Consider the following 72,089-nt stretch of genomic DNA (forward strand, 5'->3'; position numbering starts at 1 on the left):
GGTCAATTTTTTTTAAAAAAATCAAAACAACATTATTTTAATAAAAAACAAAAATCAACAGAGTACAACCAGATTTTTAACCGGATCAACATGCTGGTCAGCGTGGCCAATGAGCTTCTATTGGTTGTAACTTGTAATGATTTGTAGAAGAAAATATATGATAAAATATAAGCAGAGACATCCATTGCCTTATTTTCTCATCTTTCTTTTCGATTAATAGTTATTCTGCTTTTTTTCTTACATGATATCTCGTAATCAAGATGTCTAGTTAGCCTTTATCAATAAAAGAAAAAAAAAAGATGTGTAATTATCATGATCTCGAAAAGCTACAGTCATCAGCTAGCTTGTCTTCTCTGGCTTTTCATTAATCTCGTGAAAGCCGAAAGGTTTCTTGACTTATTCCGAAGATCCTTTACCTTTCTTTTTATAATTTATATTTCATTGTTGCATAAACAAAAAATTGAATCATAGTAGCTTTGTTTGTTTGCCAGCTTCATTTCACGGGTCATTCTCAAAACTGCATATAAACTTGCCTGTTCTTGCTTGCTACACAAGAAGTTCCCATCCTCACACAGCTTTTACTTAACTCAGTCCTGCTGTAAGGAAAAAGAAAACAGAAAAATAATTTATTTCATTCCATATCTGGTTATTTATTAGTTGCAGAAATGAAACTCACCACCAACCTCTGGTCAAATCCAAATGCTTAAAAACCCTAACATAAAAGACTGGAATGATTAGCCATTATAGCTTAATCCAATATTTTCAAGCAACTAATTCCAATCTTTGAATTCAAACAAGGGATCCTTGATAGAGTAACAACACTGTCAGCACTCGGTGAAGACATCCCAGTTTATCGATTGCCACTTGAGCATTGGATGGCAACAGGAATTTTGAAAAGTCGTTGGAAGAGCTACGTGGAAGAACATTAGTGGTCCTTCGTTCACTTTTTTGCAGGAGTTGTAATAATATTGGAAGGATTAAGAATTAAGGATGGATTATTGATTATTCCTCTTTATCTTGACAGCATTATAGAAACAGCCATCATGTCTCTATCCATGTCCTCACATGTAAACACTCAATACCCTCCAAACCTATGCCGAGAAGATTACTAATTTACTAAATGTACCTGTCACTGTATTTGCAATTATAAATCTGAACATGACTTTTTTGATTTTGGAGTTATATATAGATATACTTCTCTAATGACTTTCCACCATGCCTCAAGAGTCTTGTTTCTTATTTCTTGAAAACTCTCAACCTTCTGCATCTTTTGACATATTCTTTAGGTTTTCTTGTTCATTCTTTTTTGAAGAAGAGCTTGCAGGCTAGCCAGGGAGTTGATCATATATATATATATATGGCTGATTCATATGATGAAGAGTGTGATTATCTTTTTAAAGCAGTTCTTATCGGAGACTCTGCAGTTGGGAAATCAAATCTTCTATCAAGGTTTTCCAGAGACGAATTCCGGTTAGATTCTAAGCCAACTATAGGGGTTGAATTTGCTTACCGGAATATAAGAGTTGGTGATAAGCTCATCAAGGCTCAAATATGGGACACCGCTGGCCAAGAAAGGTATGCCTATCTTCTTCTTCTTCTTCTTTTCTTTTTTCCATGATTTTGTCAGGTGACAGTACTCTTTTGGCATGGTGAATCATCATTTTTTCGGATTAGGATAGATGTTTTCATATCTGAGATTTGCCAAGGTTGCGTGTCTGTGTGAAATTGCATGTTCATCTAGAAACCAGCCCACCAGCCTAACCCTTTGAGTTTTGATGCTTGATGAAGAGATTCATTCCAGCAGAATTAATTTGTAGTTAATTATCCAGCAGGATATATAGCTAGCCTTTAAATTTCCAATCAGATGAATCAACCAGAATTTGAACACTGTTTATGATCATCATATGTGATCTGCTTTAATCTCCATTAAAATGCTAGCAAAGATGAAGATGTTTTCTACTTATTTGGGACCCGCATAATGACTTAAGAGTTCTATGTATCCTGTTCATCTTAGATTTTTATAATTAATAGTGCAACGAAAAAGTAAATCCACTAGAGATTCATGAAAAGAACGTTTATCGAATTACTTGCTGCTACAAAGTTCTACCTCGTAATTTTCGTCCCCTTTGTGCTGTCCCATTGTCATTTCAATAACAACAATCAAGGAGGAGTAAAACTAATGTGATTTGGATCCTATGACAACTGATGTATAATTTATAATTTATTTTTTAATATGATTAATCCTTAATCACCCTACATTATACTGTATTAAACTTAATCAGATTTGATTGTTCAACCGATAACTTATTATTCAGAATCCAACTTAGATCAGATTTTATTTTAAATTAATTTAAAAGTTAACACAATCTAACTTATCTTACCTAATTAACATAGTCTATTAAATCTAATTTATTGTGAAACTCGAAAGAATAACTCTAAAATAAAAAATATATATATTTTTTAAAATTTTATTTTATTTAAAAGAAAAACTAAATGTTGTTTCGTGATTAGCTTGGCAAATCTAAATTTCAATCCTTAACTAATATACCAATATTAAAAATAATTTTTTAAAAAAAAAATATTAAAAAAAAAAACAATATTACCAAATTCAATCTCCTATCCAAACCGTAATGATTCGGTGCAGTTCTTTACCCCCACGAAACTTCCTTTGGTGCTATCAATAAAACAGCTCACTTGGGGTCTGGCTAAGTGATCAACAGATGAAACTTGCTTTGCCCTCGTTTTAAGTTTGATCCTTCATCTACACGTCTGTCACCCCCACAATATTTTATTTGTCTATTGGGTTTACAGGAACAAACCCGGGGAATAGTCGTCGTACGCGCAAGCTGACCCGGACACCCCGGGTTATCAAAAAAATAATAATAAAAAAATAAAAATAAAACAGGTGTACTAAAATATTCTATTCTAACCCTGTAGATGACTACAAGCATTATTTTTTCTTCATTTTCATCCTTTTCATCGTCTTCCTCTCTCTGTTATTGCAACTCAATCTTGTCTGTGGAGAATAATGTATATGATATTATATGGGCTTTAGCAATTAAAGATGCACATGATCTGGGCTGTCTGTCTTAAATGGTGTCAGTAAGATCCAACCATCCATTATTTAGGTTTAGGTACAAACTGATTCAAGAATATCACCTTATTTAAAACAAATAATTACAAAGTTTTTTTTTTCATTATTTAAGATGGAAATAATTTCACTTGCTGCGCGCAGGTTTAGAGCTATTACCAGTTCTTACTACCGTGGGGCTCTAGGTGCGTTGCTGGTTTATGACATTACAAGGAGAGCAACGTTTGACAATGTGAAAAAATGGTTGCATGAGCTAAGAGACTTTGGTAGCTCAGATATGGTCGTTGTTCTCGTCGGAAATAAATCTGATATTAGTCATCTTAGAGAAGTTGATGAAGATGATGGTAAGAACCTTGCAGAGACCGAAGCTTTGTACTTCATGGAAACATCAGCGTTGGAGAATTTGAACGTGGAGGAAGCTTTCATGCAAATGATCACCAGAATCCATGAAATCGCAAGCCAAAAAAGCTTGGAGGCTAAGAAGAACGAAACAACAATTTCTACCATAAAGGCTCTTCCGGTGGGAAAAGAAGTGATTAATATTGATGATGAGGTATCTGCAACTAAACAAGCTAGTTATTGCTGTTCATATTAATATTTATGGATAGATAACTAGAGAAATTAAAGTTTTGGAAAATGCTTCTCAAGTTGTTTTTTTTACATTTTATGTTTCATTATTATTTTTTTTACATTTTCTTTTCTTTTCTTTTCTTTTCTTCTTTTATTTGTTTGATAGTTAATTCGGTCATTAAGGGGCAATTAATGATAAGCAAAACGTTGATGATGATCGATGACGATGATAATGATGATGATTGTTGTATATTTGTGAATATTCCAACTCTTTAATAGCCTTTATATAATTTCATAATATGTTAAAAAGATTATTATGATATACCTGAAAAAAGCTAATATTTCTTCTTTTTTTATTTCCTACAATCTATCATACCGCCACAAGTCTATGATATTGATTGATTAAAATAGATGGATAATGCTAATATTTTATTATGAACAAAACATTCTTATTTTATTTACAATCTCTCCAATTTATCAAAATCTTCCATTAAAATAACTACATAACTTATATGAAGTTTGGGAGAGAGCTCATCTCCCAAATTTGGGCGCCTTTTGAGCGTGTGGTAGAGGGTTTTGTGTGTTTGGTTTGGAGATATAATGATTTTTTTTTGAAAGGTACAACCTTTTAAAGCACAAATCATACCTCACAAAAATAAAAAAATACATGGTTTTTAAGTGGATTCCACAAAAAAAATCTCACACCTCCAAACCAAACATCCCCAAAGGATACTTACGACAAAGTCGAAAATCATGTCTTACCAAGAATTAGTGATTTCATCACATTAAATTATTTTTTTTAAGAAAATTATTGTTCATTTATAGAACACTATTTTTATAATAGTGTAATTATGAAATTATTCTTACACAAACAAACTATTAGAACTAGATATGGAGGGATAAATAGTCTTTTCACCGTGATGTAATTATTTGTTTTCTTCAAATCATGCAGGGGCAAATGAGTCTTTTATTCTTTATGCAGTTGAAAATTACATGGTTGCCCCTCAAGTAAATAAAAAAAAAACTTATCTTATGTTCAGAAGCATTTTAGTATTTTTAAAATATAATTTTCAATAAAAAAAAATTACATAGGATCCCCCTGTTTTGCTTCTACTCGTGGACTAAAACAAGGGGATCCAATGTCACCTTACCTTTTTATTCTTTGTATGGAGAAGTTGCCTTGCTTCATCACCGACAGTTTCTCAAGCATCCTCTCTGTTTCTTGTAGGGCATCTGGGCTTAAGGTAAACTATGAGAAGTCTAGAGCAATGTGCTCTAGAAACTTGACTGGAATGGAGAAGAATAAATGCATTCAAATTTATATTACATTTCAATCAAAACTTAAAAAATAATTTAAAAAAAAACCATAGAAGTTAAGCACCTGGGCTAAAAAATTAGCCCGTGTGCCTGACCTTCTTTATTTATTTATTTATTTTAGGATAAAAAATATATTATTTGTCTTTTTATTTTATTTTTAAAAAATAAACATCGCAATCATATGTTGGCCTAGACTCTTGCCATTAAAAAAAATGATCAAAAAGTTAGGCCAAGTATTTGGAACCAAAATAATATTTTCCCATCTACCTTAAAAATCCAAATAAACCAATTCATAACCTCATAACTTCTAAATTGGTCAAAAAAACATAAAATTAAACCAATTAAAAAAAAATTCTTTCTTAACCTTGGTATACTTTTTTTGGTGACATGAAAGATAAAAAAAACATACATAAATGACACTACTCTTGTCAAAATAAACACATTTAAACTAAATTTGACTTTTTTTTGTCCCTAAAACTTGTTAATCAACAACTTTTTCTTTTCTACATCATTTTTTGATGACTCTTTCTCCTTATAAATTTGAGGGATTGAAACATCAAAATCTTAATAAACAGAAGAAAAAAAATGAAATGAAAAAAAAATCTAAGTTAACCAGAGTTAACATGTTAACTTTTTTTTTTTTTTGGATTTGAGAAAACTCCACTCCCCACAAAACGCACTTTGTGGGCCCAGGTGAGCGAGTAAAACTCCAGCTGTCACAGGCTCTTACAAGAGGTACACACCCTGACTCGAACTCGAGACCTGCTGTGCAGATCTCAAGCCCTTTGCCATCACGCTACACCTCTTGGGGACGTTAACATGTTAACCCTATGACCATGGATACAAAATTGAAATAACCCCATAAAAAGAAAATTAAAACACGACAACTAATTTCCAATAAATCAAATGTTGAATGATGAAATTGAAAAAAAATCAATTTTAAAAAAGAACCCAAGAAAAAGACTAAAATCAACCTATGTTAACTTTCGAAACTTTTGATCCTGATCATGAGTCAAAGATTAAACTCATATAAGGAAAACCCTAAAAAATAACAAAGTAAATTTTGTATCAATAAAATGTTGAGGGATAAAATTAAAAAAAAAACACAACAAAAAAGGAATCAAAACAAAAGAAATAACAATAAAAATAATAAAGACTGAATTTGATATAAAAAATTTAAAATCAAATGCTGAGAGATGAAATTAAAAAATTAATTTTTTTTTCAAAATTTTCCTTCCACATTAAATTGTTTGATAATCGAGCTTCATAGTTTTATTCAGTTTGCTTTTTACAAGATTATCCTTGTATCATAACCAGGTTGCAAATTTGACGTGTTAATTTAGATAGGTTCAGACCGGGTTTTCCTGACCTTTTAATGTTTTTATTTTCTTGTCAATTTATATATTATTGTTGTATCTTTTTATTTATATCATTTAAATTAACTGAGCTTATTAATTTTATTTGAGTCATCTTTAATTTTTTAGCTTCTATTAACATTTATGCCTCGTTAATATCTTTTATATGTTGAAAAAAAATTAGGTTAGTCCATGACATAGCATAGTTCCTATCTAGTTCAGTAATTAAATTTTTTTTTTCAAGTAAGATCTGGATCGACAATAATAAAATAAATCTTAGGATTGAACAAGAAATAGAAAAGGCACATCAGAAATCAAACCCTCAAACCATCTACTATCAAACTTAAGCGAAACATGATTATTATTTTAGATTTTTTAGTTTTTTTAATGTATCTTTGATATTGTGGTATATAATATTTTTTAAATGTGATTTTTATATAAAAATATTTTATTAATATTTTATATTAATATATAAAAATTATTAAAAATATTAATAAAATATTTTTAAAACAAACATAATTTTTAAACATAAACAAGTATGATTAATCTTGATGTGTGTAGCTCAACTAGTCAGATTTTAGGTTTTCTTCTTAAAAATCATCAGTTTGAGTATCACAATACTTAAAGCTAAAGCTACTGAAAATTTATATAATTATTAATTTCAGAACTTATAAAATTAATCAAAATATATACAAGTTAATAAAAAAATAAAAAAAATAATATCGGAAATGCCATCCCCTCGACTCTCACCTCTTGTATCCAATATCCACCTGTTTCTCTCTCTATTGTCTGAAACGTTACGGTGTCATAATCCCCACACGTGCCAACTCAATTTACATTCTACTCTCACGTGCATAAAACCACAACAATCACACCCCGGTCTCCTTTCCATTCCTCACAGACCACACCTTCTCTCCACTAATCGTCACGCTTCACTACAAACCACCCTCACATATCTCACCTACCCGTTACATTAGCTTCACCTCTTCAACAACACCTCTATCCCTTCTCCCCATTTTTCTTCGCTTCTCTGCAAATCAAAATTTTATGCGTTTTGCTAAAATGTGTCTTGTGCGTAAATCACAGCCTCACACTCACTAATTTCAACTCCAAACAAACAACAAAGAGAGAGAGAGAGAGAGAGAATGGCGAATTGGATCTCTTCAAAACTCAAAGTCGCCGAAACCTTCTTTGAACAGGCAAGCCAAATTCCTCTTTTCTCCTCTCTTTTTTCTTTTTTCACTAGCCAAACAGATCATCATCATCATCATCATTATTATTTAGGTTTTATTTTCAATGTCATTGTGCTGCTGTTATTACAGTTTGTTTTTTAGTTTTATGTTTTTTTGGATGATAATTAGTTTTTTTTCTTCTTTCTTTTTTGGTGATCAACGGTTCAGATCGATCAGCAAGCAGCAGAATCTTTGAAGAAGAACGAACAGCCACGATCTGACGATGATCAGAAATTTGATCTCCCAGCGAAAGCCGGGGGTTCTCTGTCTTTAAAGGATCAATTAAAGAAGAAAACACATGAATTTAACAATGAATACAACGGAAAATTGAATGCTGATTTTGCTATCAATAAGAATAAGAATAATGTTGTTAATAACAATGTTTTTGGTAGTGTCAATGATAAGGAGGTTTTGAATGCTCCGAAAATTTCTCCCAAACCTAGGGCAACGCTTACTGATAGTGACTGGACTGAGCTACTTGGTACTCCTCCGAGTCCGAATGCAAGTTCGCCTAATCGGAGTAATGGGGCACCTGCCATTCGTGGGTTGAGAAAGGAGGGTAGGAGGCAAGGGAGTTTGGTTTCAAATTCGTCGGTGGTCGAGGCGAAAAGGAATCAGAAAGTTAGGGGTAATAGTGATAAGAATAACAGTGGGGTGACATCAAAGAGGTTGGATTTAAAGTTGAATGGGAAACCAAGTGATGGAGAGGAGTCTGGCTCATCAGCTAGGTCTTCAAGTGTTGAGTTGCCAAGTGATGGTAAGGTTATGGATGGGACAGGACTGGAGCAAAATAAGAATGTGGGTGGTGAGGTAGTTGGAGAAAGGAAGGATGAGGGGAGTGAAGAAAATGGCGGGCGTGTTGAAAACAAGGATGCTGTGGAAGGGAAGGTTTTGCATGTGGCAAATAAGAATCATGCTTTGCTTTCTGCACCGGATAAAATAGATGGGATATCTGATGTGAAGAAGGGAGTTGGTGATGTTTATGGTCGCTTGAAAAGTACTGTGAAAGGGAAGCAGGGAACTCGGGCTGCATCTAGAAGCTCTGTCTCGGATGATTTGAAGAAAAATGATTCGACTAGCGATGAGAGCTCTGATTCAGATAGTGATTCGGGTTCATCATCTGATTCTGAGAGTGAACAGGAGAGGGAGAGAAGGAAGAAGATTTTGGCTGGAAGAGCAGCAGCTAAAGCTGTGCAGGCCATCATAGAGCGGGAGAATATGGTTGCCAGATTGGAAGGGGAGAAGCAGAGCTTGGAGAAAATACTTGAAGAACGAGCAAAACAACAAGTACAAGAGGTAATACTAGGCATTCACTTTGCTCTTATAGTTGATTTGTTTTCTTTATTGTTAGTGTAATTTAGATCATGATATATTTGATTGGAAAGAATGGGCCTTTAAGAATCCTTTGTTTTGGATTTAATGCACGACCAAAAACGCGTAACATTTTCTTGATTTTAGTAAAGTAAACAAAAAAATTACAGTCAATTTTCTACGTACTACTTGCTATACACATGTTATTGTTGAACCTCGATGAAAATAATAGGACAATGGATGGAGCTGATCAAATCAACTGGAATCCATTCTATTTATAATTCTGTTGAGAAAGCGAATCTATCCAACCTAATGATTTAAGTGGGTGGAGAAATCTTCAAAATTACTGTTCAGGGTGGCTGAAATTGCTAGTACTAGCCTTCCTCCCTATCAAGATTGCCCCAGGTCCCACTTCTTATACAGCAAAAACTCTAAGTTCCAAAATTTAAAAGTTGTAAGAGATTGAGCAGCTATTTTTCCCCCCTTGGCTCCCTAGCTGTTTTTTTCCATGAGCCATAGTATCCAGTCTACCTACCTGACCTAGCTCATATCAATCTTCAAGAACATAGACCAAGCTGAAATTTCACTTATAGGGGTACCGATAACTTTTTGATTGTGCTTGCATTGGCTTAACCCTGGGTCAGATTTTGCTTTCCACTTATCTTTCAAAATACCAATGTCTCTAAGACAACTGTAAACTAAGAATTTGCTATAAGTGACATGGTCAAGTAAGACAATGCAAACCATATTGGTGGTCAGTGCTTTTGATTCTTACCATGTGATATTTACATTTGTAGAATTTAAACTTTTATCAACTTATCCTTTCTTTCCAGCAGTAATTGTGTGATGACTTCTTCTTTCTCTGACAGGCTTCAGAGCTTCAGACAACTACGATGGAAACAATGGAAGCTGTTGACTTAGAAAAGCAGAAACATAATAATACTAGAATGGAAGTTCTTTCCCGATTGGCTAAACTTGAGGTACATTAGCCTGTTTCATATGCACTTTAGATGTAGTTAGACTGGTATTTGTTTCTATATCCTTTGAATTTTTTAATAGAAAGCATGAGTATTTTTTGTTAATTTAGTTGTCTCTAAAGAGCAATGTGATTGCAGACCACAAATGCTGATCTTGCAAGATCCCTTGCTACTGCACAGAAGAATCTTGAACTAGAGGTATGATGGACTTCTAATTCAAGTGGTTGGGTTATGATTGATCTGCCTTCCTTTTCATTCAGAATTTGGTTTGAGATATTCTTTGTCTGTTTTGAATAAATTGCATTCTTTCCAAATGGGAATAACAGTAGAAGAAAGTTTATTAACTTCTATTTTTGATACTTTGCTTTATAATTCTACCTTGCTTAATTATAGCCTTTTTCCCTCTTGAGTTCTGATACATGCCTTTTATTCTAGTTTGGTATGCTATTTTGTTAAAGGACCATGTGCAATGCTAGCCTTAGCTGATTATATTTTGAAATTTTCTTGATGTATATAGTACAACATGTATGCACATAATAATTCTATTTATTTTTATTTGTATTTTTGTGACTAGATTAATCAGGTGGCAGAACTCCGACAACAATTTGAATTAAAAGAAGTGGCTCTTGAAGGTGTGCACGCTTGGATTATGATCTGATTATTTTAATGAACCTGCTATGTATCTTGTATATGGTCCTTTTATGTTTCAATCAGTTCTTGAAAAAAGTGGGGTTAAGCATTTGAAATAGAGATAATGTTAAAGCATGCATCAGCAGTCTTTACAGTCAATTCATTATGGGATAATTGAAGGAAAGAAAAAAAAACGTTTGTAAATGTTGTTGTCAGGATGTAGATCTCAATAAACCAACATTCTGAAGGTTTATGAAGTGGAAATGTGCTAGGCACATGTTAGTGTTGGAAGTTAAGTCAGTTGCTGGACTTGGGTGATAAATTCCTTGAACTTCTTACAGGAATGGAATGTTAGGTTTGAGGTGTTAGGAACGTGCAACCAAAATAGTATTAACTCTGAAGTTTGAAGTTAATCAGTAACTGGACTTGCAGAAATTAGATTAAAGTTTGTTATTGGTTCTGATAAATAATGAATTGATTGTAACAGACATGAAAGAAAGGATGCAGCGTGCACAAGAGCGCCAGAGAAAGTCAAATTTAAAACATTAACAAATTGTAGAACAGAGTCTTCTTACTTTCTTTGGAGAGAAACCTAAGAATATAGTTTCTTACAGATTATGTATTTAGCTCATGAACCTTTCCCTCAATCCCTCTAATGGATCATTCTGTATTCGTGTTTGAGTTTGAAGGCAAGAGTGATTAATGACCGGGAAAAGTACTTTGTCTCTTCTTAATCTTGTTCATTAATGTTAGCATCACTCTCAATATTAACGTGACACCTATTATTAAACTGTTCACGCCCCACTATCACAGAACTCTGACAGGCTCCAAATTTTCATTCTTTCTTTCTTTCTTTCTTTTTTCAATTTTCAACCGTTGCCCCTTTAGCTGTACATTTTGACTCCTCTAGTTTAGAAATTTCTGGTGAACAAATTGTCAATTCACAAAATGGAAACTTATTAAGAACTTTTTCTTCTGGCTTCATCAGCATAAATCATGTGTTAATTAGATAACAAAAATACAAAACATTAAAAAGCTTGAGCTTTTCAGTTGTAGATGAGATAGTGGCACTGTATTTTATACTTCAAATTGATCTCAACCAGCACAAATATGATACCATAAATTGATTATTTGTATTTAACCAATTTGTGATCTTCATGGATATCAAGGATAATTTGATCATTAAGATGAAGTATATCTTACATAAAATCACTTTCGAATGCACATATGAATTGTTGAGTCTCCTTTTCTCCTTGTAGATCTCAGGAGGAGGATCTCCAAGACTCACCAGACTGAAACATATCTAAACCAGGTGAGTCACATTCTTCCTGTGATCATATTGGTGCACAAATAAAGGTTATGGAGGATCCTACAGTCCTTGTACAGAGTTATATGCTTTATCTGGTTCTTATTAAACTCTTTTCACCAACCCAGCCAGTTTGTAATCAATTTTGTGTTAATTTTGGAATTTTGTAGGCTGCAGCTTCAAAAGGAGTTCAATTTGAACGAGAGATTCTTGAGACAGAGTACTTGTTCCTAATTGATAAAATTCAAAGATTGGAAGACAAGGTTAGCCCTCATGTTTCAGCATAATGTAACATTTCCATGTTGTCAACTTGCTCTGTATTTGTGACATCTATAAGTTAATCAACTTCTTGTTGTCCTTTTGTTTTTGTTTTTTTTTTTTTTTTGAAAAATACTCCATGTTTTTTAAATTCCTGAAGCTTATCATAGTTAAGTGCTAACTTTCAGTCTGTATTCCTGATTTGCATTTCGTTTGAAAATAATTTGCCCAGAACTTGTGTGCATGCAATTAAGAAATAAAAAAATTATTAGAGATTATCCTTTTGCATCAGTGCAAAGCTTAATTAAACATGGAAGATCCTGAGCTTGATGCTCTTGCATTCACTCTGATATTTGGTAACAAATGTTTAGCAGTAAAACCTCATTGTTAATTATTAAGGTCTCAATTTTGTATCCTAACCTCATTTTTCGATGCTGCAAGACAATTTTGATCTTTATCCATACAATCAGTTCCCAATAGCTAAGCTACAGAAATGATGTTCACAATTTAGTTATATGGCTGTGGACTTTTTTGATATATTATATCTCAAGCAATTTTTTGGATGATTTTCTGTGGTATGCTGGCATGTCCAGCTGATACATTCCCATGCTAGGTTACTTACCTGCATAAGTTTTACGTGTCTATTTCAGGCAAAGAAGCTAGAAACAGATATTGAGATGACAAGAAAGGAGATGGAGGATCCGACAGAAGTAGAAATTGAGCTCAAGAGAAGGCTTGGTCAGTTAACTGACCATTTGATTCAGAAACAAGCCCAGGTTTGTCTTTCAAACTACTTTCAAGTCAATTGTAGTAACTGGGATCTGCAGTTTTTAGTCAATTGTAGTAACTGGGATCTGCAGTTTTTCTCTTCTTTTGGTCTCCCAATTGAGTCATTTTATCCAAGGATTTCTAATATTGATGTTTTGAAATAAGAATTTTAGACTTTGATTCTTTCTCATACAGCTACCGAGCTTTATAATTTCATATGTGAAACCAAGGGAGTTTTGTTATTCAGGGCATTCTTTCTTAGTCATGAACTCGTCAATTTCTATAAGATCAATGTGAGCTGCCTGATAAAATAAGACTAGAGCTCTTCCAGACATTTTTATTTCATCTTGTGATCTAATTAGACAGTCATTCTCTGAAACTACGAGTTGAATTCAAGAAAAAAGAGTTGATTGTGTGGGATTACTTTGGAAGTATATGGCGGCATCATGTTCTGAATTCTGAAAAATAGAACAACTAGTCTGTTGTTTATATAGATTAGGCAGATTTTTTTTGTAAATGATATACTGTTTGAAAGGACTGCTGGTTGCCAATTCATTCATCTTCAACAAGTTCTTGGTTGAAACTACCACAAGTAGCATTGACCTATAGCAATGTATTGGTTATTCTATTCAAAAGTCTATGAGTTAATAACTTCACTTCTCTCTGCCATGATCTATTGAGTTGTTTTGAGTCAACAAGTGAAAGATAGCCTCGTCCTTTTGAGCTGTCAAGTGTCAATTTCAACCATGTATTCTCAGTTCTGCGCGAAGAAAATTTTTTGACATTGATTATTCATCCAGGTTGAAGCGCTCTCCTCGGAGAAGGCAACCATAGCTTTCAGAATTGAGGTATGTTTACAACTTGGAATGATTGACAGTACCACCAGCAACAGATAAAAAAAAAATCTAATGTTTGTGATTCGCTATTTATGCTGGCATGCACTTTCAGGCTGTTTCAAGGTTGCTAGAGGAAAATAAGTCGGTGGTGAATTCAAGTAATTTGGAATCAGGAAAATGGGCAATTTCTGACTCAAAGTTGAGGCCTATGTTTGAGGACAAAATCCGTGCTGGAAGGAAACACTTGGGATCATTGGTTCAGCAGTTAGACGCTATTTTCCTTGCAGGTGTAGTGTTTCTAAGGAGAAATCCAACAGCAAAATTGTGGTGTCTGGTCTATCTTTTATGCCTTCACGTTTGGGTCATTTACATTCTTATGGCACCCTCCCAATCATCAAATGAGGGCAGATCTGGTGCTGTTTTTTCGCTGGAAAATCTCAACAAAACTGCAGGTGTGTAATTGCTTGTGGTGTGTGTATATATATTATATATTTTCCTCAGCTTTTTTGAGAGGTCTTGTATTACCCAGTGTTAAAGCACTCCATTGCTAGGGTTGTAATGATTCATGTATAAACAAGAAAAGTAATAAATATATCAACGCAAAATTCCTTTTTATATATATATATATATATATAATTATTTCTCTGTCTCTCCCTCTCTCTCTCTCTAGGAAAGAAACATGAAAACCCTCCAAAGTACTCTTGAAAAGGATAGCAAGTGTAGTAGAAAATCCTCAGAAGTAACTCTTGAGAAGGTTGATTTGCAGAGTCCATGATTGCATGGAGCAAGTGAAAATGCTAATAAAAGAAATCTCATTGCAGCTAAAAACTAATATTTCCTTTGGAAATGGTTGTGGAAGGCTCCCCTACTTATACACCAATGTATAGTTTTCTAATTTAAAATAAAACGAGACATGAATTATTGTATAGGTCTTGATGTGCCAAGAAATATAATACTAATTATATAATTATAATATGATTTGATGGAATCCTTGTGGGCATTGACTTGCATCGAAAACTTTATAGGTTTAAAATCGTCACTAATCCATATAATTTTTTTTATATATATACTAATGCTGTAATCTTATTTTATTTTGATTTTTTTTAGATAAAAATGAGAAATTTAAAGATCTCTTCAAGGGCAACACTTTTATCCATAGTTTTGGAATCCAACCCGGCAGGTCAACCCGGGACCTGACCTGTCCGGGGCTGAAACTAGGCTGGGTTGAAGAAAAAATAAAAAAAGAAAAAACTCGATATAACCCGGTTAACCCGATTAAAAACCCGATTGCAACTCGTTGACTTTTACTTTTTTACTAAAACGACGTCGTTTTGATTTTAAAAAAAATTGATCCGGACGACCCGATTAAAACTCGGAACCCAAGACTTGAACCAGACCGTATATGAAAACTATACTTTTATGGAGTAATGATATCCTTCTGTCACTACCTAAAATTGTCATGCACTGCTTCTTAACCTTTTCCTTTTCCTTTTTTTTTTTTTGTATAATTTCAATTAAACAACTGTTTGGCATTGCAGTTAAATGACTATTTCATCATTTAAAATAAAATTTCTTTAAATATTTTTGATGGTTTTAAATCATTTTAACAGATTAATATCAAAAATTAATTTTAAAAAATAAAAATATTATTTTAATATATTTTCAAATAAAAAATACATTAAAACACAACATTTACCGCAAATTCACTAAACAGAAACAAGAGGGCATTAGCAAACTTAAATATAAGAAATCAGCATTGATTGTGGGAAGGAAACTCAGTGGACAGAACAGTAGAGGTGGAGACATGTTTCGGGCAGGAGAAAGAAAATCAACCGACAGCTAGTAATTGAAATAACATGGCGTATATGTAGCTTAACAGCTAAAACTATTCCTAGCTAGTACATAAAAGTTACCAAAACAGGGCAAATTCCCTGTTGAACTTCTAGCCAATCTTCGATCCATCGCTGCCTCCACCTTGTCTTGTTCTATTCCTTGCATATACGGAGATTGCTTTAGAAACATTGCAAATTTGAACGGAATAATGTCTACTTGCAAAATAAGTTCTAAGGTGCAATGGCATCAAAAACTTGAAACATCACAATATTATCAACCTAACAATGTCTACTTTCACTCAACAAGCACTACACATCTAACAACGTGATTTTTTCTCTTTCAGGCGAAAACACAAGTACTTTACAAGAGTTGAATAAACTTATTTTGATAGCAAGCAGTGGATTTTCGAAGCAGAAGCAGAGAAGCATATAGCTTACGATGGAGTGAGGGTAGATCACAATCAGATCAACAAACTAAATATTCTCGGTCCATCTCCAATATATATGCAGTGCGAGTCTAGTCATTGTTTTACCAGATCAAATCCACATGCAGAAATCTTAGTTCAGTTCTTCATTTGCTTCTCAACATCAACTATATTTGCTTAAAAAAAAATCAACATGAAACGGAGAAATGGTTCCACAAGGTAAGTAAAAGAAAGGAGGCAAAAGAAAAATGGAAGACAAGTCTTCAACCAACAGAATGAAAAGAAGTAACAGTCAGACAAAGACAACAATAATAGGCAACAGAGACAATGGTTGAAATGGAAGTACAAAGGAGCAAATTTTATCTCCCTGCAGTTTCACAGGTTCAATTCTACATGCATTCCAATCATAACATGTTGGAATTACTTCTTGGAAAATGCACATTACAATTCATGAACAACCCATGAATAGAAAGGTGGATTTGTCGATTACATGCCAGAACAGAAATAAAAACAAAAGAAAAATTATATTGGTGTCTCACCATGCTGACCCCTCTTCTGGAAAATTACGACTGTAGAGAGGAAATTCAAAGAGGAAAACAGATTTGAACCATGAAGGTAAGCTCCTGTACACTGCTTGGGGCAGTGGAATTAGAGGGCTGAAACAGGAGTTCAGTCAGCTAGTTTATCCTCCAGATTAGTTGAAAACAAAAACTGGCACTAAGAGAAAACAAACTTAACCTGGTTGTCCTTTTATACGTCCTGTATGCAGCCACGTTGCCAAATTTCTTGTCAGCAGATTGCTGTTCACACAGTTGTGGATAGTAAGCATTTTGAGATGTCAAAATGAAGTTTCAGCAATAACATTTGAGGCAGGAAGAGCAAACCTCAAGCAATGGTATGCCACTGACAAAAAGAAGCAACAATGTGAGAAAGATTGGCCCAAGGATCACCAGCCACTCAGCACCTTCCAGTACAGGTGCAGAAGCCACAAAAATACCCCACCAAAGGAGAATCTGCGCATGACATTCAATAAGGTTTAGCTTGTCATGACGAAATAAGATTGAAGCAGATCAAGTAAATCTTTGGAGTATGTGAAACTTATGAGACATCCGTTCCAGGAAAAACTCAGCTGAAACAAACTTCAGGTTACTTACTTCTCACAAAATTACAAAGTTAATAATTCATGAGGTACAAATTTTTGCGTGCCATGAGCACAATAATAATGAAGGCTCGTATTTGTGATATGTTTCTTGTTTATCCAAATCAAACAACCAGCACATTTAATAAAGCCAATAGAGGTATTGACTGAAACCTATGAGGTTTAAGTTGAATATTTAATCACATTCAGGTACTTGCCAAGGTAGTGAAGTTGAATATGAAGGGCATGCACTGAAACAGTGAAGTTTGCACTTACAACCTGTAACCATTAGAACAAAGAGCATATTTTTCTAAAGTTGTCACAGGAGCAGCACCGCTTGATTTCAACAAACATTAAAAAAGCATCACGCTGCTCTGCTTTCTAAATTACCCAACATTGGTGAGAAAAATGCAGGACAAACCTCGCCAAAATAGTTTGGGTGACGAGATATATTCCATAATCCAACATTGCACCATTTCCCTCTGTTTTCTGGAGCATTCTTGAATGTCAGTTTTTGTTGATCAGCTGTAGCTTCAACTGAAACACCAACAGACCACATAATCCAGCCAATTATGTCTGCAGCCTGAACGGAAGGATCCCTGTCAATTCCATTAACCACTGTTACAGGTAAGCTCACAGTCCACACCCAGACAGCCTGCAGTGAATAATAAGAGGATAAAAACGAATAATTCACCTCTCAAACATCAAACCGTACCCGACAAGAATTGAGACACGAATATCATCAATTTAAAAAGAAGATGAAGAATCCTCAAAAACCTGAAATATCCAGAAAACAGCTAATTTCCCCAAGTTACTACGCATTTCATCAAAACGTCTATCCTCCCCCCACTGCAGAATCCTGTTCACAACATTACACAAATACAGTCAATCAATTTCAATATACTATTATCCAGTATCTCATGAAGCTAGTAAAGGCAACCGCAGAATGTCTGAGTGGCAAATTGATTAGGGATTTTAGTATCAAGCAAACCTCATCTCATCTCATGCAACTCAAAACTTCTGAACTGAATTAATAGTATGTCGTAGAATTGCTTATAGAATTTAAAAGCATTTCCGTAGAATATCATGTCATTAGTACCTCAGTAACAGGAACAGTCCCAGGCGAAGACCCCAAGATACTACTAGGAAACTCAAGACTACCTGAAATACAGAGCAGCAAAATCATAAATGTGGAAGGTTACATGCTAAAAAACACAGGGCAGGATCAGAGTAAATATTAAGTAGCAAGCAATTGAATTTACAGTAGTAATGCAAAAAATATTTTCCCTGATGAAATTACAGAAGGAAAGAAAGCTAGAGGTTTACAAACAGGAATGTGGAGTCCATGTACCTAACAACTTCAAATCAATCAGCCTATCAAATCCCAGTATTATATCATACAAGATGTGCTAAATAAAATAGGTGACTCTTTACACCTTACTAAACTCGCATCACTAGGAGTCTTGTTAAAGCAATTCTCAGCATACATGTCTGTACATGCGTGTAATCAAAGGACAACAGGATTTTTAGTAAAATTGAAAGGAAGAAGGATATAAACAATAAAATCCCATTGAACAAGTTGTGGATAAAGGGTTATATAATGCTTTGCTAATCACATCATCAACTGAGTTTAGGATTATCAAAGACTCCAGCCGAGTCTTAAGGCATAATAACAATTTGATCCGTCAAAGAGTGATACAACAGTGTTAAAATAATATTATAAGCTCAGGAGGAGAGACATTTACCTGTCTGAAATGCCATGTCCCTTTCAAAACCAGAGTCAACACAGCTAGTATAATAAAATTTGTGCTTCCTGATATAAGGAACCAGAATCAATTTCCACAAATATTACAAAAGTTACCAACAACAAATTAAATCAACAAAGTTGATGATATCAATTTATTCATCAATTCCTTCCAGCAAATTCTCAAGGAAAGTTGGGAAATTGAAGTCTAGAAAAGTAACAATACCGGCAAAGTCAGTGACTTTATCAAACTTCAGAAGGGCAGTGATAACAAAAAACAGCAGTTGGTATCCCACCTATAAAACAAAATAACAGCAATGTTCAAAAAAACTTAAGGCCACCGTTGAAGAATGGAAGATAGATGGATAGATGGATAGATGGATAGAGAGGGAGGGAGGGAGAAACTTACAGTGACGATGGCAGTGAGTGCTAGAAAATGGGAGTCTAAAACGGTTCCCATTTTTAGGGGATTACGTTGTACTTCACTATAGTTTTGTTCGATCTATAAAGAGTAAAGACTGGTTTTTTCAGTTTGTTGTGTTCATTTGCCAGCTTCATTTATGCTTATGGGGTGTCTCTTCTTTTATTTTCTCTTGCCATAAAAATGTGTGGATGATAAGAGAGAGGTATTATGGGGTTGGGATTTGAACACCGTTTTGTTTTGTTTTTTTTTAGCATTCAAAGTTTTCACTTCATTCCTTTTTCCTCCTTTTGGGCTTTGGCGATGTGAACATTTCAAACGAACCACTTTTTTTTAAAAAATTTCCTTTTATTCTTTATATATATATTTTCCATGATAAGATAATCCTTGAGTCGTTTTCACTTAAATTTTTTAAGGAATCACTTTGATTCAATAATTTAAGTTATTAGATAAGATTTCAAGATATAATTTATATTATTTTCTAACGTATCCCTTCAAGTGAAAGCTTTTTGGACTTGAAACTTGCACAAATCCATATTACCTTGTACCTAATTTTTATGAAATAAATGGAGATAGTAAGATTCGAACTCGTAACCGCTTGGTCATCAAAGCTCTGATACCAAGTCAAATAACCATTTCAATCTAATAGCTTAATCTAGTAAGTGAGATCTCAGAATATAATTTATATTATTCAGATTAAGTTTCTTGTGATGTAATTTTAAGACATAACTTTCATGTTAATCTATCATATTTAGAAAATTTCAATTAGTTTTATCATTGTTTCTAAGATTTACGTGATAGAATTTAAATTTTCTATAATCCATAAGAGTTTCCCAGAGGTTCTGATGAGATCCCGTCGTGCCATAAGCCCATAACTAATGAAAGTTATAGAAGGTAATCCCAATGTTTTTTCTTCACTTTTGCATGTCTCCTCTCATTTTTCAAATTAATTATTAACTATAAACTCAAAATAAAAAAAGGGATTTTACTATATTTCTTCTCAAAAGCATTATTTATTTAAATTGTGCTTTACTTCTTTTTCTTTTTAGATCAATATTTTTTTTAATTTTTTTTTAATATTAAATTTTTTATTGAATTATTATATTTTCATGATACGGATTGCGGATTTGACGGGTTAACCCGATCGACTCGGATTTTTTTAATTAATTAATAATTTTTTTTAATTTTCTTTTTCTAATACTATGTTGATTATGAATTACATTTCATGATTTATTTTGTTTACTTTCTACTATGCTATTCCAACCCATGACCTGAGAATAATACTTAACAAATTAACCTGAGTTAACTCATGTTATTTTTTGTGTCATTTTTAATTATTTTTTTTTAAAATTTAATTATTCAACATTGGATCGGTTGAGAATTGAGTTTCATAATCTATTTTGATTTGCTTTCTACAGGGATATCTTGGCCTCACAATCAAGATCACGAGTTTTGGTATTTTTACCCTGGTTAAATCGGGTTATTTTATTTCTAGGAGGTTATCTCGGTTTCATGACCCAAGTCATTGGTTCTTCAACATTGAATTTGTTTTTTATTGGATTGTCATCGTCTCATAACCTAAGTCACGAGTTTCGCAAGTTAACCTAATTGATTGAGTTTTTTTTTCTTCTTTTTAATTGATTTTTTTCCAATTTCATCATTTAATATTGTGTTTGATTGATAATTAGACTTCATGATTTGTTCATGTTCTCTTTTTTTAGGTTATCTCGACATCATAACCCGAGAATAATGTTTAACGGGTTAACCCGGGTTGACTTGACTTATTTTTTATGTCATATTTTTAGTTAAAACTTTTACAAATTTTATCGTTCAACATTGGGTTCGACAGATGTAATTGGAAATTGAGTTTCATAATATTTTTTATTTGCTCTCTATGATGTTATCTCAATCTTATTATCAAAGTTGTAAATTTATCAGGTTAACCCGGGTTAAATCAGATCTTTCTTTTTTATTTTCTTTCTATGAAGTTATATGTCTGATGACCCGGGTCATGGATTTGGACGGATTGACTTGGGTTGTTTTTTATGTTATTTTTTTAATTGATTTATTTTTTAATCTCATCATTTAATATTAAGCTGATTAGGGATTGAAAATCATAATTTGTTTCAATTTACTTTTCATGGGGTTATCTCGGTCTTATGACCCAGGTCGCGGGTTTGACAGGTTAATTCAGGTCGTTTTTTTAGGTCCCTTCTTAATTGATTTTTTTTTTCAATTTCATTCTTCAACATTAAGTTGATTAAGAATTAGACTTCATAATTTATTTTGATTTATTTTCTATGAGATTGTCATAATCTTATAATCTAGGTCGCAAATTTAACATGTTAACCCGGGTTTTTCCAAGTCAATACGGTATGTTGTTATCTTATTATTAAAAAAAAAAGATATCATCTTGCAATTGTTTGTAGTTAAACTATGTTTTTACAGACTGTATAGGTTACTTTTAGACCCACAAAATCAATCAAGTTATATCAAATAAACCCTCAATCGATTTAATCTTTTCTACTTGAAAAAAAAGACCTTAACAACTTCTAAATATTTTTTTTATTAAAAAAAAAAAAAACTAATCCGATCCACAACATGTTACGTGTGAAAGATGTAATATCTTCTAAATCTCCAATCACACGTCTTTTGAATATAAAAAATTGCACTGGAAAATTTATCACTCCATTTTTATTTTTATTTTGTCGTATATGATTAGTCAACTGCGGGTTATCCATCCAAAATGCCAAAAGAAAAGGACAAATGGGAATCAAAATGAAAGAATTATCAAGGATTGTGCAAAGTGGTGGATACAATGAACATCCATCTGCTTTTCCTTGTTTCGGACCCTTAATTCATCAGGGAGCAAAACCGAATTCTATTCCTCCATGCTTTGCCCAGATGAAGGGAAGAAAACAATCACAAACTTGAGACAATAAATAGCTAAGTTACTATCTTCCCCTTCTTTGCTCTCCTCATCATTATCTTCAAACACTAAATCATTCTTCTCGCCATCAGATTCATTTCGAGAACCTGTAATTTGAGGGAGTTTAACTCCATTATCAGAGGAACAATGTTTCGGAGTTTCACAGAACTACCATGGATTAAGGTGAAGAGATTTGCGTGGACTAAACCTCCATCCTTGTTTCACTAGCATGACCAAACCCATCCCATGCGCCATCTTTTTTTTCACAACGAGACTGCCAATTTCTCCAACGCCTCCTCTGACTATGGAAACCTCCAGAATTTTGCAATCACTACTTACTTCCTTGCATAAAATATGCATCAGGAAGCTTGATAGATAGGTGCAGCAGAAGCTACGGACTTGAACGGTATGGCTTTGGCAGCAGGAACAATACAGAATGAGGTGTTTGGGAGGGCCAAGATGTAACATTTTCATTTTGGTTGGGGTGGCTATTACAGTTTCAAAATGTGATTTATTTGAGAAGTTTCAAAGAATAAGGGGAATTTTGAATTTTTTTGTAAACTTGGGGGAGGCGACAAGGCCACCCCCATTCGTCCCTGTTTCACGGCATCAGAGAATAGCTTTGCATCCTTTTTCTCCGCAAATATCTGCCTTTTTGGACCTGTGGAAAAGCCGAGTTAGTCCCAAATAAGCATTGAGAGCTTAGACCTAATGTGTTTAATCTCCATCAAACAAAACATGGCCGTTCTTACACAAGTTCAAGACTTTTTACTGAAGAATATTGACTTGTGAAAGTTGAATTGCTGGCCACTAAGATCTTTCTTACTGCGAGGGATTTTGGGTCCAAAACACGCTACTCAGAACAATTGTACGTTGCCCGACGAGTCACCTAGATGATTGACTTCCAAAATGTTGGCGACAAGTTTTTTTCCCCTGGGATCATTGCGCTTGCTGTCTTGTCTTCATGGCAGCACAAAGTTCACGTCATTTTTTATCTTGCCTCGGCTTCCATGGCCAAAAAATGGTTTACAACTACTGACTTGCTTCTCCAGTTCATGAAATTTCTGGGATGCAATGTATCGGCTGGGAAATGAAAAGAAACAATTGAAGAACAAAACATTGATTACAACAATTTTCAAATTAATTTTTACTAACAAATATACAACCTTGAGAATGGCTGAACAAGAATATAAAACAAGAAAGGTAAAAACAAAGAAAAAGAATCAGAGTCATCTCAAATCAAAGTATATGTCTGGTCTTCGACCAGTCTCTCTCATTCTTGTCCCACAAAGTCCGCGACTTGCCTCCATTTTTGGCAATCCAATGAGTTAATGTTCAGTTTGGTCTCCAACTTGCTCTGCTAGCCTGCCTGGTCTTCAGCTTCTTGAAACAGCTGAACCTTCTCACGCCCACTTCTCAATGATGCATTTGGTCTGGGCACTTGTGGACCAGTTATAGGCTTCTGCAATGGCTTCAGCGCAGCCATGATTTCTGCAAATGTTGGCCTTAATTTTGGATCTCTGCGGTTTTAAGAAATGTCAATTTTACATCGATTAAGTAAATAAATAAATAAAGAACATATCCAAGTAAAACTATATGCCATGTCTTTAGCAGAAGCTGCTGCTTTTGACACAAAAGCATCCAGACCCAATACCTGATATTTTCTCAAGATGTTGTTTTATGTTCAAATATGAAAATGAGAGAAAAGGGGCCTTGAAGTTCGTTACAGTATGTTCAGTGGAACTACCAGTTTTCATTGGGACAAGTATGGCTTCCATAAGTAGAAACTCTTTATACTCTAGTTTAACTCAACCAAAAATATAAACCAAAGCATGTTTGCAGACAGTGGTATCAAACTGAAAAAAGAAGAAATCAGGTGTATGCAGAGCAGTGAGGATAAAAGGACCCAAATAAATAAATACTCACGTCTTCCAGCAGTTCCTAATAATATCTGCAATTGTAGGATCCATATCATTTGGAATGTCGAGACGGCGATGTTGAAATCCAACCGCACCAACAACTTGCATTGGGTTCATTCCACCCCATGGTTGTTGCAATGTAGAGAGCTCCCACAATATAACCCCGAAGCTATAAACATCACACCTGCATTTTGATTCTTACTTTAATATAAGCATTTAATGAAAAGTTCATAAACATTAAAACAAATTTTAGAAATATTTGCATACTTTTCGTCTGAAGGTTCATTTCTTAGCACTTCTGGGGCCATCCACTCAGCCTGAAAAGTCATGTAAGAGGAAATTAAATTTTTATGAGTGACAGTTTTAATAGCAGAAAACCAACAGGTATTATTCAAGGAAATGAGGAACCAGATTGCAATAAAAAAATTTAATACATGTAAATGGCATAGCAGAAGCGCTTTTTGGTGTCAATATGTAACACACAATGTTCTACTCAAAGGTACCAAGTGGTACATGGTTCATTTAGAATATGCCTAACATTATGCCTCATAAATTTCACATTGCATTCAAAATTTTCCACTAACTTATTTCAGAATTTGGTCTATTAATATGTTTTTCTTTCATAAATTAAGCTCAGAATAGCTAATGAAGAGTATCCAACTCCATTTCAATCTCAAATTATCGGAAGGTTCTTCTCGATGTCCCTTTCTCACCAATGCTTTGAATTTGTTTCTCTTTATTCATCTCTTCCTCTTTCATCACATTCAAATTGCACTAAACCAAAAAACTACTAGTCCAGATCTTATTCAACTAATAAAAAATATTAGTGGTTGTTAGATTTGAAGATAATTATTCCCAACACATTTTAATATATTGGTACAAATCCTTCAATATAATAAAAATCACTGATAGTGAACAATCTCATATAATCATTATAATGTTATTTTTAAAATATAAATCCATATGATGCATGGACAAAATGCTATTACTTGCTTATAATATATACACATACATAAATACAAAATACATAGCTAAAACATAAAAAGGTACAGCTTATCAGGCACAGCTTACCGTTCCTGCAGTTGATCTTGAAGAGAGAAATGTGCTGTGCTTCATCCTCGATAATCCAAAATCACATACCTAAATAAGTAAATGAAAAGGAAAAGGACTTTCAAAGTCATGCTGGGTAAAACCTGGGAAATAATAAACGCATGGAATATATTTCAAATGTTTTTTCAAAGATGTTGGTGAAAAGATAGACACCTTAACTACCCAATTTTTATCAACCAGAAGATTGGGGGACTTCAAATCTCGGTGTACTATCATTGGGGTGCAGTTGTGCAAATAATTCATTCCCCGAGCCTGAAAATTTTCAATTATGAGAACCTCCAATGAACTCAGCACAATAAATAAAATTTATACTATTTGATATTTGAATATAGGTCAAAATTAAACAAATCATACAGCATCAAAGGCCATCCTCAAACGCCTCCGCTCATCCAATTGATTGTTAGGCCGGTGAAGTAATCTATACAAGCTACCTCTGCAAAATATTAGCATGCTTCAATACACCCCAACTAACATGAATATTTGGTATAGAAAACCTACAACTCTCAACTCAAAGGCAAGGAAACTGCAACTCTTGTTGAAATCTTGTCAATAAACTAGAATACAGCTTACAGGAAAAAGACTACAGTGAGTTTGACTAGGAAAAAAAACACTGGAAACATGAATGTTCCAGTGACAAATAAACAAGCCTGCTGACAAGATACAACATATGGGCTTTAAACTATCCGACCCTATACAAATTCTTCTGATGAAGCCATTTCAGTGGTTTTAAAAGCATTCAGTGCAAGCATCTGCTTTTCAACTTGCTACAATCTCATTTGTCATCAGAACTTGAACGTTTTCTCAAGGAACAATGAACTACATAAGTACTTGAGCATCATACAAATTGCATTTTAAACCCAAACTTATCAGAACAGGTCAAGAAGTCCTTAGAAGTGCTATTTGTTTCCTGCATCACGCGCCAGAATAAATCATATCAGTCTTTTCAAAAGGCTTATACAGCATACATGGGCTCTTGGGTGGGAGAATTTGGACAGTCCTAACATTTATCATGCTTGCATGAAAATGTTTGCTCTCAATACTCAAACCCATACCTTATGATTTCAAGTCAAAGAATGTTATCATTGGATCATTGGACCAAGTAATGGTCCATTCAGTAAATATTCAAATATTTACTTGCAGATGATATTATTTGAGATAAAATTATGAACATGGAAGTTATAGAGCACCAACATACCTAGGAAGAAACTCTGTAACAATTGAAAGATTTGGGGCACGAGTTACAGCTCCCATGAAGAGAACCACATTGGGATGCCTGACTCTCTTCATGATTCGAACCTAGCAATTCAAACCACAAACAGATTTGCTAAATTCAACTTTGGCAATGCAAGTTTTAAGGAAATCCTATAAGAAAAGATTTTGCTAACATGTATAGACAGAATGGTCATTTGCAAAATATGACACAGCTACACCTTAAAATTTAAAAACAGTTCACTGAGAATTCTAAGCAGAAAGGTACACTTGAATCATGCAAACCAAAAGTATTTCACCCTAAAATTTAAAATGTCAAACATGTTCTTAATTTGCAAAGACATTTTTTTATAATTGCAAAAATGAAATTTGAAGCAGCCAACATTAGCGTCAAATTTACATATATGAAAGACCAATGCCCAGTAATCATGTCATCTACTTAAACCGAGATATATTTTATGCAATGACTACAGTTTCCAGAATATGATAGCACACCAAACGGAGCACCGAAATCCTTCATTGACATTTTTCACGGGTTTAGCTGTAAGCAGGTAAAGGTGTACCAAAGATCTCAGACTAGAAGGTTAATAACTGGAACAAACCATTTGTTGCCAAGTATTGGAGAACCAAAAGAAAAATGCTCAAATTTTAAAAGAGTAATATATACATATCATGATTTGCAAAGTCAATTCAGCATCTAGGAGATTATCCCATAAAGTGCAAATTTTCTGTGAATATGCGCTTATACCTATAGCATCAACTTAACAAAGTGTCCCAATTACCATTAAATTTCTGGAAGATGTGCTCAATACTAGCATAGTTATTTTGTCAGCCTGTCTTTGTTTCTTCAGATCAGCTAGAGAATATGAAAATAACAATATGATCAATTGAAAGGACTGCTGACCTAAATCATATATAGTATGAGATACCTGGGATGCTGCATTATATCATGCAATAATGAGACTTAATGTGCGTGCTCACCTAGATATTTTCTAATAATATAAAAATTACCACAAGTTTAAGACATCTTCAACTGCAAGCATTATAAAAATATTCAACTATGCTTTGCTTTCAATGATATGAAATGAGTGAATTACTAACACAACAGCAAGAATAGAATGGGCTTATACCTCACTTCTGAATTCTGCAAGAGATTCACCCGTAATATCTTGGTCTAGGAACCTCTTCACAGCAACTTCCTATGAAATACAAGAGTCAAAACAAAGTCAATATATTTTCATAAGTGAGCATTGGGATAGAGTATTTATTATTGTCAGCAGATATTCTGTTTAGTAGAACTATATTTATCTATCAGAAGCAGATAGGCACAATCACGAAATCCCAGCTGTCAAACTTCACTGCAACTTTTTCCTTTGGCAAAACTTGCTTCCTTGGATTCCCTTCCCCAAAATTGATCAGAATCTTGTAAGAATCTTCAAATTCAACTAACTCATTCTGGCATTATTCATTTTGTATACCATTCCAAAAAAAATCAGTGACAAGAAGCCATTTATTGTCTTTCTGGCACATGCATGCAACATAGAGATAGCAAACAGGCTTAGCTTTAGGGTCAACAGGAAAATACTCACTGTTCCATGCCAGTCTCCACGATATACCTCTCCATATGATCCTGCAACACAAAGCATCCAAAGCAATCAGAGGAAACCTAACTGGGAGTACAGTTATCGAGATTGACAGTAGATATGAAGTCGTAAAAATAACAGCAAGAGCAGGTGGCAGTACCAAGTCCAATACGTTCACCCAAGGAAATTTCATCCCATGGAATCTCACACTCTGCAACATCATCCATCGCAGCATCAGACTTTGAGCTATCATTTCCAACTGATCTGTCAGATATTCTCTCGCCTTCTGAATTGGCACCTAAAGCATCACATTCTTGGCCACCACTGCCATGGCCTTCACTGCTGCGTCCTCCACTACCCTTGTCCCCACTACCTCGTGGCTCATAACCAGCACTATCTGCATCTCCATCACTCCGTGCACCCTGCTCATATTGCTTGTTGACAGCTGCTGTGGTTGCCACCACTGCTGCAGCTGTGGCAGTGGCAGCAGCTGCAACTGGTAGTTCAAGGTTTGAGTCAGTACCTGACTTTGCTGCAGCAACAACCATAGAAGATGCAACAACAGCTGCAGCGGCAGCAGCTGCAGCAGCTACAGGAACTTTTTTTACATATTTCACAGGAGTAACTTCAGACTGCAATGGTATGGGTAGTCCAGTGATCTCCCTTGTATCAAAAGGATGGTTGACCCCTGAACCCTCCACAGGTTTAGATTGATCAGGTGGATTACCAGGTGAACTGGCTTTATATGGCAGCCTATGAGGAGGCAGAGGAGGCAAAAATCGAGCAGGAACAAGATCATCTTGATCCTTCACACTTCGGATTTCAGTCCTCTGTTTGTGATCAACCTTATCTACTGTTGGGGACTTGGTCTCAGCAGTAGACAAATCCAACTGTTCAGCATAGATTTCAGTAAACAGGTTAGGGGGGGCAACAACACCACTTTCAAGCAACACATCGTGAAGTTTCTGGGCTAACTGTGGATTCTCTTTTGCAGCATCAATCATATATTGTGAAACATCTTTTACTTTCATTCTACGGGCAGCAGGAGAACTAACACCTTCAGTCCAAGAAGGAGAGCGAGCATGTGCATAAGGGTAAATAGGTCTGCCAGGAAGCTCCCGCACTGGCACCTTCTCAGCATTGGAAGTTTTTCCAAAATCATCTGAAGACATCGTAGATTCTTCTCCACTTTTACTCGGCCTAGTTAAACTTGCCCCCTCATGAGATTCACTTCTTCCATCAGATTGGTTCCCTACAGCAGCAATATTTCTCAATCTGGATTGCTTTTCCAATGTCCCAAGTTCTGAATGTTCTTCAAATGAACTTGTGTGTCCACTACTAGAAGAAGCTATATGAGAAGAGTCAATGTCTCTAGATAAAGGACTGGAAGAAAAGAATGTCTCATCGTATTCTATATGTGATCCAGCTGCATCAGAAGGAATAAGGGTGCCAGGGTCTGCTGTTAGATCAACAATGTATTCCCTGAAATTCACAACATCTATCACCTTAATAAACACTTTTATTAAGCATTTCAATCGTTTCCAACGAAATATTACAAATTTTAGAGGCAATTTACCATTTTTCAATCCATAGAATTTACAATCAATGGTAACAGCTACAGAAATGCAAAAACCTCATAAGAAAACTAATGCAAAATCATGTGTGCCACCAGCGGAAGTTTTCTTGTACAAGAATCTCATATAAGCTAGTTTGCAGAGCTAAAATCTAAAAGCTTCATCTGCATTTAAGAATCCATTGTCTAGAAGCATCAGAGATAGCACCTCACATTTGCATACCGAATCATGTTCTGTTCTACTGCACAGAAAAGATTGAGCTAAACACTAAACAATCCAGCAGAATTTCATTAAGAAACTTCACCACTGGAAGGAATAAATAAACTACTGTAACTGTAATTACCTTCCATCATCGAGCTTTACAAAGTTCATAGCTACATCATCAGAACCAGTGTACAGATGCCCTTTTACCAACCGGCATGGTATGCCAACACTATCAGCCAAAACCTACATAATCATTGAAACCAAAAGGTAGAGAAGAGAGGCAATTAGTAAGAAACCAAGACTTCCCAAACAGATTTTGATGAAATATGGCAAACTTAAAGCTCATAAATATGAAGAACAGCAACTGGTCAGAAGACTATATCAGTAATATGTCTATGAATTTTCAAACACTAACATGTGGAGGATATATGAAATAAATATTCATAAGCATGCTTTTCAGCATAAAACAAAACATGAAAGGGAATCTTGATCAGTGTAAATTTTCTCTGCTCTGGCATAGAATATGAACCACTGTATTACACTCTGTATATATGCTTCCTGAGGAAAACAATCTTGATCAGCAGAAATTTTCTCTGCTCTCTGGCATAGAATATGAACCCGCTGTATTACACCCTGTATATGCTTCCTAAGGAAAAAGATGTGATTACAGCTTCAGCAAGACAAACCATACAAAACCTCAGAGGGTTTCAGTAGTGTCAATGCCTTTCACAGGATACAGCTTTGCTTCTGCAATGCAAGACACCAATTTCCATATGCTAAGTTTCAGAAGGTTCAAACCAAGATTTCTATAAACAAATTTGAATTTCTGTTGCTTCATTAAAGATGAGAATATAATTGAATGGCTCACTGGTGCCAAGGACAATCACTGGAGATCACAAATCCGAAGCTGTGGTCATCAGCTGCTCTAAGAGAAGGTGAAACCACCTTATCTCAGGGTGAGTATTTCCTTTTAGCATGAATATTTATGTGTTAGTAAATACACCAATAATAATACCAGTCTTTGAAGAGGTTAGAGACTAAGTTTAAGAAATAAAGGTGCTTGGTAGGCCACTTCCTAAAAAACCTGATAGAGATTGTTTATCAAAGTTTATTATTGGATAGACAGGATATGCAGAGGCCAAACTGAGTAAATGAGGTGCATTACTGATATTTGGAGTTCAAAAAATCAAGGACCTGTTCAGTTCATTTGAGGAGGATGGTTTTGAACCTGTCTGTCTTATCTATAGATCTGTAAAGCATGTTCAAGATTGATTTCAACAAATCCATCATGACTATTGAAAAAATTTCTCCCACAGCAGAGACCCATTGTTGGATGCTTGAAGAATGTTGCATAGTAAGAAAGTGTGCTCAATGTGAGCAGGTAACATGCAAGCATAAACTTCGTCAAATTGTCCAAAACAATTTTCAAATATGTCAGCAGAAGTAAACCATTTACCTAAAAGTTGTAGTAGCACCCTAGACTAAGTGTATCAAGCACTAAGATAAAAAAAAATGAAAACTGAAGTACCTTGAACATTAATGCACGATGACGAGGCAAGCCAATTGTAAGAGAACCAAGTGGCAAAACCATGCTACCAAGGGTTGCTTTCAAACTATAGCTAAGACTGCGCCATGCTCTTGACAAATTGCTGGGATCCCCAACTGATCCACCCATGTAATCAGAAACTAAAACAGCAAGCCTTCCCACCAAAGCACTGCCAATGAAAATTTGACATTCTGACCTTGACTTGACAGTCATCTCCAGTGCCTTCTGTTCAAGTTTCAACAAACTAGCATCAGCAGCCCTATTGACCAGCACTGCTTCCCAGGTGACACCATCTGAGACTGGTGTTCCTTGCAAATCAACGAGAGGAGGCATTCTGTCTGTTGTGGACTCGGTCATGATTCCATACAGGTCATAAAAACCATCCAAGACCTTGTCATCATAGCTAAGAGCATTGTAATTCTGTGAAGCATGCATAAATCTACGATATGAGATTGGTTAGAAAGGAATATACATGTGATAAACTGAGTTCGAGAAAAGAGTGTCAACTGAAGGAATAAATCTAATGTATATCATATTAACTTCCTATTAGTCTACAAATATCTTCAGTGCATAGAAAAATGAGATATAAGCCAAAGCCAAAGCCAGAGACTGCAGACCAGGTTTAAAAAGAAGATAACAGAAGTCATAATCAAAAGAGAAACATTGACCTCTGCTATGTTTTCCACATGTAGAAAAAGTAACAAATGGAAAGCACTGACATCTTCCTGGTTGATTTTCCGGTGACAATAGGCCATTAGCATGCACTAATTCATACATTTATATATATTCCCTCCATCACTACAATATTCAAGACTGTGCTTTTTAATTTCTAGAACAAAACCATCAACTATCTCCTTGACAATGAGCATTCCAATAAGATCAAATAAGCATGATTTCAAGTCATTGATCTCATTAAAACACAGGAGTTGAAGGAACCAATTTCACACGCTAATAAACATCCAGTCATAGATGTGGAAAGAGGAAACTAAAAAGTTGTCAAGAACACTCCTGTCTTTACTACCACAACTTCACTTATAATACTAAAATTGAGAACGATGTAGCTTTCCATTTCCTCCCCTTTTTCTCTTCCAGCCAGCATTTTTGTAATCTCCACTAACTTGATGAAAGTTAAAAGGTCCCTACTAATTTTCTCCTTTCCTTTTCTTCTTTCATATGTACATGATCTTTCAGATTTTCTAAATTGTGAAGGTCATGATTTGTCCACTATTTCTGATTTCCAACTGGTTAGAGTTAATAATACAGAGGAGCATTATTGTGAACCTTCAACAATATTATTTACGGTGCCATAATGATACTATAGATTGATAGTTTCAGGTATTTCTTTATTTACAGGAGCTAGAAAGGATGACGAGTGACATAGGATTTCTAATAATGGCACCCTCATCAGCCATTTTTCTCTCCTTCTCTTTTTTCCGCAGTTCCATTATCATTATGTCGGAGACAATCTAATTCATGGAAGCAATTTTATAAATTTATTGGCAATCTAAAATTTGTCAGGAGAACAATCTAATGAACAAGTTCCATTCATATACATTTTCCTCAAACCATTGTATTGTATCATAGAGGAGTTGACTTAACAAGTAGCTGTTAAGCAAAAAAATTTCCTCATAACTTTCTACTGTATCTAGACTATGAAAAAGGATACTTTGAATAGATTAGACAGGGCAAATGAAGAGACAGACAAACTTACCCAATATCGATAAGCAATGACTTCAGCAGGAGTATTCTCGGGTGCACAAGAGCCCAAGCTTATTTGCTTAACAGCCTCAATCTGAACTGCCTCGGGATCCTCACTTGCACTCAACTCCAGAGCCAGCTGTATCTGATACTCCTCTTCAATATCAGGATCCCTGGAGGTGGTAGACCCTGAATCACGCCTTGCAGCTTCTGAAACAACATCAAAACCACTACTACTAATTGACTCCGGTTGCTCCACCTTCTCTCCTCTAGTCACATTTGAAGATGATGGTGGACTAGGACTTTTTCTATTAGCAACTGAACTTAACCAATTTGAAAGGCCAGAAAAGGGTTTATTCTCTTGGGACCTAGAATGCAAAGACTTATTATCAGGGGATGATCCATTAGTGGACTTATGGCCTCTTGATGAATTTGACCCCTCTGCATCCTCTGATTGATTAGGCATGATATGAAGCTTCTTGAGAAAGTTCTTCATATTCTTTGACTAATTTTTTCAGTGCAAAAGAAATAAAAATCTGGCCATAAACCTCTCCATTTTCTTGGACCAAGCATGAAATCTCAATCACAAAAAGTCTAAAATACAACCAATAGAAACACAAATTAAGTTCAAACCAATCCAAAACACGGAGATTGCCTCAAAGCCCACAACATTAACTGACCCTAAATCAACCCATCAATCCAATAAGCAGAATAACCATTTCAAGCAATACCCAGTTCATCTTTTCAAAAATCAAGAATGCCCAGATGCTTCAATTGAATGAAAATAGCTTCCCTTCCAGGGAACAGCAACACCCTTGCCTACTTGCATGCATTACACAAACAAGGACTATCCCACTAAACAGAATTGATCTTTGTAGCCTCCAACAAGAATAAACCAATACCAACACAGTATGGAATGGATCTTTCTTTGGATATAGGGAAGATGGTACATAGAAAAGAGAGAAGAAAGGGTCTTAAGGAGGGTTAAGTTTGGAAACAAGAAAAGGTAAGAGATGCAGCAGAGAGACAGCAAAGCCAAAGAGCAACAAGTGGGAGAGTAGGACTCGAGAAACAAGAAAGAATGACCCACTAGGAGTTTTTGAGGCACAAGGATTTCAAGGTCCCATAAAAAAGATTAATTTAGTGGCAAACAGAAACAATCTCAACTCGCTCACTCCCCCCTCTCTCTCTCTCTCTCTCAATCTTTATATATATATATATAAAAAAAAACTGCTCCTAGCTGTGTCTCTCTCTCTTCAGAAGGTCCAAAAACGGATGTCTCTTTCCTGGTCCCTCTCTCTAGATGGGATTGAAGTCTCAAACTCCTCCCTCCCTATGGAGGGGTATCATGGTGGGCATTAGTTGGAAATTTGTGAGGCATGGAATAATATTCAATTTGCAAGTTGAAGAGATTTTACATGGAAACTGGTACTATTTCTTCAACTTTTTTTCTTTTTTTTTTTTTCTTTTCAAATGTTTGACTTGTCGTTTTGTGCTACAGGCATCCTTTTCCATTACCTTTTGGAATTCGGACAATTGTTTTTAAACCGAATTGGTAAGGTAAAGAAAGGTGTGTTTTTAAAAAATATTTTTTGTTTTAAAATATATTAAAATAATTTTTTAAATTTTTTTATTTTTAACATCATCATATTAAAATTATTAAAAAATATTAAAAAAATAATTTGATATTTTTTATAATAAAACATATTTTTAAAATGAATCTAAAAAAATTATTACACTCTCAAACACTCATTAATCATAAGCTATTTTAGGTTTTTATCTGTTAATATTTTAAAACTAAAAATACAAAAAAAGGTAAGATTGTAGAGATAAAGATAAAAATATAAAAATAAATATATTAATTAAATAGTTTTGAGTGAATTTAAGTTTTTTTAAAATAAAAATAAAAAAAATAAACATAAAGAGACATAAAAAAATATAGACAAAGAAAAGTTATTATGCCCCGAAACAAATATTAATATTCATTATTCATTGTAATAATATAATAATTATATTACTCCTTGAACATTAAAACTTTGAACTAGAGATGTAGTCTTTTTACCATGACATAATTGTTTTTATGAATTGTATTTTGGTAATTTTGTTTTTAATATACAATAAAATTTTCTTATTTAACCATGTAATTAAATAGTATAATGCATATTACTCAATGATATTTTTGTATTTCTAGTTTTTTAGAATAGTGTAACTACCCTGATGTTCTTAAAGGCAAAATCAATTAAACTCTCATCTAAGGGTTTTTTTTCTATATCATTTTAGATTGTTTTTATTATGATTTTCAAGAATACTTAGGACATCGCTATAAATTAAATTTATTAAATATATTTTAAAAACAATTTGCTGGTGCGTAAGGGGTTGTCCAACCATCAAACACTACCTTCTAAGGCGACGTTTGGAAGATATTGATGCCCTCTACATGGTAGTATAACGCGTTTTCCAAGATTTCTAGCGATTTGTCATGACGATCATTTTTTTATTTTATTTTCTCTCTTCTCCTTGAGTTTTGCACCAGCCCCTGCAAAAATTCTAAACAACCCCTTCAATTTTTTTCTCCCTTGACATTTGGTCCCTATATTTTTTATTACTTTTTTTATTTTAGAATAAGCTATAAAGTTATAGATGCTTTTCAATTTTACCCCTATAATATTTTTTAATCTATAAATAATCTATAAATAATCTATCAAATAACAAATATTTTTTAATTTCACCCCCTAACATTTTTAAATATATAAATAGTCTATTAAATTTTAAATATTTTTCAATTTCACCCCTATGATTTTTTTAATCTATCAATTTTTTTATTTTGTTATCTTTAAAATTTGGTCCTCTTATTATTTTATTTCAGATCATTTTTTTTTTAAATTGCATCCTTTGATTTTTTTTCTATCAAGTTTTATCCTTATTATTTTTGTTGCTTTTATAGGTTTTTTCTAAATATTTTTTACCGACCTCATCTTTCAAAATTAAATTGGTTGACAATTAGACTTATTGATTGAATCTGGGTAAAAGACTTCACGGGTTGTGACTTTTAAATTTTAGACCAGGTTTAGGAGATTTGTCGGGTTTACTTGGTTTTTTTCACTTTTCTAAAATGATGTTTCCTTTTTTCTATTTATTTTTTTTGTTAAGTTTATGGTTTGATTCTATTAGGTTAGCCCTCATCAATTTCTTTCTAATTCACCCCTTATCATTATTTTTAATCTACCAAATTAAAAATGTTTTTAAGTTCACCCCTTATGATTTTTTAGTCTTTCAAATTTGGTCCTTATTATTTTAATTACAATTTATTTTATTTGGGATCATTTTTAATTTTTAATTTCAAATTTCATCCTCCTCATGTTTTTTCCTATCAAATTTTATCTCTGTTTTTTTGTTGATGTTTTTTCCTTTTGCAAAGTTTTTTTATTAATATTTTTTTTCATGACTTCATCATTTAAAATTAAATTTGTTAAGAGTTAAATTTCTTGATTGAACTCAGGTCTAGGATTTCACAAGTTGTGGGTTTTGGAGATTAGAACAGGTTTAGAAGGTTCACCCAGGTTTGCTTGGTTTTTTTTTTCTTCCCTTTTGAGCTTATTTTTAATCTTTTTTTTAGGTTTTGTTTTTATTTTTTGGGTTTGATTATGTTAGATTAGCCATCTATAATTTTTTTCAATTTCACCCAACCTATTTTTTAATCTATCAAATTATAAATGTTTTTCAATTTCATCCCCTATGATTTTTTAATGTTTCAAATTTGATACTTATTCTTTTAATTGCTATTTATTTTGTTTGGGATTTGTTTTTCAAATTTCATCCTCCTTAGGTGTTTTTCTCTCAATTTGTATTCTCATTCTTTTTGTTGTCTTTTTTTTATTTTGTAAGTTTTTTTTATCAATATTGTTTCAACAATTTCCTCCTTCCAAATTATATTGATTGACAAGTAAGCTTCTTGATTAAACTCGACTCCAGGATTTAATGACTTGTAAATTTTTAAGATTAGATCAGGTTTAAGAGATTCGCTTGGGTTTTCTTGGTTTTTTTCTTCTTTTTTAAGCTCATGTTTTCTCCTTTTTTTTTTTTGAAGTTTTACTTTTTTAATGTTTTATGGTTTTCCTTCTATTAGTTTAGCATTGAGTTATTTAATAATATGAATAGTCTCAAGTGTGGTTTTTTTTTTAATCTTTTTATTGTTATTTTTTTCTTTTTTTCATATTATTTAAATTACCACTTGAACCAATGACCGAGGACTTTGATATTTTTAGCCTAACACTTTTTTTAACATAAAAAAAAATTGCTCAACCTATGGTGAAGCACGGGCAACATATCTAGTGTCTTATATATCTTAACTATTTTTATCCTTTTTTATATAAATTAATAGCTAAAAACTAACTTAAAATGTGATAATAATGATATATACTTGACTACTCAAGTTTTAAAGAGATCATTAACAAAATACTAAAGGATAATCACTAAACTCATACTCACAAAACACTATTTATTGGAATCGTTTTTTTGTTTTCTGTTTTGCTCTTCAACAATCTAATCTTTTTTCTTTCTTTTATCATTTAATATGAGATTGTGTTTAGAAATTGTGCTTCATAATGTTTTAAATTTTTTATATGTTGGGTTATATACCGGTCTCATACATTTAGTTTTTTTTCCTCAATTTCAATCTTCAATATTAAATCTGTTGTAAGTTGGGCTTTGTATTTTTTTTTTATTTTTTTCGATGAATTTACCTCGATATCATGACTCAGGTCGCGAATTTAACAAGTTAACTCGGGTTATTTTTTTTTTAATTTATTTTTTTTCAATTTAAACTTTCAACATTGGGTTAGTTAAAAATTAAGCTTCATAATTTATTTTTTGAATTATGCTTTATGGAGTTATCACGACCTCATAACCAGGGTCATGGATTTAGCAAGTTCACTTATATTGACTATATTAATTTTTTGTCCCTTTTTAATTGATTTATTTTTAGTTGGGCATTGTGATTTTTTTTTATTTGCTTTATATGGGGTCATCGCGATCTCATGACTCGGGTCATGATTTTGACAGGTTGACCTGAGTTGACTCGATCATTTTTTATTAGAAAACATGTTAACAATGCTTAAATATTTGTTTTACATTAAAACAATTAATCTGACCCACAACACAACACGATATTCAATAATATATATTCAATTATTTGATTATCATATTCATATTTTGGATGCAACAAATTTCAACCATAATACCAATAATATATATTCATAATATGACCCACAACACAACGCGATATTCAATAATATATATTCAATTATTTGATTATAATATTCATATTTTGGATGCAACAAATTTCAACCATAATGCCAATATATATATATATATATATATATATATATATATATATATATATATATATATATATCCTCTTACCTGCAAACATTAATTTCCGTAACAATTGATGACCCATAACTTTTTAAATCTAATTTTTTTGCTATGTTTTTCCATTTTGGAGTACTACTCCAAATTGAATTTAAGATTTTTGTATAAAAGTTTACCCCTTCAAGGTGACAAAACTATTTTTATTGTAGCAAATTCATGGATAACATTCTATAATATTCAAGTTCAAACATCAATTTCAAGTCTTTTTTATCTTATTCTAAATTTGAACAGGCACAAAATAGTTTAATGTTTAATTTTTGTAGTTGACTATTGATTCTATTGGAGGCAACATATTTATATCTGGAAAGTATAACTCCTTCATAAATTTATGATAAAGACGTAAACTACACATTTCTAAAGGTTTACTTCCTCTAGTTCACTTAAAGGAAACTTATTTTCATTCTCAAAATAATAACAATAACAATAATAATTAATCATTGAAAATTTTCTTTTATTTTACAAATTTCTTAAATTTTTAGAGAGCAAATACAAAAATAGGTAAAGGTTGGTTCAAGTCCTTCTTATATCCAAATTTGGATTCAAAGGAAAAGATAATTGATCGAGATAACAACTTTGTAGATTAATATACCTTTCTCACTTTGTCTCGTTATGATGCCCTAATCAATTAGGAAGATGGGAGGATTTCTATAACAACCTAAAAATTATAATGTCAAAAAGAAGCTTTGAGCCTTAAACTTAGGAAAACAAGGTAATTTTCTTTTATACATATACATTCCAGATTAGTTTCACAATCCATCAAACTTACTAGTTTCATAGTTTTCATACTTAATATATGAATAATGATTCTGTCGAGAGTTTGGCAGAGTCTTCCCTAAATATGGACATTCTCAAGTTATCAACACCTATATACATATCAACATTAAAAACTCATATTGTCCAATCATCTCAGAGTTTTTCCATTCTCCACACAACTCAAAAGTATACATCCTCTACTCCATCAAAGTATCCATTATAATTCATTCATCATGCAAATCGTTAACTTTGCAATAAACAACATTAATAATTATGTATATAAAAACCATTTTAATTTATTTGTATTCATAGTTAATTTACTATACATAAGTTGAATGCTAAATTACAACATAATAAATAAAAGCAAGAACCTCACTTGCAACTTCAATACTTATTTCGTTTGCATTATAAAAGGGTCGACATCTTGTTATGTAACAAAAGAAATCTAATAGGTCTCTAATTACATTATTGTTTCTTATCTAATTACATCCCCTTTTAAATGTTCATTACATGTTAAGATTGAAGTAAGTCTCTCCTTCAGACATACATCATATAGTTCCTCAAAGAACAAGTACCATCGTTTGTGTGATCTTACAGTTACTAGAAATTTTAATCAGAGTCCTAAGTAGTTGGCTATACCCACTAACCATGAACTATCTATCACATGATTTACATCCCTTTTTTAATGCTAGATCCATATCTCATTTGTCAAAACAGTACCCTAGAACTAACTCAACAATTCCTTAAATTAATGTAATTTTATTGCCCAAAAGCCTTTAAAATGATCCTCATTTCTTTCATTAAGCAGTCAAACAACCCTTTAGACACAACCTTAACGTGGTTCCAAAGACAACTTTAAACCTTATACATTACATTGTAGAAATAGCTTTTGAATCATGCCTCAATATTGCCTCATAAATAATTTTGAAATTCATTTGATGCTTAATCAAATGACATTTTTTTTGCACTTAAACATAATGCAAGAATAACCTTAAATCACATTTAACCCTGCTGCCAAATCAACCAATATTCTAATACAATTAGATTATCAATTGTCATTTGTTCAACCTCTAATGAGCTGTCAAACCCATTTCTTAACTCATGCAACACATATTTACAATTTCTTTATTCAATTAACATCTAGTACTTCGAGGCTGTATTTACTAATTTGGCCCCAGTTTCTACTATCCAACTCCTTTTGGATACCATTTTCCTCTGGATTTCTCTATTCATTTATTGTACTAATCCCCTGATATACCATTCTCACACAACTCTAATTCCTTCTTTTGGTTTTTTCAGAACTAGATATGTATTTTCTTAAAACATTCAAGTTTTTTTCGCCATTGTTTTCCCTCATCAACCTATTCTTTAACTTTTATTCTTGTGAGCAATATTGTAATTCTAATGTCAATCATACTAGCATTATCTACCAACAAACTCACAAGCAACTAATCAATCTTGATATCTCAAAAACATATCCCTCCCTTATCAATTAACACTTTGATCATCCAAACTTTTTCATAAAGAAATCGACAAGTCAATTCAATGGCACTTTTAGCTTCATTTATAGCAACTAGTTAAACTATAATCCAAGAAAGTCAATCTCACCATTAACTCCTTTTAGAGCATCTAGTCAATCAATCATCCCGGCAGTCAGTCACATTGACGCTACTAGTTCCCCTCATGTAAACTAGTCAATCTAATTATCCTGGTCATCAGTCTCACTAACACCATTAACTCATTTCAGACAGCTAGTCTATCAAATATCCTTGTCATCAGTCTCACTGACGCCACTAGCTCCTTCCAAACAACTAGGTTATCAAATATCGCAATCATTAGTTTAACAGAAGTCACTAGCTACTTTCAAATAACTAGTTTATTAAATCATTCTTGAAATATACATGTATAAGTATATGCATTTAAAGATTTTTACTTATATCAACTTGAGATATCCTAAAAGTGGAAAAAGTGCAAGGCACCTATTGCGAGCCTGTGCTTGTATTGTTGCCCCATGATGTTGTCCTGATCTAGCATTTACCCCTGTACCAATAGGGATACCATCATTATAACCATGTCAACCATCTTATACTTAATTTTAATTTTCCAAATAAATTCATATTTCAAGGCATTAACAAGAAAATATTAAATTTTCCTATACGTTCAAACTTTTATAGCCATATTTATTCTTAAAGGTTCATATATTTAAATCCTCAATTAACAATGTCGCACGTGTGCGGCGTCACGGCGATCGCCCACCACCTTTATCAGGTGTGGAGTGTCTATCTTGTCAAATATGAGGAGACAAGGAATTCTTGTCTTTTACTAGTGGAAAAAATAGAATAGGAGCCGCCACCTAGTATTTTGGTCACTAGGAACCCTAACTGGTCTTAGAGATCAGGTACGGAGACTGGTTGCATAAAGGGAAAGTATTAGCACCCCAAATACGCCCTACCTAAGGTAAGTAGCATTGTTTTATTGTCTGATAAAAACTAAGGTCTTGTTGTATTTTTTAATTTTTGGTTTGTCTATGGTTTAAGAAAAGTCCTCCTCGGTAAGGAGGTTTTTATCTTATTGGGTAAAAACTTAACTATGCTAACGTAAAAAAAACTACCCTTTTAATATCGGGAGTACGTTTTACGTATAAATTCGTAATCTCGAATATTAAAAGAAAACAAAATATTTTTGGGTGTTTTTTGAAATATTGGTCTAGTTCTCGTGACTTTAATAAACTGGTTATTAAAGCCAAGATGCATGCTAATACATATTTTTAAAATTTTTGTTGTATGAAAATATGATGTGATTTTTTTTTCTTTGAGAGACTTGGCCGTATGCATGAAAACAAAAAAAAATATTTTTTTTTCAAGGTTTTGACGAAAACCAAGTATTTTAATACCGTATTTGTATCTTTATGACATAAAAATACAAATCATTATTAAGCAAAATTCCATAACAAAATACGTGGAAAAATCATAAATCTTTCCGAAAATATTTTTTGAAAATTTTTGTGACTGGGCCGGACCCGGAATAAAATTGGGTTGGGACCGACCCAAATAAAATACTAACTATCTTATATTGGGTTGGACTCAGCCCAGTCGCGTGGATTGGGTTGATGATCTAACCCGGACTGGTTACTGTGCCATGGACAGTAACCAATTAATTATAATTAGTCGGATGGCACAGTAACTAGTTAATTATAATTAGCCGGTTACTGTGCATTGACAGTAACCGGGTAATTATTTTCTTGCTTGCAGAACGTGCACAGTGCACGTTTTGCGTGCAAGAAGAAAACCCAGAAACAGAGATGAGGGGGAGAGAATTACCTGGCGGTAGCGTTGTTGTCGTGGTAGACAGCGGTTGTGCTGTGGTGGCAGGAAGTGTTTCCAGCGATGGAGAGAAAGAGACCAGAGAGATGTTACAGTGTTTATCTTCTTCCCTATCTATCTTCTGTTTTCGGCTCCCTTCTCTTCTGTCCTTCCTTTCTTTGGCTCTATGTCTTTTTCTGTTTTGTTCTGGCTGCAGCGGTGCTGGTGGTAGCTCACGGTGCTGGTGGCGGTGGTAAACTGGGGAGAGCTGAGGGCGGCCGGTGATCTTTTTTTCTCTGCATGTTCCTCGACCTCTGTTTCTGCTCTCTCTCTTGTTCTTTCTCCTTTTCTCTATTTTGTTTCGGTTTCTCCTCTGTTGCTGCTGGTGGTAGCCGTTATTGGCGGTGCTGCTGGTGGCGGAGGAATTGTTGTTGCGGCAATGAGGCAGACAAGCGGTGTTTGTTGCAGTTTGTTTTCTTCTTTCCCGTGCAGAGGTGCAAGCCTCTATTACTCTATGATTTCTGTATTTTTCTTCCCCCCACCTCTCTGTTTCTTCTTCTATTTTTTAACGATGATGGTGCTGTCGGGGGTGACTGGGAGGGACGGTGGCAGCTGGTGGTGGCTCTGGTGGTTGTGGCAAGAGACCACGGTGGAGAGAGAAACAGAGAGAGGAGTAGCTACTGGGAACCCGGAAAAAAGATGATTTTTTTCTTAACTTTGGACCCCCTCCTCCCCTCTGTTCTCCCCTGTTTTTCTTTTTTCTTCCCTTTCATTTCTACCGTTTTGGTCCCTTTCTCTTCAACCCTTTCTCTCTCGAAAAAATCCTCATGTCTCTCTCATTCGGCCCCCCCTATTCTTTTTTTTTTCCCGCTAATCCTCCTCTGCTTCTTCCCTCTATTCGGGCAGTATTTATAGGGGTAGAGGGAGCGTGATCAACCCTGCCCCATCCCATCATTTTGCGTAGGGTGCGAGGTCCTCCTGCTCTGTCACACTGTCGAGAGAGGTGGCCAATAGGGGCGTCGCTTGCAGGGCACGACTTTTCTGTTTTCTCATCATGAGGAGGTGCGGGTGGCGTCCGGTTTTGGTTTTAACAGAGCACGTGGGGAGGGATAGAGAGGAAGAAACAAGGAAGAAAAAACAAAAACTTCTCTTCCCCTGTTGCATGTTCAGGGGAAGAAGAAGGAGAAACAGTGCCGCCTAATAACGACATTGTTTTGTTTTCCTTTTTTGTGGAAAATGCATGAAACGACATCGTTTTTCCCAAAACACACCATTTCATTTAAATGGAAACTGGCGCCAAAATGCGTCAGATTTCAAGTCAGTCCTTTAATTTGCGCGATTTTCAGTTTGGTCCTTTGGTTTTGAATTTCTTCAATTAAGTCCCTAATTGGCCATCAAACTTCAATATTTATGCAATGAAGCCCCTGATTTGATCAAATCAACTCTCAGAAATTATAAATTGACCCCAAAACTTTAATGTTTTCCAATTAAAGCCCAAATTGACTTAAAAATCATTTTTCCTTGTAATCAACCCTCCATAAATTCAATTAAACCCTCAATAAAATTTAATTGAGTCCATAAACATCTAATTTTGTACTTTCCTTCCTCAAATCAAATTTTCTTTATCAAAAGGGCTCTCACTAGTTAATGATATACTGTCAAATTCCAATCCTTGTATTTTTTGAACCTCCTTAACTAATTTTTGGTCATTTTCTAGGCTCTCTGGCATCCTCTTTTCCTGCTATATTTTTTGATTGATTTTTTTTTATGTTTTCTCCTTTTTTTGTGCGGGGGCCCAAGAATAAGTTACAACAAACAACAATTCCAAAAGGATTTAATAAAAAAAAAAATGGATCCTTCCATATATGTAGGGAATTTCGGCCAAAAGTCCTTCTTTGGATAACCATATGTTATCTTTTGTTTCCCATTTTGATAAGTTATTTCAATTACATCCAAACACATATCAACACATATTTTCACATTAAAAAAATATGATTCAACAAGCCCTCTCTTTTTCTTTCCAATGTGACCAAAACTTCAAAAATGGTTTCCTTGAGTTTCCATTCAAGCGTATTAGTAGTTTAACCATGCAAACACATATGAAACTCCCTATTTAACACAAATATCATATCATATCATATCAAATCAAGACAACAATTTTGTTTACTTATATTCTTAATTTTGGTCAAACCTTATATTGCTACCTTTTTTTTTAATCCAAAAAAATAGAGAAACAAATAAAAATATCTATAATGGAATACATATGAAGAAAGCCTAAAAAATACTGCCCAAGTTTGTTGGTGAAAGACCAAAATCCCAAGTAAAAGTTGACAAACCACAATGTTCGAGATTGACAAAATTAACAACCTAAATTTTGATTAACAAAGGGGCCTATTAGTAAAAATACTTTATTTGGATGTTTAAGGACTCAATTGAAATTTTGAAAGGTTTAATTAAATTTATTGAGGACTTAATCACAAGGGAAATCATCTTTTAGAGTCAATTTGGATGTTAATTGAAACAAATCAAAGTTTGAGTACTCAAATTGGACTTTGAAAAGTTGAATTGGTCAAATCAGAGGTTTAATTGCATAAAATTCAAAGTGGTGAGAAATTAGGGACTTAATTAAACAATTTATGAAACAAGAATAGACTGCAAAACGGGCTCAACTTCGGGGACTGAAATCGGTGAAATCAGGGATCAAATCGAAGAAAATTGAAAATTTGATGGTCACTAGGGGTCCACTTGAAAAAATCAGAGATGAAGGACAAACTTGTAAAAGACGCTCAAATTTAAAGCTGACGATTGAATCTCACAATGATGCAATTGCATGAAATTAGGAGTTTAGGGAGAAATTAAAAGTAAAATTAAACAAAATTGAAAGAATAGGGATCAAATTGAAAATTATAAAATCCCAAATTAAAAAACCCTAATCTATAAGGTTTAGCCAAAACAGCATCGTTCAAGATATTGTGCATCTTTTTCTTCAATTTTTGGCTGATCGAGTGGGCACTTTCAAGCGAATGAATGTGGCATTTTCGATCACTTTAGAGACGCAACCACCACCATTCAACTGAGAAACACCCCTTCTAGAACTCCATGTCTTTGAAATCAAATGTTTATATCTTATATTCTCTATTGATCTCTACAACGTTTTATCCCTAGTAAGCTATTTTTATCCCTAGTAAGCTATCACTACAGTTTCAGTTGTCACGCTGTTTGAGTTGCCACTTTTAAACGGTTGAATGTGGAATTATAAACCTCCAAATTAAACAAGAATAGATTCGATCGAAAGGTATTCATCCCCTCAACCAAGTTCAGGTGGTCTCAGACAACGTTAACGTCAGAGTTGCTACAGTAAAATCACAAAAGTTACAAACTCAGTCAGCCTTGACTGAGACACCTATTTGCAGAAAACCACCTAATTTTTTCGTGTGTTCCCACTTTAACAACCCCCTAAAGAGTTCTTATCAAGGATTTAAAACCCTTATCTCTAGATCTAAAGGCCAAAAACACCTCACATTGGCTTCTAAGTTTCTTATAAAACCACCTAAACACAAAACCATTGATTCTGTGGCAAAACTAGCTTAGTTTTAGTTTATTAGAACCCTAACAAACCGGTTTAGAAGCTTTGAATCCGCCTATAAAAGAAAAGGTAACCAAGAGTAGAGAGGCAAAAAAGAAGGGGCAAAAAGTGAGCAAAATAGAGAAGAAGAAAGAAATTTTGGCTAAAGTGCAAGAAATTCAATCCAGGAGAACTTTGAAGCTTCAACTTTGTTTTGTTAAGTCTGAAGATAAAGGAAAAGGAAGGCAATATCAAAATTCGATTCAAATTTGAATATTTTTAAGCTTATAAGGTATATACATTCAAACCTTAAAAGTGGAGTCCATAAGGCCTATGAGATTGATTTCTTGTGTTCAATTCAAAGTTTTGAATGTTTTGACATGTTAATGATTACCATTACACATTACATTGCATGTTGTTTTGATTTGACGAATGTCAAAAGTGGCAGCAAAGAGTGTTTTTGTCTTAAAAGTGGGTATTTTCTGTTAATGAAGGGATGGTTCCATGTTTTAGATTCATGGTTTTGTCTTTTGGAATGACAAAGATGAATTTTGAAGCTCAAATTGTTCAAACATGCCTTTTGTTTGAGTTAGCAGTTTTTAGTATTGAAAATCAATGCATTTTTTTAGTTTTGTTTATTTTTTGGTCCCACATCATTGATAATGTGGTCTGTGGAAATAAGGAAAGCACGCCCTAGAGGCTCAAAATGGTCATTCTGGGTTTGTTTTGGTTTTCAGGGTTTATTGGGTTTTGGTTTCTATAGATTCATCCGATGAATCTTTCCTTAGGTACTAGTTTTAGAGCTCATTTTAATTAAATTCCAGTTTACACAAGTTTGTCTGTCATTGTTAGTAAATAATCTAGAAGTTTTATGTATCAATAACATGTTTTAGTGGGTTTTAATCTTAGAATTTTGGTTTTAAACCGAAATTTATTTTGGTAAAATCGTGTTAATTTGATGACAATTGAAGCAAACGAATCCCTGATTCTTGCTCTATGCATGATCGTGAACAAAATCATGCCCCTCATTGTTTGAGATTTGGTCTAGATTGAGACTTGTGTTTATAGAGGTGCCGATGAATGTTCTTCATTTCTTTTTGTCTTTTATGTGTTTGATCCATTTTGGCTAAAATATTTTTAAGTTTTGTGAAGTTTGATTTGTTTTGGTTTTGGGTTTGCTTTTTTGGTTTGTTTCTGAGTCAACCCAGTTAAGTCAACCCAATCATGTCAACTATTTCTAGGTTAATCCAATCGGGTAAAAAAAATTAGATCAGTCTTTAGTCTTTATTTGGATTGATTTTAATTGAATATTTTGTTTAAGGATGTGTATGGCAAAATCCCTTTAGATTTTTTTGTAGTTTTTATTTCAAGAAGTCTATAAAATCGAATGTCTTTTTGTGTGTTACATACGACCAAGCCTCTCAAAAATACAAAAGATTATATATTTTTCTTAAAAAATAAAATACATGGTATTTTTTTTTTGCATGCATTTTGGATTTAATAATCGGTTTATTGAATCCATCAGAATTTGACCAAATTCCAATAATCAATAAAATTTTAATTCATGAAGATTAATGGTTAATATTCTAGTATAAATATTGAACCTCCAAGTGAGACTAGTATTTAAATATCAGGAGTTGACCAAAAAATTCTCAGAGTTATTCTAAATATTCATCAATTTTAATTGGAAGTATTTTTTCACCACAACACGTGAGTTGTGGAAAACTCATTTGCCTTCCAAGATAGGTGAACCCTATCAGGACACCTACATGGATCCCTTCCATAAGAATTTATTTGGATACACGAACCCATAATAAAATTCTAAACACCCGGTTTATTCACGCGAATAAATTCTCATCTTAAGCCATAGACATATCACTGGTTAGGAACTCGTCAAAACCTTCAAACCATACATTGCAGCTTATCACGGGTAGGGTGAGCTAGGGGTGCTAATACCTTTTCTAACCGCAACTAGTCTCTTACCCTTTAAATTTATGATAAGACCAGTACACCCGAGTTTCTTAGCAATCCTGAAACAAACAACTAGGTGGTGACTCGTAGAACCCCCTGACACCTCTCACCCACATATGACACCTTATTTTAAGAGAAACATAAGTTCCCTTCATAATTTTCATGAAATTAGATCCATAGACATTCATTAAACATACTAAATAACACAATTAAACACAAATATTTCAACAATTTAAAGCACAAATCAATTCTCCCTCATCCCCTATTTTGGCTTAATATACCCTTTAAATAAGGAATGAGTTTCTTTCAAAATTTCTTATTAATTTCACATTACCCATTCATTTTTATACTTTACCTAACACAAATCAATCCAATCATCACAAAAATTAAATCAACAAAGTTTATTTTCATTTTATTAGTCTAGGTTGAAACTTCACACCAAGTGAAACATAAGTTTCTCTTCAAATTTTCATTCAATTAGCTTTATACCCAATCATTAAACATATCATATAACACAATCAATCACAATTTCCATATCAATTTAGACTAAACAATCCTAATCCCTCTTATTCAACCATTGGCCAAAATTTCCTTCAAAGAGAAACATGTATTTCTCTTTAAATTTTAGATTAATTTCATGATACCCTTTGTTTTTTTAACACTTAATTAAATCAAAATTATCATTTAAAATAACCCACCATTCAAACCCTAACTTTTCATAATGGAATCACAATACAATACACTTCAAAACTCAATAAAAACTTAAATCAACCATAGAACAAGTTCTCTTACCTTCTAATAAGAAAGAATCAAGGGAAAAGATGCAAGAAAAAACAAGGTTTTTTCACTTCCTTCTTTTCCTCTTTAACTTTCCAGTTTCTTCCTTTTGAGCTTTAAAACTCTTTTTTTTCTTCTTGGAATCCTCATTGATTTCACTCAAAACTTTGTATAAATGGTGTTTCATCCACAATTTCACTATAATATCATTTAATCTCACCAATTTGTATAAATTTCTCTCAAAATAAGGGTAGAAAGACAAAAAAAAAAAAAAACTTTCATCTTTTCTCCTTTAAAATTGTGACCGGCTAGAAACAGCCTTTTATAGGCTAATTTTATTCTTATTTATTGTATCACTTACTTATGCCTTTATGTATTTTTCTAGTAAACTACCCATCTGTCGACCTAAGTTTCAAAACCTTTCCAGACTGTGATTTAACTGAAACTATAACCCACGGTAGATCAGCCTTTCAAGATACTCTATGCAAACTTTCAGTCATATCTGACAGTCAAATTAAAAGTTATGCTCGATAGTGTAAAATTGGTTAGTTTGTGATTTTTCATGAAAAATCCAGATTTTCTTATTCAATCTATACGTAAATCATATCAATTATTCCTCTAAACCCTTGAGATCATTTTCTTACTTCACATATACTTATTTTATATGTTTTCTCACTTTATTTCTTTATCAGCTTATTATTGTTTAATGGTAACATTACTGATTTTTAACTAGTGCTTACACCTTCACTCTTGCCTTGTTGTTGTACTATAATTTCTTATAGTTTATTCCTTATTATCTCACTAATTATTTGGGATCATGTTTTTATTTTTCTTATATTTTTATCCATTGAAACCCATTATTAATTTCGTTATCATTATGAATTTTAAACTAAAATTATAATTCAAGTAGACAACCAATCTAACCAATCTCTCCATTTCATAACATATTCTATATTGTTTATATCAATTATTCATTTTTCTTTTCATCTCGAGTTTCTATTACTTGTCGGGTTAATTTTACATTTGGTCCTTCATTTACATGGAGGTTTACAAGTTCTCAGCTAATTAAAATTTCTCCCTTTTTTATAAATATATTTTAGGTCCTAAATATTAAATGGTGAGAACATGTAGACAACCAATCTGCCTTTTGTATTTTTTTTATATCATGATTCACTAATCCTTATATTAAAAGACAAAACATCCAACATTTTAGATAAGCTTGATCTAAAGTATATTAACTCCTTTTCTTTAGTTTTCATCGTAAGAGAGTTTACTTTTGATTGTCTTAAATGGGATTATTTAGTGAAACAAATACCTTAGAGGATAAAGATTCAATGAATAAAACTTTGTATTGTTGTGCCAATAGCCCAATACTTCGTAGTTGGCCAACCTACTTTCCTTTTATTTAAAAAAAAAATGCTAGAATTTTATCTGAAAATAAATATCAAATTGAATCAATATTTTGATTAAACTTTTGAAAAATAATAATAATCATGAAGGATGATATAAAAAGAGTGTTTGTTAATATTAAAAAAATTATAATTTTATTTAAAAATAAATTCAAAATTGATTAGTATCTAATGGAATAATATCCTAAATATATTCTAAGTTATTTTATTTTAATAATTTGTAATTAAAATTTAAAAATAAAATATAAAGGATCCAAGAAAAAAAAAATTATGCTATTAGTCGAAAGCAAAGAAGGTCAAAGCTCAAAGGCTATAAGGATAGATTTGAAACTAAATTAATTTTGGAACTCAATTAATAATCGTTGTATAGATTTGGAGTTTACATAATGTTAAACCATATGTATACTTATTGTTATCAATGGAGCTCTAAATGTTGGGTTTCACAAAACACATAAACACAACGAAAATGATAAATTTAAAATTTTTTCAGGAGTCCTAAGGATCCCGTTAGATAAATATAAGGATGATTGGGGTTTATACAAAGATTACCTAAAGATCAGATATTCTTTTCGGCACTGAATAATCATTTCAAGACTAAGTTTTCACAAACTATAAGTTATTTAAATATCTGATCTCTAACGATAATCCACACGAACCACTAGTGAGAAATCTCTTAAATCCTTTAAGTAGAGAGGGATTGAAATACCTTATAGTGCTAACTCTTTTTTTTCTGTATTTTATATATTTTAATATTATACTCTACTCACCTTTTTCACTTTCAACTGAAAATAAGAGACATAACTTCTATTTATAGAGAAATCTAAAAACCCTATAAATGACAAACTATCAATTTTCCTCTTAAATAATATCATGTATTTTATTTAAGGCTAATTTTAAAAATTTATTCAATCAAGTCCCTACTTGATTTTCTAGATCTAGAATTGTAATTCCTTATATAAATTACACTCTAGTTCTTAATTTCTAAAACTTATTTATAATCAAGTCACACTTGATTAATCATCCCATTTTAATTTTTTATCAATGGTTCTTATATGTGTAACCCATAATAAGTTGGCTCAAATATAAATCACAATCCAAAATAAAATAGAATTAAATAAATTAAACAGACTAATTTATTATCAATTCAACAATTGATTGATTTATATTTGAAGATCAAGTACAATCTCTAGCAATTTGTCATAATCCCTCAAATATTAAGAAATCATGAGTGATTTCACTTAACCTTTCAGTGACTAGTTTCTTAGTATAATTATTATTTTTTCATCAACAGTGTTCTGATTTAGACATTAAAGCATGAAATGTGTCTACCATGTCAAATTATATTTGTTCTTAACACCATAGTCATTAATTATTTAAATAAAATTTGAAACTCTTTACAAATATCATTCCACTTTGCGCAAGGATTTGCAATCAATACTATTTAAAAATAGATGAAATATTTTTTCTAATTCACTAAGAGTGATGCATCCTTTCTTAATTACTTAAATACCTTCATATAGTTCATGTTACACTCAATATCTACTCATTTGTTACCTTTAATTAGGACAAAGTGTAGTAAGATCAAAATATAACATTCCTTATATATGATAACTTAGGGATCTCAAGTCTAAGGATCACTTACACAACCGTCACATGAACTTTATCATAGACACAAGTGATCTCTTCATATAAAATTATCATGCAACATGTCATCTGATAAGCACCTATATATTAGTTCTGGGTATCTCTCATATCTCAACTTATGAGAACAACTACTTCATTTCACAAAGAAAAGAACATAATATGTACAGTCTCAATAACTCTAATTAATATCCAGTCATAATAGAGCATTAACCATGAATATTTTAGGAACAATGCATTGATGCAATAGAAATCTCATAATTATAACAACTTTGTAATTTTATGTATAGAACATTTTTGTTTCAATAACTTTATCTTTACTATAGATTCATTAATCAAATATTTGATTAATATTAAAGATAAATAAGTCTTTATTAATAAATTAAATATATTTACATAAACAAAGTTAATGTCATATGTAATCAACTGATTAGTTACAAGGCATATAAATTAACACCAAACTCTGTATAAAAAAAAAGCTATTAGAGTGATCACATCAAGATAATACCTAATGTGTAAAATTTAATCATAACAAATTTAACTTATTTAAAAGATAAAAAAAAAAAAAGAATTATTCATATGTTTTGGATTACATCATTATGCATTTAATTATTCTTGTATATTATTTTAGGGCACTTCGCAGCCATGGCTTTTTGGATGCTGATGTGGATCCTACTAATCCATTCTACTTTTGTTTAGTAAAACCAATCTATCATGTGACTGTATATATGTTGGCTTTATCGTCCCCTCACATAGCGTCTTAAATGTTTATTTCCACCTATCGCTACCAACAAACAATAATCCTTCCCTAATGGAATACTTTAGTAAAATAACTTTTCAGTTACATGATTTATTATAAAAGGAAACTTTTTTTATATTAAAATAGTTGAGTATACACTAGAAAAAACATTAAGCGTGTGTGTGTGTATATAATCAAAGATTTAAATTGTTTATGTAAGATTTAAAGAAAAGTTTTATGATATACTTTTTAATAAAATCTTAGAAGTCCACCGGTATGATTTATAATATAGTGTTCAATAATAAATTTAAATTTAAATTTTAAATTTTGAGAGACATTTAAACATGTTTTTTTTATGATATATGCTCTCGTATAGACTTTTATGTTGCGAGTTGATCCTGATTAAAATTCAATGACTTAACTATTGCTTGATTTTTTTAAAAAGAAATTAGATTTGTTTTAAAAAAATTAGTGAAATAATATATTTAAAAAATAATTAGCAAAGTAACACAGTTGAATACATATAAAGTTGTGAATAGCGACTTTATAAGAAGTCACAATTGAGAATAATGACTTCTAGAGAAATTGTTAAAATAAAATTACATAAATTTTAAGGGAGAGAGAGGAGGGAAAAAAAAATAGAGCTTGGAAGCATACTGAAATTCTGATTACGACACCAGTACCATTAAAAAATCTCGAAGAGACAAATCTAATGACATTAAAAATGGTTACCAATAATTATCGAAGTGGACCACACTCTCCATCTAAAAGCAACTTAGTAATTATAATGAGGAGAGACAAGAGAGAAAGAAAGAAAGAAAAAAATAGACTTTGAAGGCATATCAAAGCTCCAATTATAACAACTCCAATACATTAAAAAGATCTTACAAATTCATTATTAATAATTGTGACATGTATCAAATTGTGTTATTTGGCCTATAAGCAAAAAAAATTGTGTTGGTTAGCCATTTGATCAATTTCTCTTATTCTTTTCGTAAGGAGGAAAAAAAAAGAAAAAGAAAAAGAAATGACCATTAATGCCGAACTAAAGGTGATGAAACCACACGTGCTGGCTAGAGATAGAGGAGTCGATGAGAAAATTTCATCGCCACCACGCGTGCTGATAGAAAAATATAGGATTCCCACACGCCTCCTCCTTTTTTTATTATTAAAATATCTTTTTTTTTATTAAAAGACCTAATTTTTCATTTGCCAAATCGATTATAACTAAAAAGACAAAATGAAAAATACAAAATTTCCCCTGCATGATAATTTATATTTTTTACTTTTAAGGGTAATTTCATAAATTTACTATTCATAAAAAATAAAAAGACAAAAAAACCCCTTTGTGAAAGCTATATATATATATATATATATATATATATATATATATATATATATAGATTTTTTACTTTTAAGGGTAAAAACATTCACCTAACTATGCTAAAAAAATATGTGCAAACTAATTTGCCCCCAATCAATTTTGTATTGTCCAATGAATCCCTTGAAAAAAATGTTATTACCTAGAGCAAGCTTTGTTAGATTTTTATAGAAAAGCAAAAGCATAATCATATTGTTTCAATCCATGGTATTTTGTATTTTGGTTTTGCAATAGATCACTATCTCTTTTTGTTTTTGTTTTTTTCAATTATAGGGCATTTACGTTTTAAATTGATGCATTAATTATGAGCATGGTCCCTCAAGTTTAAAAGAGTGATCAAATTAGTCCTCATGCCCTAAAATCTTGCACCCTAAACCGCCCATATTTTTCAATCTATAGTCACGTGAAAGGTTAACAAAAAGCAAAATTGGCGAACTTAGTCAAATATTTAAAACGAATAACCACATTAATGTAGTTCCAATTTTTGTTTAGATTAAAAAACCAGACTAATGTTTTTGAAAAACAAATTTTCAAGAAAAAAACAAGAATAAAAGCCAAATATGAATTGGTGCACATTTATTAACAATTCAAGGAAAAAAGCATATTTTATTGAACATTTATAATTAAATAAAAAATTAAACCCAACAACAACACAATCTCACACCCATACAACAACTATCTTGAGATACCCTTCCAGGATCAAATATAACAATCAACCAACATAAACCTCCCAAAATAATACTTATTATTCTTTTTTTAAAATATATTTTAAATATAAATCTTCAAAATAAAAACTGCATTTAACAGGAGGAAAAGTAAAAGAAGTTGGTAGGGGAAGAAGAGTATTTCTATTCAGGTATAAATATCACTACAACATTATCCAGTTTTACCGACGGATTAATTCCGTCGGTGACAGCAATGAAATCCGTCGGTGAAAACAATACCGATGGACTCACCGACGGAACACGTCCGTCGGTAAAACAGTCGTCGGTAAATCCCATTTCCATCGCTAAGTCTGTCGCAAATAAAAAAACCACCCACCGACGGAAACACCGACGGTAATACAGACGGATACGCGCGCCAAAAAAAAATCCCCCACGGGAACATTACCGACGGGCAATCCGTCGGTACTTTTAAGGGTAATTACCGACGGCATCACCGACGGATGTTCCGTCGGTAATTATGGCATGGCTTGTAATTTTGTTGCAACTCTCTGTGTAATACCGACGGATAATATCCGTCGGTCATCCTGTCGGAAGTTAATCACCGACGGATATTATCCGTCGGTGATGCCGTCGATAATGATGGCATGGATGGTAATTGTTCAGCAACTCTCTGTTAAATACCGACGGATATTATCCGTCGGTATATCCGTCGGTATGTATTTGAAATATATATAAAAAAATAATTTATTAATTGTAAAAAACCTTAATAAACAAATAAAAATGCATTAAACATTAAAAATGTAAAAGTAATAATATTCATTACAAATTTAATGTGTTTAAAACACAAAATTAAACTAGAATAGCGGCGGAGCTGAAGGAGGAGGCGGAGGAGGAGGAGGCTGGTTGTTCCCGGGACCAAACGGCCAAAAAGAAGCTGCACAAGTATCGTCACCCATCTTTGATCTCATCTCCATGACTATTTGACGGAGCTCATCATAATTCGTCGAGAGTTGTTGATAGTGTTGTTTCAACGCAATGAACTCCTCAGACTGGGTGTTCGATACTGATGGAGAGCTTCCAACAGTTGAGACACTACGAGTCGAACGCAAGTTGTCAGCCGTAGTGTTGGAGAGCCCGTAGACCCTGTTTTTATCGGGTCCACCAGACGATCCCGCCTCCATCCACAAATCTGGATCGAAATCTGGATGGGTCGACGGATTGTCCCCATATCTCTCCCTCAACCGGCTATTATAGGTCTCCTGAAAATTCCATCGGTAAAAAAATCATCAAATGCAATTCAAGATGCAATTCAAGAAAATAATAACTTACAAAATAAAATGAATGAACGAACATACCACGAAGTGCTGAGCACGGTTGTCCACGAACTGCTGCACCCCTTTTTGGCGGTCTTGACTCCGCACATGCGTCTCTAGAAACAGCTCCATTGGACTCGGTTCACGTCCAAGAGACGCAGCCTGTAAGGAAAAAATAGGTTGAAAGTTAAATATATTATAAGGAACGACAAATTAATTAACGATATATTTCAATAAAATTAATCTTACCATCCGCTTTGCATGTGCGCTGAATGGGACGGATCCGCCAGTGTGCGTGGTCACCGAACCATAAATTTGCCGGTTCCGGTTGTCGGCGCCAGACTGTGAGCGCCGTGAGAACCGCTCTGAGGTCACGTGCTCAATATATGCCGTCCATATTTCCCCCGAGATGAATGGCGGTTTGAATTCCTGCCAAACCGCCACCTCATTCCATCCTTCAAGACCGTTATCCCTCGCATGTCTTTTTGATTATTTTTGGGTGTCATACCAAAAATCACGCAACCTACTTCCATAGTAACAAATTAGAATTTAAAACATTAAATTATAAAACAAAAATAAATATTATTTTTTATGTTACCTAGTTGCCGCGTGATTCTCCCATACCCTCCTCACAACATTGTTGTCCGCCCTATCCCACTCAAATTTGTTCTGTGTATATAAATAATTCATATAAAATAAAAGTAGTACAAGATATAAAATTATAAAAATCATTTATTAAAAATAAGCTAGAAATTAAAAATTAACACCGACCTGAAATCGCTTAAACCATGCATCGATATTAGGTTTCCACTCAGGATGTTTGGAAACCTGGCTCCATTGAAACAATGGAATCTCCATCAACGATTTAAACGCCAATGTTATAGTCCTTGCAGCCTCAATGTTTGTAAACCTGAAATTAAATAAAAGTAGTAATTAATATTAATTAGTTGTTCATAAATTATGTTATAAGTATATAAAAAAAATCTAAAACCTAAACAAACTTACATTGAGAGGTCATCCTTCCATTGTGCCTGGTACTTGCGGGTGAATTGACCCCGCTGTGAAGGCACACCGCTTCTGCGCTGTGAAACCGCGCTAGAAGAGGCAGCATCACAAGTTGGCGTAGATTCCTCGCCGTGATCAGCACCTAAGGATACGTCCTCCTCGCTGCTAGAAGAACTAGCTGCAACCGTCTTCTGACGACGTGCTGTAGATTTCATTATACGCATCTACACACATGTATACGAATAATTAACTTCGATTATTAAAAAAAAAATCGACAGAGTCTCCCCTGTACTGGGGGGTCCCAAGTTGTCGACAAAATCATATTACACTTCCAATTTTATTTCACATCCCGATCCAATCATCCTGGATCTCAACCCAACTCATCATCATCAACACAACATTTTATTCAATAACATCATATAGAATTACAACTATGAACATTCATTTAATTATTTTATCCTAAATTAAGATAAACTAATAATTAAATGCAATTCTATATATATAAATTAACATTTTTAAAATAAATCAACAATAACAATTATATTTATAAACTAACATTTTTAACATAAATTCAACAATAACAATTATAGCAATACAAACAATAATATCCTAAATTAAGATAAACTAATAATTAAATGCAATTCTATATATATAAATTAACATTTTTAAAATAAATCAACAATAACAATTATATTTATAAACTAACATTTTTAACATAAATTCAACAATAACAATTATAGCAATACAAACAATAATATCCTAAATTAAGATAAACTAATAATTAAATGCAATTCTATATATTTAAAATAAATCAACAATAACAATTATATTTATAAATTAACATTTTTAACATAAATTCAACAATAACAATTATAGCAATACAAACAATAATATCAAAACTAAAAAACTAAAATTAATAAATAAAATTAAAAAACTAAAAAACACTACACAACACACAAAATTAAAAAACATTATATCAATTCAAATTAAATTTGGGAATAAAAAATGCTTACCTTAATAATGTGTTGAATTTAAGATTTTATCTACAAACAATATACAAAACAAAGAACACCAAAAAAAATAATCATAATTAAAATAAAAAAAAATACAAAGATAAAGAAAAAAAAATACATACCTTTGAAAACTAAATGAGAGAAGAAGAGAAAGGGAGAAGAGAAAGGGAGAAGAGAAGTGAAAGGGAGAAGAGGGGAGAAGAGGAGAAGAGAAAGGGAGAAGAGGAAGGGAGAAGAGGGGGAGAAGAGGAGAAGAGGAGAAGAGGAGAAGAGGGAGGAGAAGAGGAGAGAAGAGGAGGGGAGACGAGGGGGCGAGGGAGGAGGGGGAGACGAGGGGGGGAGGGAGGAGACGGTGCGGGGGGGGGTGGGAGTGGCGGTAATATATAGGTAAATTCCGACGGAATTACCGATGGCACTTAATTGCTGTCGGTGCAATTAATTTCCGTCGGTAATTCCATCGGAAATTAATTGAAATGCGCACCAAAAAAGTTCGAAAATCCCGCCAAACTTTTCGATCCGTCGGAAATGTCGTCGGTGATGGTGCAGACGGACACGTGTCAGACATGCGAGGTCTGTCGGTAATGCCGTCGGTGATGGTGCAGACGGACACGTGTCAGACATGCGTGCGGAAAACCTAAACCGAGGGGTTTCATCATGGACTTGGCAGCATAGAAGTTCTCTTTCAGCCTGTTCCCTTCAGGTAAAATTCTTCTCGCCCATTCAATAATCTTGTCATAACCGGCCTCACTCAACCCGTGATCTGACTTGATGGTGAACACCTGTGCTACGGCTGATAATTTACTGTGGTTCGTGCAGCCATCCCATAATGGTTCGTCAGAATCTCTCAACAGATCAAAAAACCTTGCTGCATCTGCATTAGGTTCTTCTTCTACGATTGGACATCCCCTGACATTATCTTCACTCATTCTCATTGCATCCATAACCATATTCCTGTAAGGATTACTATTCTCATTTCCAACTTCATGCATGTTACTAGCACTAGAAGTTGACCCAACCACCTGTTCTTCCATGCTCTCATCAGGAACAAATATTTCTCCGTGAGCATACCAACACAGGTAATCTTCCATGAACCCTTTGGTTAGAAGATGCATCGTTACAACATCTTGATGCAGAAACTTTAAATTTTTACACTTCCTGCATGGACACCTAATACCGCCATCAGTAAAATTCCTCGGAATAGATGTTGCGAAATTAATAAAACCCTGGACACCGTTACAATAATCCATCCTCCGCAATCCTTGGGGTGAGTTCCGATACATCCATGAACGATCATCCATGACTTATATTGAACCTCTATAAAACATAACAAAAATATTGGTTTTCCCCGACATTATCCAACAAACTAAAACAACACTTATGTTAAATATTCATTATCAATTATCAACTATCAACGTTCATACATACAAATTTATACATATATAAATTTACAGAATTAATCACAACTTCGAAATATAATTGATAACAATTAAACAAGACACTTAAATAAGCTATTAATTATTTATTTCATCACAACGACACATTTAATTCGGTGTAATTCAAACAAAACTTCAACAATTTACAAACAAATATAATTTGACAAAATCTAAAACAACCTATAACAACTACAAAATTATACATTCATACTACAAGTTTCTTTGACAAATAACAATTAAACAAGTACAAACGTTAACAAAATACATATACTAAAACAATAAAATTCACAATTAAATATTAAAACTAAAAAGGATAGATTTACTTACAAAAAAATGATAAAATCTACAAGAAACGGATATAAGAAACTTGAGTGCTCGTGTTGAGAATAGTGGAGAGTTTGGGATGGGTGTTTGGCTGCAGTTTGGGAGGAGTTTGGGAGGGGAGAGGTGGGATGGGAAAGAAGAAGAAGGAGAAACAGAGGATGAGAGTGTCGGCAGATGGGTGCATATAATGGTTTTTTCCGACAGAATCCCCGACGGATTACTTCCGTCGGTGATTCCGTCGGTGATGCCGTCGGTGACATCACCACGTCACTGTACGGCAATCTCAGTTTGAATCCCTCGGTACTTTCCGTCGGTAAAATCGCCTGACGTCACCATGCCGTTGCGTATTTCCAGACGAAATGTATATTCCGTCGGTGAAACCGACGGTATATACCGACGGAATGATTCCGTCGGTATATACCGACAGATTTTGAGACGGAATTATGTCCGTCGGTATAAATTACCAACGGAATATTTCCGTCGGTAATTCCGTTGCTTTTCTCCGGTTTTCTGGTAGTGTATATAAGCGTGTTAACAATTATTTTTAAGGTGTTTTTTATTTGAAAATATATCAAAATAATATTTTTTTATTTTTTTATATTAGCACATCAAAATGATTCAAAAATATATAAAAAATTATTTTAAATAAAAAAGATTAATTTTTTAGCAAATAACATTTGGACCGCGTTCTCAAACACTACTAAAATTAATTAGAACCATGGGATTTGAGGTAATTCCATTAATATTCTTTTATTCCTGAGCCCAAACAATTTCATGTATCATTAATATTCTTTTCCTATGCATATTTCATAATTATACACAAAGATTTTAGTCATTTTTCTTCATTACATGTAATTCCTTACTCCAATAAACCCTAATTAACATCAATTTTAGAAGGAGTTTCGATCGTTACATGAAAATTTTAGAAAAAGCGTCTTGTCTTGGCAATGTTGTTTTACTCAAGATCTTGACATAATATTATTTGTAAAGGCACATATAATTGGTGGGCCACCTTGCTATATATTAATCAGCCAATAATTTACAAAACCCTAATATTCTATCAAGAGGATTGCTTGGTTTAGGGTAATAGTTACCATGAGAAAGCGATATGTTTTGCCCATAGAGGGTGAAGATGACCGATGAAGCATCCATCATTTCATAGCTTTGAGCTATAGTAATTGAAGTGTTGACTAATTAGCTCCCCAGGACCAGGAACCTGTTTCTCGTATTGGTTAACAGAAAGACGAAGCATCAATTCACATAGCTTTCATGCATCTTTAATTATGTGGTTATGATTTTTTTAAAAAGTGTTTTTCACTTGAAAATATATTAAAATAATATTTTTTTATTTTTTAAAAATTATTTTTAATATCAGCGCATCAAAATAATTTAAAAACACTAAAAAAATATTAAATTAAAGCAAAAATAAAATAAAAATTAAATTTTTTCAAAAACACTTTTAAAACGCAAAAACAAACAGAGAATCTATGGGCAAATCCGCATATATGAACCAAAAATTGAATAACTTCTCAATGATTCCTAGAATGAGTAAAAACAAATTCTAATTAGATTTTAGATGTTAAAAAACTTGGACTGTATTTTTTTCAAAAAAATAAATTAAACAGCGTCTCATTTCTTATATTATTCAAAAAAATACATAATCAAATTAGTATGCATGTTCTTCTAGGCCTATGAACACCTGAATTTTTTTAAATTTATTTTTATCATGTAGAATAGTTGAAATATTATTAATTATTTCTTGATTGAAAATTACTTTATGGATTATGATAAGTTTTTTTATGAAGAACCAATCTCCTTAAAAAAAAAAAAAAGCTTTGTTCACCAAAATAAAAAATAAATGAATAACGAAAAGAGAGTTTTGTCTTTTTTTATTATTATTTTAATTGTTTTAAATTTGTATTTAAAAAAAAACACGATGTTTATAAAAAAAAATTGCATAAAAAAGAACACAGAGTTTTAATAGAATAAAGACAATTTTTTCTCTATAATTTCAATTACTCAATTTCTTTAAAGTAGTTATTTTAATATTTATAAAATTAAATAAAAATAGATTTTAAGAACGGTACCGTGCCGGTGCCGTCAACAAAATAAACTAGCAACTACCAAATTTTCATAGCACACAATTTACTAGAGAATCTCTCCGTTTTTCGAGTAGTACAAATTAGGAGGAGAGAAGGAAATTTCATGGTTTTTTTTTAATTTAATAATAAAAATATTTCTGAAATAATTTATACATTGCTCAAATTTAAATTCTCTCTGCCCGATTTTAAGAACACACCATTTACATCCACATGATATAATTAAAAAATATAATAAATATTTCTAAATACTACTCTTACTATTTAAATTTTAAAAATCAAAGAAATAAGTATAACTTTGGCATCAACCCCTTAAATTATTAAAAAAAAAAACCCATCAACTTCTATGACTAGTCGAGTCCGCGTGGATTTATTATTGATAGGCGGGCGGCTTTTGTTGTCAGCAGCAAGTGTTCAATGCCAAAGTAATGTATAAGAAATGTATGTAAATAATGCTACCAATTCATGAAAAAAAAAACTATAATGTTAAATACAAAGGGAAATCTTCATTTTTTAAGGGAATATTTGGATGGCAAGTGGACCTATATTCTGTATTGGTATTTATGTTAGTATTTAAAGAAAAATGACGTGTTAATTTGAAATTAAATACTATTCATATTCAAATTATTAGAGAATAATATAAATCATATCTTGAGAACTCATCAAGAAGTTTAAACTTTTAGGATGAATTGGTTCTTTGACATGGTATCAGAGTCTTGATAATCGAACAGTCACGAGTTCGAATCTCATCATCCTCATTTATTTGATAAAAATTTAACATAAGATAGTGTGAGTTTGTGTAAATTTTAAGTTTAAAAAACTTTTATTTAAGAGGATGTGTTACAAAATAATATAAATTATATTTTAAAATTTTATATAATAATTTAAGTTATTAAATTAATATATTTTTTTTAAATGAGAAGAGTATAAGACAAAAGTTTGTAAAAATCCGGCCCACCACTGTCCAAGAAAAAAGCAGCTATTCATAACCTATTAATTAGTAAGTGCTAATTGATAGGTTATGAAATCATTTTATTTTATTTTTATTTTTTGGTAACGTTTGAGAATGTGATTCAAATACTATTTAGTAGAAGTTTAATTATTTTTATTTAAAATTATTTTTTATTTTTTTAAATTCTTTTGATGTATTGATATTAAAAAAAATAAAAAATATATAATTTTAAATAAAAAAAATACTTTTAAAAGTCATTCCTTCTCTTTTAATTTATGAAAATGAATTACCTTCGATGAAAACAAGATGTATATAATATATTAATGTTTTAGAATTTGCTGGGCCGTCCGGTTTGTTGACTTTTATGCTAAGAGTATCTTTTTATCGATGCTAAGAAAAAATGTAGACATTGGCACCGAAAGGATATGTACGTATTTGCTTAAGTAAATCAATGAATTGATAAATTTTAAAAATGTTTATAACACTAACTAAAGATTGAGTTCGAAAATGAGACAAATATACATACTAAAATATCCATGCATGGAGATCTACAAATTTATATTCATTTAATTACTCAACAAAAAGATTATTTCTTGCAAGAAAAACCATTATTTTAACTCTTTTTAAAAAAATGAAGGAATTGAAAGAATCTCATTCAAAAATAAATATTGAATTGATTGATATCTAATAAAATAATATTTCAAACATAATTTTATTTATTCAATTATAATTAACTTTGATTAAACTTGAAGAAAAAAACAATAATAAAGGGTTGTACAAAAAAAAATGCCTCCTCATATTAAAAAATAATAATTCATAATCTCATTTCAAAACAAATTCAAAGCTAAATGGCATTTAATAGAACAATCTTCTAAGAAATAATTTTATGTTTTTATTTTTTTTGCTACGATGGATGAGCAATATATTGTTTGCTCAGTCTTTTTTTTTTTACAACTAGATGACGTGTCTTTTACACTAAAGTTGGGTCTCCTACTTCTTGAACAAAAAATAAAACCCTATTTTTAACACAAAAACATCTAAAAAAAACATTCTAGATAATCTATCTATAGCGTTAGATTGTCCAAAAATTAGTTTTGAAATAAAACTCAACCTCAATTAAAAAAATATCCTTTTATAAGAATTATAAACCGGTCAATTAATAACTTTATTTCTTTTTTTATTATTTTCTAACAACTTTCTTTTTCTTCTTTGAAATCCAAGAACTAAAAACTAATTTTTTACTAAAACTGAATTTTCAAAAATTAAAAGGAGTAGAAATGAACTTATATGAAAATAGATAGATCAAAGAAGAATTCTCATGTCAACTTGTAAACGACCACTTATTTTCCTGGTGTTTTTCACTTTGATCCTCTATTCTTAATTCTTGTCTTATCTTAATAAATTAAAAGTATTTAGCCATTAATTTACCCACAAAAAGGATCAAATTAAAAATAAAAAAAATTGATGACAAAAAAAAAATGACATTGCTCCAATTTATAGTAAAATATAATAGAGTGCACATTGAAAATGGATAGTTTTTTTTAAAATAATTGTAATAAGAAGCCGAAATTGAGTATATAATAATTATTCAAGGTTGGGAAACTGTAGAAAATTAGTTAAGGCCAACTTTGCATTGGAAAGCATGATCCATAACTTCTAACCATAGTACAAAGAAAATTACAAAGAAAATATTTGATTCTATTTTGATACATGCACGGATTATACACGTAAAAAAGTAGGTTAATGGTTTAAAATATTCTTATATAATGAGATATATGATAAATTTTATTCTTAAATATACATTAAATCTTTTATTTATCTTTTGAAAAGATTTCAAGGTCAAACTACATAATTAGTAATTAGTAATGTGATTGCATTTAATTATTTTTTATTTTTAAAATGTCATTGTAAGCCAAACAAATTGAAGATTTTCATATCACGGATAGATTAGGCATATATTTAAAGATAAAATTGAGTTAATTAATTAAAAAAATAAAAACAAATTGAAGAGTTATATTATTGTATAAGAATAGATTGAACAATGAATTATGGATCCACAAGTCAGATTTTTATTATATTTATATTTTATTCATTATTAATCAGGTAAAAGTTTTTAGTTATACATATCTTATTTATTGGGTTTTAAATCTTCATTCAGATTAAATATCTAAGTACTATTTATTATTCAATATAAAACAAATCACTAAAATTATTATACTTTTCACATCCACGTATATTTAAAGATTCTATATAAGTATTATAGAGTAAATGAGAAGATAAAGATTAAATGGGTCTTAGATTTAATTTTTTTTCTTGCTATAAATTGGGAAATGTCTTAGATTATAGGCTTTAGGTTTTAGATTCATCTAAAAACATAAGGGAGACTCAATTTTGATTAGTAATTTTAACTATTTCCCTGGATTAATATTTTAAAGAAAACTCTCTACTTCTATTAATATAAACGAAAATTGATTCTTGTAATGTAAAATAAATTTGGAAGAAAATACTTCAGAGGAAATGAATTTGCTAATCAGATCAATAAGAAAATCAAGATAGATATAGGTAAACAGCTAACAAATAATGGAATTTCAGAAGCACAGAAAGATGTCAGTGGATATGAAGGAGGTTTTAGTTATAAAAAATCATTTGTGGGGGCTGCTTACTTATACCAAACGAGGAATCTCAATTGGAATACATATCAAATGATGAGGAGGATTGTGGAGAGGAGGGTTATTCGTGGAAGAAAAGAAAAGTATTAGAGAAACTTGTAGACAAACCATTATCGTAAAGGTAATAGGGGAAGAGATTAGGCTATGCATATTTGTTGCATATTGTAGCAATAATTACCGGAATAGTTCTAAAATTCAGCAATCCAGATAGGATTGAATTGTGGTTATGCGTTATTTTTATAATTTGTTGAAATAAAGAGGAAGAAGGATAAATGATAAATTGAGAGAGAAGAACCAGTTGTATTCATTCATTATGTTTTTTGCATACCAAACAATCTGTTACAGCATATTCTTAAAAGAAGCTACAACATTATAGAATTAGTTTCTCTCTACACGTGTATAGTAGGAAATAAAAATAAGTAACTAATGGTTGAGTACAAAACGCAATGCATAGATTAAGTTATACGGTGTGTTTTAATAGTGATGTTTTATTTCCTTCGTGCTAGACGATGTAACCAACTACAGTGTTCCCCCTTTTAATTGTTAATTCGTAACAACTTTCCCCCCTTTAAGTTTCGACCTTGTCCTTAAGGTTAATTTATGTGAATTTGAATCTGAAAACTTCCACAAATTCCCAAGTTGAGTCAACGGGAGATTGATTCTTCTAGTGCACGAGGATTTGTGTAGCGGCTTGATTCCCTTTCTTTACCATTCTTCTCTCCAGGATAGCTTGGGGCTGTAAGGGATTCTCTTTTGAGAGGTAGGGAAGAGCTGGAGTAGTCATGTGATTGCTCAAATGTTTCTTTAGTTGGGAGACGTGGAACACTGAGTGAATAGCCGTTGAGGTAGGCAAATTGAGTTTATAGGCCACAACTCTAATTTTTTCCAACACCAGGTACGAAACATAGTATTTCTGAGCTAATTTTTGAGAAATTTGATGTGCCATAGTAGTCTGATGATAAGGTTATAATTTGAGATAAACATAATCTCCCACTTCAAAAGTTATTTCAGTACTTATTTTCTTATTTGCCTTGTGTGACATCCTCTACTATGCATGTTGTAGATTAGCTCTAAATTTCTTAAACATTTCTTCCCTCGTGGTTAAGTAAGCATCTACAACTGCCACCATAGAGTCCTTAGGAATATAGGGTACATAAAGAGGTGGTTTTAAGCGATACAATATCTCATAAGGAGTAGCATTAGTGGGAGAGTGGAAATTGGTGTTATACCACCATTCAACCATATGTAGCCACTTAACCTATTAAGTAGGATTCTCCCTAACCATATAATAAAGATAGTTCTCAAGACACTTGTTTACTATCTTTATCAGACCATCAGTTTGTGGGTGATAAGTTGGGGAATAGTGTAAGTTGATCCCTTACTGATTGAAAACTTGTTTCCAAAAATGGCTAAGAAAAATAGGATCTCAGTCACTAACAATAATAACTGGTAGCCCATGTAACTTGTAGACATAACCCATGAAGGTTTTAGCCATAATAGTCGCAGTGTAGGGATGCATCAATGCCATAAAATGAGTATATTTGTTAAATCTGTCCACTACCACTAAAATTACCTCATTTCCATCAAATTTAGGTAACCTTTCAATGAAGTCCATACTGATATCAATAAAAGGTGCTTGAGGTATAGAGAGAGGTTGTAACATACCTAGATAGGCCATATTCTCACTCTTGTTCTGCTAGTATACGGGACATTCCCTAATAAATTGCTTGATAAGTTTTTGTTGTCCCTTCTAGTAGAAAATAACCCTCACTCTCTTGGTTGTAACACAATGTCTGAATGACCCCCCATGTCTGTATCATGTTTGAGAGAAATTAGCTTCATGTGTAATGATGGATTGTTACCCACCACCATCGTCCATTTTCTATTTATATAGCCATTAATCCATCGATAGTATGGGTGAGAAGTTGGCCCTTGTTGAAGATCCTGTATAAGTGCTTGCAATGCCTTGTCATTAGACCATGTTGCCTTAATCTCTTCTATAATCCTAATAGAGATAATAAGCAGCCCTAGTAAACACAATTATGTACTAAAAACCCTAGAAAGTGCATCAGCCATGGTGTTCTTTTTCCCCTTCGTGTATTCAATTTTATAGTCATACCCAATAAGCTTTGACAACCATATATATTGAGAAGGTAGAGTCAACTTTTATCTTAATAGATATTTTAAACTAACGTGGTCTGTCCTAATTTTGAAGTTCCTTCACCATAGATAATGCTTCAACTTAATAACTACATGTATAATAGCCAACATTTCTTTCTCATATACTGATAGTGCCTGTTGTTTAGGACCTAGGGACTTGCTGATGAAAGCAAATAGATTCCTATTTTATAGTAGTATTGCTCCTATTCTCGTAGCTTAAACATCACTTTCTACCATAAATATCTTATCTAAACTAGGTAATGTTAAGACTTGTGGTGAGGTCATAACTTCCTTGAGTTTTCTGAAAGCCACAACAACCTCTTGAGTCCCTTAAATCCCTTATTATTTAGTAGATTGGTCAAAGGCTTACTTATTGAACCATACCCCATAACGAACCTTTTATAGTAACCAGTTAAACCCAGAAACCCTCGAAGTTACTTAATGGTCAAAGGAGTATGCCAATCCTCAATGGCTTGTATTTTCTTTGGATATATAGCCACACCCTTTTTTATATAATATGCCTCAAATACTCTACAATTTCACTATCAAAGACGCATTTATTGTCCTTGACCACCAATTTGTGATTCCTTAGTAACTCAAATACCATCTTTAAGTGCTTTAGATGATCATGGGTAGTCTGACTAAAATTAGAATATCATAAAAAAAACACCAAAATAAATTTTCTAAGATGTTCACGAAATACCTCATTTATCAAACTTTGAAAGGTAACTAGAGCATTGGTTAGAACAAAAGGCATCACCATAAACTCATAATGGCCACTATGAGTTCTAAATGTTATCTTGTAAATATCTTCAGTGTGCATTCTAATATGATGATAACTAGCTCTTAAATCAACCTTAGAAAAAATTGTTACCCCTATTAGTTCCTCTAATAACTCATCTATTAGTGGTATAGGGTAGTGATTTTTAATGGTCATCTTATTAAGAGCTCGATAGTCCACACAGAACCTCCATGTATTATCTTTCTTCTTGATTAACACCACTAGAAAAGCAAAAGGACTTTGGCTAGGTTGTAGTATACCTGATTCAAACATCTTTATAACCAGCTTCTCCACCACCCTTTTTGTATGCCCAAGTACTTGTAAGGTATTAAATTGATGGCCTGGGAACCTTTCTTTAAATGAATATAGTGGTTCTAGGGTCTGGATGGGGGTAGGCCCTCAGGTTCCTTAAATGCATCCTAATAAGCTTCGAGTAAGGCATATAAAGCAGAGGTCTTGTAGTTGTTTGCTGAAAGGGTCGTAGATATCGCATTCACCTTGGTTCCTGAGTCTGACATAATTCTCAGGTTATATAGGCTGACTTCCACCATTTGTGTAACATTGTCCAGCAGGATATACATAGGGAGTGGAGTTTTCTATTTTTACACCTATGACCCGTCACAAACTTCTTGTCACACCAGAAACATAGTCCCTTAGCCCTCCTTTTATCTAGCTCCTTATTCCTTGCAAGTTTTATAGGTTTTGTATATAGTTTGTTAAAGGGTGGTATGTTTGGAGTAGGTAGCAGGCTAGGTTATGATTGTTTCAGGTTGTTAGATAAGGTGGGTGGATTTTTATAGTTGATTGGGTTAATACTAATTTTGGCCTAAGTAGGCTGTGGGGTGTTTGTTTTAAAAGATTTCAGATGACTTTGATGTGTCCTTTTATATGTTAGGGTGTTATCTTACAATCTTGTCAGGTTGTATGCTTGCTTTAACTCCTTAAGCTCAAACATCTTGACTAAGTTTTTGATCTCTACTTTCAACCCCCTAAAAAAAACATCATAACTTGCTTATCACCTCTGTTTTATAAGATATCAATGTCTCTAATATAGGTTTCCAAGTCACTTAGTTGCCTTAGATCCTTGAGCTCTTCTAAAGGGTCTTTATGCCCCCCCTCGAAATCTACTACACATAATTTCTACATACTCATTCCAACTTACAAGTTGACCTTCCCTACTCCTCATGAAATTCTGGTGCCAGTATAGAGCCATTTCATTTAGGTAATAAGAAGTTAATTTGAGTTTGTTAGTTTCAACAATCTCTTCCAAGTCAAAATACTGATTGTATTTATATAACCATTTATGAACATCGTCACCCTCAAACATAGGTAAGTCCCTTCTAGGTTTGTGTATCCTAGAGTTATTGAACTGGTCTTCATAGGGCCAACCAGATCTGGTCATAAATTCTTCCTGATTGGATTCTGGCCCATTCCTCGAAAGAAGTTTTGATAGGATCCCTATCTACCAAAATTTTGACTTCTGGTTCTGGCGAACGAATAATCATATTAAGTCCTCCTCTTTCCGGACAACACGTACAAAGAGACCCGCCAACAGTCAAGTAATTAGTGAACCTATGATAGATTTTTCTAATTAGTTTTTTTTCTATCTATCTAGTTTCGTTAGTTATTCACTAGAGCAATTATGATCTGGAAGTCGATCCAGGGCAAGTGTTCGGATCTATTATGACATAGCCACGAGGCGCTCAACGAACCTTTCTGGGCTGATGCAAAAACAATTTTTTTATGCAACCATGTATTCATATCTTAATTAAAAGTTCCTAGACGGGGCAAGTTTATGTTTTACATAGAATATATTACTATTACTCTATTCCAGATCAGGCGAGAAGTAATTATTCATTACTAAGAAACATCCCAATATCTATATTTAAGTATTCATAGGTATCTTTTATTCCTTTTAATATTAATGTTTTAATATAAAAGTAATAGAAAATATTTTCTACTGTCTGTATGTTTGATTGTTCTGTCTTGTGCTGAAGTCTCCAACATTGGAATATAGCTTCTGTAACAAGGTACCCTGTTGGTAAGAGAGTCCACTAACAAGCTCTCCAAGTTCTTCAATCTCAGTATCTTATACTGACTTAGTGGTATGTGGTTAGTGTTCATAGGTCTCTAATAACTTCACAACTTGTTCATGTCTTTGTGTTTGTTCCTTGTTTGCAGCTTCCATGGATTCTTTCAGCTTCCTGATCTCCTGAGATCTTGTGTTTAGTGCCATATTGAAATTTCAAGAATCGAAAGCTTTGATACGAGTTATAGCAATGGTTACCAGAATAGTTCCACAATTAAGCAATGCAGGCAGGATTGAATTGTAGGTGTCTGCTATTTTTATGATTTGTTGAAATAAGAATGAAAAAGAAAAAAGAAACAATTGAGAGAGAAGAATCAATTGTATTCATTCATTGTGTTTTTTTTGCATGACAAACATTACGTTACAATGGATTCTTAAAGGAAGCTGCAACATTCTAGAATTAGCTTCTCTTTACACGTGTATAGTAGACAACAAAAATAACTAGCTAATGATTGAGTACAAAACGCAGCGCATTGATTAAGCTATACGGTGCGTTTCGAAAGATACAAGGGGATCTCAGTTTGGTCGATTTGAGAAACGACTTTTTTCTAGCCAAATTTTCTAACGTGGATGACAGAGATTTTGCACTGTTTGGAGTGCCTTGGATGATAGCAGATCACTACCTTACGGCGCGACAATGGCATCTGAGTTTTGATCCGTTTAAGGCAACCATCGGGAAGGTAGCGGTATGGGTGAGACCTCCAGATTTGGAGATGGAATATTATGATACCTCGGTATTATGGAAAATTGAGAATCACATTGACCGGAATTTAAAGATTGATCGAACAATTTCGATTGGCTCGAGAGGTAATTATGCTAGGACTTGTGTGGAGGTTGATTTGACCAAACCTCTGTTATCAAAATCCAAATTCAGGGGTGGGAGATTAGACAGAGGCCTGGGCAATCAGCAATTCAGATTGAAATTCCCAGAGTAGCAGATCAAAGTTCTTCCGCGTATAAAAGTCTGGTCATCACCCTTTGTTAATTCAGTTTCAGCATAGCAGAGATTAGAGGTAGAGAGGGGATAGACCATCCAGGTTCGAAGCAGCTTGGGTTACACATGAGAAGTTTGGATTATTTATGCAGGAGAATTGGAGAAAGGATTCTGACTTGGTCTTAGCTTTGGAAGACATGACTTGCAGACTAAAAGCATGGAATAAGGATTTTTTGGCAACATCTTTAACCTTAAAAAAAAAAGGATAGAATTTTGGCTAGACTGAGAGGTATTCAGAGAGTGATTAATGGTGGTAGGAATCAGTTTTTACTAGAATTGGAAAAGCAGTTGGATAATGAACACAACCAGGCGTTGAGACGAGGAAATTCTTTGATGTCAAAAATGTCGATGCTAGTGGATTTTAGTGGGGATAGGAACACCAGTTATTTCCACACAAAAGCCATTACAAGAAGACATAAAAATCAAGTTGCTGGCCTGAAGGATGCTGACAGCCATTGGGCATGGGATGATGAAAAGCTTCAGTGTATGGCCACAGAATCTTACAGAAAACTTCTCACCGAGGAAGGAGGCAATTACAATGGAGATCCTTTCTTTGCTGATTTCCCCAGGACAGATAGTATAAGCAAAGACAGATCGGTGGTTAACTTTACGGATGAGGAAGTGAGGAGAGCTGTCTTTGA

General features: G+C 32.9%; 4 protein-coding genes across 7 annotated transcripts; 2 read left to right on the plus strand and 2 right to left on the minus strand.

Annotated features, from left to right (window-relative positions):
- Positions 1-991: 991 nt before the first annotated feature.
- Positions 992-3,921, plus strand: LOC7462487 (ras-related protein RABA6a). The gene is made up of 2 exons (XM_002322059.3): positions 992-1,575; positions 3,236-3,921. The coding sequence occupies exons 1-2, from the start codon at positions 1,358-1,360 to the stop codon at positions 3,684-3,686; spliced, it is 669 nt and encodes a 222-aa protein (XP_002322095.1). The 5' UTR covers positions 992-1,357; the 3' UTR covers positions 3,687-3,921.
- A 3,349-nt stretch (positions 3,922-7,270) lies between these two features.
- Positions 7,271-14,268, plus strand: LOC7474820 (golgin candidate 2). The gene is made up of 10 exons (XM_024586809.2): positions 7,271-7,532; positions 7,734-8,861; positions 9,746-9,856; positions 9,992-10,051; positions 10,428-10,485; positions 11,743-11,795; positions 11,960-12,052; positions 12,698-12,823; positions 13,616-13,663; positions 13,764-14,268. Exons 1-10 carry the CDS (start codon positions 7,479-7,481, stop codon positions 14,109-14,111), a joined length of 2,079 nt encoding a protein of 692 aa, XP_024442577.2. The 5' UTR covers positions 7,271-7,478; the 3' UTR covers positions 14,112-14,268.
- A 1,110-nt stretch (positions 14,269-15,378) lies between these two features.
- Positions 15,379-19,417, minus strand: LOC7474819 (uncharacterized). Of its 2 annotated transcripts, none has more exons than XM_024585954.2 (10): positions 19,200-19,417; positions 19,017-19,086; positions 18,792-18,859; positions 18,146-18,207; positions 17,824-17,905; positions 17,468-17,701; positions 16,793-16,921; positions 16,647-16,708; positions 16,448-16,564; positions 15,379-15,642 (listed from the first exon to the last, which is right to left on the minus strand). In XM_024585954.2, the coding sequence occupies exons 1-10, from the start codon at positions 19,248-19,250 to the stop codon at positions 15,594-15,596; spliced, it is 924 nt and encodes a 307-aa protein (XP_024441722.1). In that variant the 5' UTR covers positions 19,251-19,417; the 3' UTR covers positions 15,379-15,593. The 2 variants fall into 2 exon arrangements, with proteins under 2 accessions (XP_024441722.1, XP_006374194.1); XM_006374132.3 differs by having other exon boundaries at positions 15,379-15,636; positions 19,200-19,415.
- A 3,827-nt stretch (positions 19,418-23,244) lies between these two features.
- LOC7474818 (probable serine/threonine-protein kinase SIS8) lies at positions 23,245-34,176 on the minus strand. Of its 3 annotated transcripts, none has more exons than XM_024586266.2 (13): positions 32,997-34,173; positions 31,268-31,705; positions 29,879-29,982; positions 28,122-29,443; positions 27,968-28,008; positions 27,509-27,577; positions 26,365-26,465; positions 25,524-25,602; positions 25,323-25,421; positions 25,131-25,199; positions 24,327-24,376; positions 24,067-24,243; positions 23,245-23,660 (listed from the first exon to the last, which is right to left on the minus strand). In XM_024586266.2, the coding sequence occupies exons 1-13, from the start codon at positions 33,477-33,479 to the stop codon at positions 23,501-23,503; spliced, it is 3,192 nt and encodes a 1,063-aa protein (XP_024442034.2). In that variant the 5' UTR covers positions 33,480-34,173; the 3' UTR covers positions 23,245-23,500. The 3 variants fall into 3 exon arrangements, with proteins under 3 accessions (XP_024442034.2, XP_024442035.2, XP_024442036.1); XM_024586267.2 differs by having other exon boundaries at positions 31,268-31,724; positions 32,997-33,138; XM_024586268.2 differs by lacking the exons at positions 23,245-23,660; positions 24,067-24,243; positions 24,327-24,376; ... (1 more) ...; positions 25,323-25,421; positions 25,524-25,602 and adding an exon at positions 25,680-26,076 and having other exon boundaries at positions 32,997-34,176.
- Between the last annotated feature and the right edge of the window lie 37,913 nt (positions 34,177-72,089).

This window comes from Populus trichocarpa, chromosome 15, assembly GCF_000002775.5.
Source record: "Populus trichocarpa isolate Nisqually-1 chromosome 15, P.trichocarpa_v4.1, whole genome shotgun sequence".
In the NCBI taxonomy this organism is placed as follows: Eukaryota; Viridiplantae; Streptophyta; class Magnoliopsida; order Malpighiales; family Salicaceae; genus Populus; species Populus trichocarpa.

Excerpts from the sequence above, each read along its gene's own strand:
- LOC7462487 (XM_002322059.3), top strand. The coding sequence starts at position 1,358 with ATGGCTGATTCATATGATGAAGAGTGTGATTATCTTTTTAAAGCAGTT. Across the intron at positions 1,576-3,235 it reads GACACCGCTGGCCAAGAAAG|GTTTAGAGCTATTACCAGTT; the intron begins GTATGCCTATCT and ends TGCTGCGCGCAG.
- LOC7474820 (XM_024586809.2), top strand. The coding sequence starts at position 7,479 with ATGGCGAATTGGATCTCTTCAAAACTCAAAGTCGCCGAAACCTTCTTT. Across the intron at positions 7,533-7,733 it reads CCGAAACCTTCTTTGAACAG|ATCGATCAGCAAGCAGCAGA; the intron begins GCAAGCCAAATT and ends TCAACGGTTCAG. Across the intron at positions 12,824-13,615 it reads TGATTCAGAAACAAGCCCAG|GTTGAAGCGCTCTCCTCGGA; the intron begins GTTTGTCTTTCA and ends TTATTCATCCAG.
- LOC7474819 (XM_024585954.2), bottom strand. The coding sequence starts at position 19,250 with ATGGGAACCGTTTTAGACTCCCATTTTCTAGCACTCACTGCCATCGTC. Across the intron at positions 17,906-18,145 it reads GGACTGTTCCTGTTACTGAG|GATTCTGCAGTGGGGGGAGG; the intron begins GTACTAATGACA and ends TGTTGTGAACAG. Across the intron at positions 16,565-16,646 it reads ACGTATAAAAGGACAACCAG|CCCTCTAATTCCACTGCCCC; the intron begins GTTAAGTTTGTT and ends CTCCTGTTTCAG.
- LOC7474818 (XM_024586266.2), bottom strand. The coding sequence starts at position 33,479 with ATGAAGAACTTTCTCAAGAAGCTTCATATCATGCCTAATCAATCAGAG. Across the intron at positions 29,983-31,267 it reads ATCGTGCATTAATGTTCAAG|GTTTTGGCTGATAGTGTTGG; the intron begins GTACTTCAGTTT and ends ATGATTATGTAG. Across the intron at positions 26,466-27,508 it reads TTGCAGAATTCAGAAGTGAG|GTTCGAATCATGAAGAGAGT; the intron begins GTATAAGCCCAT and ends TTGAATTGCTAG.